The following is a 60,948-nucleotide window of genomic DNA, read 5'->3' as shown; positions in this document are numbered from 1 at the left end:
CCAGAAGTGGGGGTGACCTGCCTGCTGCGGGCTCCCTGGGTCAGACGCCCTCAGAGCCTGGGTCCTCCAGCTTCCACTCCCCACAGCCTCTGGCCACAGATTCGGTTGGAGTCGCTGCTGAGGCCACAACAGAGGGCTGCAGCCGAGCGTCCACCAAGACAGGGGTCCGGCCTCCTGCCCCACCTGGCCCTAAGCGGAACCACTGCAACCCCTTCTCACCCTCCAGGAGCAGCCGCGTGCGGGGAAACAGCATCCTGTGTGAGGTGGAAACCGGGAGAGGACCCTCCCCCCGCACCTTTGGGTGGACCCGGAATTGCGCTCATTTATGTGGCCATTTGGAAGATGCCCCCGTGCGCTGAGCCCCCCGTCCCCTCGGTTCCTCCCTTCTCCCTCTCCTCCCCCCACCCCTTCCCCTCCCTCTCCCCCCTTCTCCCTCGCCTGCCCCCCGCACCCACCTTGCTCTTCCCCCACCCCTTTCCCCTGAGCCTCACTCCCTAGTGAGCCGGCAGCCCTGAGCCTGTATCTCAGGCGCTGCTTCCCGGAGAACAAGCTAAACACTCTTCACTCTCCGTCTGAGGGGCTGCTGCCACCAACACCACAGAGGGGGCGCACACAGACCTCCATTGCTCACAGTCTGGCGGCTGCGTGTCTGAGGTCGGGCCGGCCGGGCCAGGTTCTTGCTAGGGCGGCTTCCTGGCCAGCAGGCGGTGGAGAGCGAGCTCTGGTCTCCTCCTCTTCCTAGGAGGGCACGCATCCCCTCATGTGGCCCCACCCTCATGACCCCATCTAACCCAAATCACCTCCCAAAGGCCCACCTCCAGATGTCATCACAGTGAGGCTTGGGTTTCCACAAAGGGCACGGTCCGTCCCCGGTAAATATACACGCAAGAGCTTAAGGCTCTCAAAGTCATATCATGGAAAACATTAGATTTCCTTAAACGTTAATATGCATCTTATTTGTATTTAAAAGGGTTTAACAGACAACCCTCTCTCAAAATGATGCCAGGCAAGCCGAGAGAGATCATCACCCATTCTTGTAATCCAAAGCTTTAAAAATTCCTTTCCTGGCTGGACGCAGTGGCTCACGCCTGTAATCCCAGCACTTTGGGAGGCCGAGGCCCGCAGATCACCTGAGGTCAGGAGTTGGAAGCCAACCTGACCAACATGGTGAAACCGTGTCTCTACTAAAAATACAAAAATTAGCTGGGCGTCGTGGCATCTGCCTGTAATCCCAGCTACCACAGAGACTGAGGCAGGAGAATCACCCACATCTGGGGGGCGGAGGTTGCAGTGAGCCGAGATCTCACCATTGCACTCCCACCTGGACAACAAGAGTGAAACTCCATCTCAAAAAAAAAAGTCCTTTCCTTCTCTGGATGTGCAAGGAGCAGGAAACTGACCACAGCCAGCCAGAGCCATTTCCAGGTCCCTCCGCTGAAGCGCTCCTGAGCACTCCCTACCTTCCCTGCCCAGCACCCTTCCCTCCCGAGTCCCACCTCGATTCTCTTCCGGAGACACGCAGCCTGGGCTCCGTGGGCTGCCCTACCCTGCCCTCCGAGATGGTCCCGTGACCCAGGCCTGGCCGATGAGAGCACCCAATGCCCCGCTGCAGTGATGGGCTCAGAGGTGGGCACAAGGCCCCAGCCAGTGCAAGCGTCTCAATCAGAGGCTCCTGTTTGAACTGCTGGGAAGAGGAAATCTCAGAGTAGACTTGAGGCTGCAAAGAAATGACCGTGGCTGCCAGGAGCTGGCAGGAGGAGAAATCTGGGGGACTCATTTCAGAGGAAGGCATAGGTAAGAGATAGAGACCACTGAAGCCCCTAGATCCACCCATTCCTGAATGCCCCTTTGCAGTTAGTAATTGCATACATCAACAACCCCTGCCCCTTCAATGACATTCTTTTTCTGGCTTTTATCAGCTTGAATTGAGTTCCTGATGACTGCAAACAAAAGAGTCCCACTCAAGTAGTTGTTGGTGCCGTTTTTTAGTTTAGGGCACTTCTGACTTTGAAGTTAAACAGTTAAACACTTGAAAGGAATGCAGTCGGTATGGAGGTTTTTGTTTTTACTTATTTGTTGCTGTTATTTTACACAAAACAGGAGTTTCAAACATCTGGAGGCTTTTAAGGATGGGGATAATTTCTCACAGCAGCCTTAAATGCTTTGAGGTGAAGCCTCCTGTTTCTCACTGAACTTATTTTCTCAAACGTCTGGGCGGCTTTAAGCATTGCATTTAAGCAAATACTCTAAACTTGTGAAGCAGGAGAAGAAAACAGGAGGCTCAATGCCCCATGGGGTTTACAGTGCAGGGGTAACTTCTAGGGGTGAAAGGAGGGACAATGCGGCCAAGAGCTAGTGGGGCCCAGCTGCTCCTCACCCCATCACCTGCTACAAACCTCGAGGCTGCCACGCGACCAGGCGAGGCCCCGCCCTGCAGCACACGGCCCTAACCCCCTCTGGGCTCCACATTCTGCCTGGAGAAAGGTCGCGGGGGCTTGCGGACAGCAGCTGCATTCCCACAGGGAATACCCCAATGGCATCGCCATTCCATCTCAGCCCCAGCAGCTCCAACCAGCACGGGCCCCGCCTGCTGACCAGCAATGCCGCTTAGCCTTTCGCCAGCCTGGGAATTTTCAAGGCTCCACGATTTCATCGCAAACAGCAAGCGCTCCACCTAGTGGACAGAAGCCGGAGCTGCCTCCCGAGACGGTGAGGACCAGCTGCAGGGTTCATCCAGCCGGGGCTGGAGCCTCTGCTTCCTTCTCCGGCAAGTCCCACTCCCTTCACTGACGACAGGAGGCAGCGGCATCAGGAAGACGTCACCGTGGTTCTTCAAACCCAAGAGTCAAACCTGTCCACAGGGTCGATGGTTACACAATTCTCTCGTTTCCGTAAACTGCCCCTACGCCAAGGTTTATTTACTCTAAAGAGGTGTGGGGTCCTGGCAGCAGGGGCCCAAGGAGGCGTGGATTCCGCCAGGACGAGGGGTGTGACGGCCTCACCTGCGTCTCACGCTGGCTTTGCAACCACAGGTTTGGGAAAATAAATGAAACACATTATTCACTGTGCCCATTCGGCTCCAAACAGCAGGTCACTGTTGTGCAAGAATGACCCAGAGGATGGCAGGGGAGATGGCGAGGCAGGTCACACACGTCCTAAACAATGGAGCCTTACCCACCCCAAACACACGCACACACAGACACGGGAAAACACAGACAGGCATATATGCAGACACACACGTGTGTTCACACACAACCATGAAACACAGAAAGACACTTGTACGCACAGACAAGCCCTGAGACAGCATGCGCACACAGACACGTGTGCACACACACATGCACACCTGTGCTCACACACGGACCCATGCACACAGACACACGCATGCACACCTGTGCTCACACATGGACCCATGCACACAGACACACGCATGCACACCTGTGCTCACACACGGACCCATGCACACAGACACACACATGCACACCTGTGCTCATGCACGGACCCATGCACACACACACATGCACACCTGTGCTCACACACGGACCCATGCACACAGACACACACATGCACACCTGTGCTCGCACACGGACCCATGCACACAGACACACGCATGCACACCTGTGCTCATGCACGGACCCATGCACACAGAAACAGAGAAACACACCCACACAGCCGCATGTGTGCACATATTCATGCACACACACACACAGGGACACGCTTCCCTCACACAGACTCCCCCTTTGGGCCCACCCTCCCAGCCTCCAGCACAGGCCAGGTGGAGCACCTGTGGTCAGGAAAGATGGAGACAGGGGAAGCACAGCCCTTTTCAGGGAGGACAGGAGGACCGGGGATCATGGCCTCTCTTAAGGAGGATTCCGGGGGATAGGAGGAGCACGGCTCCTTCCAGGAAGGATGGGGGTTGGGGCGAGCGTGGCTCCTCTAGGGGGATGGGAGATGGGGGGAGCCTGGCTCCTCTCGGGGGGACAGGCTGTGGGGGAGCAGGCACCTCCCAGGACAGTGGGTGCTGTGGTCCCTGCAGCTTCGTGCTGGCACTGGTGGCTGGCTCACACAGCCTTTCTGGAACTTTAGTCCTCCCTCAGAGCAATTTGGGAACTGGAGTTAGGGCCAGCGAGGATGAGGGGGCACATAAGAGATGAGAGGACCTCACCCAAAGCACACCCCAAGCCAGGGCTCCTGCCTCCCCTGGCTCCCTCTGCCTCCGTCCCCCTTGTGAGGTGGGGTCCCCGGTGCTGCTCTCCCCACGGCCCCCTGACCGCGGCTGTGCAGGTTTCTTCTCACACCAGTAAGTCCTCAGCTCCCACCCGGCCCAGGGAGTGCTCACCCACTCTCCACAGGCATTGAGCCCACAAGACGCCCCCACTTCCAACACCCACGGTACATGGAGCACCCCTGGCCCCCGGCTTCCAGATTCAGCAGAACAGCTCCCAGGACGCGGAGGCGCCTCACTGTCACCCACCTGGGAGAGGCACACGCCAGGCACAGGAGAGGTGGGGGGGCCTCCGGGAACCACCATGGTCACTGCCATGCAGGCCCCTGGACCCTCATTTGGGGTTTTTATGGGGTTCCAGACATGACCGATTAGGCCACAGGCCTCTGGGGACTGACCCCATCCGGGCGTCTCCCTCTCGGGTGGGGTGGGGTTGGGTGCGCCGGGCTGACCCGCTCCGGTTCTACTGGCAACCAGCCCACCCTCCGGGAGCCGCCCCCTTAGCATCGAAGAGTGAGAAGATCCAGAGTGGGAGCTCCGTGCCCACAAGCCGGACAGAGACCGCGTCTCCTTCTGTGATGCTGCAGCAAAGGGGTCCGGAGAGGCCACCGCATCCCTGCCCACCAGGGCTTCTCCAGCCTCCTCCAGCCAGGGATCAACCCCCACATGCAACCTTTCTCCTCTGCCCTGTGCCCCGCAGCCCTGCTCGCCCACCTCACACACACGTACAGTCACACAGACATACAATCACACACCATCACACAAAATCACACATCCACCCCATCACACACAATCACACACAGACACACACCATCACACACATGCAGTCACTCACACACCATCACGCACACACAATCACGCACCATCACACCAGACACACCATCACACATACACACATAGACACATACACGTGCAGCCACAGACACGGTCACACATCACACACACAGACACAATCACATGTGCAGTCAGACACCATCACACACACAGAATCACACACAGACACATGCACAATCAAACATACCATCACACACCAAGACACACACATCATTACGCACAGACACATGATCACACACGGACACAATCGCACACACACAGAGACACACATGATTACACATCACACACACAGACACACACAGAGACACACACGATTACACATTATCACACACAGACACACACATCACACAGACACAATCACACATGATCACACGTAGACACACAATCACATATAGACACAGACATACACACCACACAGACACACACATGAACACACACAGACACGTCGCGGAAGCACTGCTCAAGTCCCATTCGGGGCTGGAGCCCTCGACCCTCTCACAGGAGGCCGACGTGGCTGCCAGGCTCTGCTTCCCCGTGCACAGCTCACCGACCGCAGGTGAGGGCGCTGGCTGAGCAGACCCGGCCTCCCGTGCAGGGGGAGAAAGAGGCTCCTAGGGCGGCCTCCACCACCGAGGTGTGGACAGAAGACCCGGCTCAGCAGGAGACTCTGCAAGAACCAGATGAGAACCCTCATCTGACTCGGAGCCAGGGTCCAGAAGGCTGCAGACAGTCCAGGAGTCACTCCCCACGCAGTCCAGAGAGAGTGGGGAGCAAAGCTGGCCTCATCCACAGCAGGGCAAGCCCCGGAAGCCGCCCTCGGGGGTTGGCCATGAGGTGGAGGCTGTCGCTGGAGGGCAGGTTGAGGGAATTCCCCGTCACAGTGACAGGGTGGCTTAGGAAAAGCTCAGAAAGCTGCCCCGTAACCACTGCCAGGAAGTGCTTTCCGATGTCTAACCTAAGTCCTTCGTGCTACGGTTTTCAAATTTTATCCTCAAATAGTAACAAGCCACATGCCTCAAATATCAAAGCCTATGAAGACAGCACGTGACCTCCTTCCCTGCCCCAGCCCCATTCCACGGGCCTCGCCCCTCCCAGCCTCCCGAAACCACTGCTCCTGATTCCTTTCTCCGTTCCAGGACGGTAAGCCCAGGTCTGGGCAGGCCCACGGGCAGATGGCCCTGCACAGGGAGCCTCACCCCAGGCCACAGATAAACAGAATGCTTCCCATCGCCTCCGCGTCACACACACATGCAAACAGTAAATGGAAACACCGTGTGAAATTCTGAAACCTCTACCCGTGGACGCTGGATCTGGGCAGCGACGTGAATGGACGGCAGGTGCGGGCGTGGGTTTTTCACTGTGGTGGGGGGTGGGGCTGCAGGGGCAAAGGGCGGGGCCAGAACGATCCATGGGGCGACCGACGGATCGGAGCTGGAGACACTGCAAGTATCTGTAGTGTCAGAAGGTGAGGAGATGCACAAACACACACCACAACGACGGGGCTCGCCGCGAGGACACTGGGGCTCGTGAAAAGCGCTCCCGAGGCCAACGCTGGAACCATTTGAACAGGAAAACAGCGCAGCGCTGGGCGGTAACCCGAGGTGTCACGAAAGCATCCGCAAGTCCACACTGATAGAAAGAAGCTCTGGACAGATTTACCGCTGGGCGAGGAGAGCCCGGCGCGTGATCCAGCTCGGGGTCAGGGATGGTCCTGTCGGTGCACGAGAAAACCCAAACCCCAAGAGGGGCGTTCCGCAGAGTTCCTAACAGAACCCTTCAAAACCCTCAAGGTCGTCAGAAACAAGGAAAGCCTGAGAAACGTCCAGCCAAGGGCAGCCCCAGGGGTCGGGTGACTAAACGTCACATGTAGTCCCAGAGGCGGGGCTGGCACAGAAAGAGGGAGAAAACTAAGGAAGCGGAATGAAATATTGTCCTGTCGATAATGACGGATCAGTGATCAGTGTGGGCTGGTCAGTTACGACACATGCACCAGTACGGGGACGTGGACGTGGGGTCCATGGGACTCTGCCTTCTTCTCCGTCATCCTGTAAATATAAAACTCCACTAAAATTGTTTGGAAGTTGTTAAAATAGGGAAGCTTAAAGAACAGCTAAGTCCGGGGTTCAGGGACACGGGGGTTTAGACGCTCTGGGGTTTAGGCCCTGGGGTTTGTGCACCCTGGGGTTTAGGGACATGGGGGTTTGGGCGCACGGGGGTCTGGGCGCACCGCACTCAGTGCTCCCTTCCGGGGGCTGCCCTTCTGCTTCCCACACACGCTTCCATTTTCCTTTTGTCTTTTTGTCTGTCCCGCGGGTTTGTCCTTTCCCATCTCCTTAGAAAGCCTTAAACTTCCTTAGTACTGTGGGTGAGTTTTGATTTTCCATAATAAAAGTACATTGTGAGACACTGTTTTTTTTTTGTTGTTGTTGTTGTTGTTATTATTAAAAAAAAAAAAAAAGTGAAGTTAGCTGCCTATCTCAGCAAAGCCCATGTGGAGTGGGTAACGGGTGAGCTGCAGACCCCGTGCGTCCTGACATTAAAGGCGTCTCGGGACAGCCCAGCTCACTGGCATGAACTTCCCTCCACGGCCATGGCCACACACTCACACAAGCACACTCACACGCACACACACGCACACTCACACGCACACACACGCGCACACACCCACAGGCACACTCACACGCACACACATGCACACTCACATGCACACACACGCACACACAGGCACACTCACACGCACACACAAAGCACACACATGCACACTCACGCACACACACAAACACATGCACACTTACATGCACGCACAGTGCACACTTACACACACCCCCACGCACACACATGCACAGACACGCACACCCACACACGCACGCACACACACGCGTGCATGCTCATTTCACCCACACTTCCTAGTTCAGATCACACACATCCTCTCACAGTCAGTGAGGTCTGTAAAACAGGTCAGGGGTGACCATGGTCCATGGGTGCTGCAAACTGCTGAGACAATATTTTCCTGAAAAAGATCATCTGAAGCCATTTTGGCTGCAGTGTTCCCGCACCTGTGCAAATCCCATCAGGCCTCGTGGTGCATCTGAGAGCTGTTGTGCCTGGTCCCTACGTAGGGACCATCGGAAAGCCACAGACGCCCACTGGTGCCACGGCAACCCCTGGGTGGCGCTGGACAACTTGGTTCCACCTGGACACACTCCCGCCCTGCACCCTCTGCCCCAAGCCCCACCTGCCCGGCCCACTCCCACCGCAGGCTCCGGCTGGGGCTTGGCTTGGGTTTGTCAGGCGGTGCCCAGAAGGCCTGTGCCAGTCCATTTTCACATTGCTATGAAAGAACACCCCAGGCTGGGTGAAGTGTAAAGAAAGGAGGTTTAACTGGTCACCGTGCTGCAGACTATGCAGGAAACCTGACGCCAGCAGTGGCTCCTGGTGAGGCCTCAGGAAGCTTCCTCTGGTGGTGGAAGGTGAAGGGAGCCTGCGCGTCACAGGGCGAGAGCGGGAGCAAGCAGGGGCAGGTACCAGGCTCTTTAAACCACCACATCGCGCATGAGCTCCCATGGCAAGGACGGTGCCAAGCTATTCATGAGGGATCTGCTCCATGGCCCACCTCCACATTGGAGGCCATGTTTCCACAGGAGACTTGGAGAGGACACATCAAACCGTACCAGAAGGGTGGGAGCAGAGCTGCGGGTGGCGACTGCCTCCAGGCAGGTGGGGTGATGCCCACCGGGGCCGCCTTGGTCCTTCCCTGGCCGTGGTTAACCTATTTCCTGCCAGGACCGGGCAGATCACCAAGTGGGAACAGAAGGTGCTGAGTCTAATGGCTCCTTTCCCCGTGGCTGCGGCGCAGTCTCTGCTGGCCACTCAGGGCTGACAGTCTCTGCCAGGTGCTCCAGGGCCATTGATGAACGCTGGATATTCCCCCAAGAACACAACAAAACTATCTTGTCTACACAGCTTGCCTTGGCTCACTTTCGAAACAATGTTCGGACTTTCTACGCAAATTCCCATCAATCAGTTATATGATGAACACCACCAGCTGCAGGCCTCTATCCACGGCTCCCCATGAAGTTATACCTTATAAATAACATTATGATTCCATGATAAAATAAAATCATGTTTTTGTAGAAAAATAGCTATTCTATAAATAAAAATATAAATAAGAATAAGCTGTTCTCAAGGCAAACATCGCATGGATTTTTCTGTTCCACACGTCCTGGAAAATGCACTCCACGTGGGGTAGGGACAAAGCCTAGACTGTGAGACTGTGTGCAACGGCCTCTTCGAAGGCCCCTCATTACCTGTGTCCCTCGCCCACCCTGCAGTCTCCACGGAGCTCCCGGGAGCCATCTCACCCATGCCACCTGTCAGTACGACCTGGGCATGGCTTGGCATCAACTCCCCTGCCTATTTCAGTAGAACGCCATCTGCTCTGCACCTCAGAACATATGTCCTGCTTTTGATAAACTCATTGGAATCTACATATCCCCTGATATGCAAGCACAGTTTACACAACAGCGTCTAAACGGAGAAACTGGGTTTCGCCCACACTTCTCCACAGCCTTCCGCCCTCTGGGAAGCGATCTTGGGTTGGCAGCAACTCCCGACCGCCTGCAGGACCAAGTCAGGCCCCAGCTGCAGGATGCAAAGACCCAGTGCCAAACACACACCCTGGGTGCACCCTGAGCCACCCCTCCTCACTCACCATGTGCAGAATGTTGTCAAGTATTCTCAGTGATAAAAATGCTGTCTACAGAATAAATACCATCTACAGTCCCAGAATCTCCCAGTCTGGGGGTTTCTCGAAGGGCATGTGGCTTGAATATTCCCATGGAGTCCCCGCTTCCATATTCTGCTCTGGGATTCTGGAACTGAGATCTGCAAACCTTTCCCAGATCACCACCAGCAGGGAAGTTCCAGAACATTCTGCCAAACAGCAGCACTGGCAGAGACCTGGAAGGTGGGAGAGAGGAAAGCCACCCTCCATTCCAGCACCCGACCGGCTCCAGCTTCTGCCAGGTCTCATGTCACCGCTGGAGCCTGGCCTTGGGGCTCAAGACCTCCGAGTCACACTCCCCTGCCCTCTGGGCTTGCGTGCCTACCGGGGAGTGCTCTCCTCTGAGCTCTGCCACGCTGGGAGCCCAATCCCCCTCTTCACTCCTGGGCCTCAGGGCAGCTGCTGCCTCCCTCCGGTTCTGATATCAGGGCTGCCCATTGCCCTGGGATAAATGCCCCCCAAAACGCCCACACTCCAGTCCCCACAACCTGTGAGCAAACGCTGTCCCACGGCAAAATGGGCTTTGCAGATGCAAATAAGGTTACTGACCTTAAAACAGGGGGAGTATCTGGGACAATCCAGCAGGCAGAGGGCAATGACATGAACCCTGGAATGCAGGGAAGCTTCTCCAAGCAGACACGGAAGAGAGTCTGCAGAAAGGGACTGCAGAGGGTTTGAAGCGATAGAAGGTCTCAAGCCACTCCTGATGATTTGAAGACGTCGGGTGGGGAAGGGGACATGATGGGGAGTGCAGACGGCCTCACGGGGCTGAGAGGCTGAGAGTGGCGAGGAAGGGGGACCCCTGTCCTGCACCACAAGGACTGGACTCTGCACACTCCCTGGATGGCCCTGGAAGCAGGTTCCCTTCTCAGAGCCCCCAGATAAAGCCCAGCCCAGTCAACGCCTCGATTTCATCCTTGTGAGACCCTTAGCAGGGGACCCAGTGCAGCCCCTGACCCTGGCCCACAGAGCCATGGGTGATGAATGAGTTGCTGTTGGCTGAGTGAGGGTCACCAGTTACCCAGCAATAGAGAACTAACATGCCCAGTGCCCTCCCCATCCTCCAGTGTCTATGCAAACAATGCCCAAGTTCAACCTCACATTCATTTGAAATACCAGGGTGGTTTCTGTTTCCCAACTGGACCAATACAGAGGCAGCCATCAAATTCAGACCTTGAACAATAAAAGAGCATCTCTCACTGCCTGCAGGATGCTTCCTCCCCAGCAGCCACAGGCGGTGGCTAGCTTCTCTCCCAGGAAGCTTCGTGTCACCAAAGAGTCCTGCTCCCAAGAGAATTATCCTCGCGTGGCTCTGAAATCCACCTTCTTGCCAATTCTAACTTGTGTGGTGTGCCAGGCCTTTAGGCTCCCCAGTATGTGAAACCTCACCCCTCCTCTCCATCAGAAAGTCCCCTCAGACTGAGCCCCACAGGCCCCCTGATGTCTCCTGGCTCATAAAATCGTGGAACCCTCTCTGCCCGGCTCTTCTCCCTGGATGGTGACGTCCAGTCTGCAGCGCAGGTGCTGGCCAGTGGGAACCCTCAAACTGAACGGATGTCTCATGATTTCATGGCCGTTTCATTTGTAATAAATGTTTCCCTATTAAGTCCATAATTTCTCAGTGGTTAGACGTTGGCGTATACCCTGACAAAGCCCTTCTTCATGAGAAAGAGAGTGCAGTCGTGAAGCTTCAGCCCTCGGAAGAGAAGGCAGGACCCGACTGCATGTCGATTCTAAAACACACGGAAATAAAACAGGCACATAGCTCCACAAAAGACAGAGCCTTCAGCGCTGGCAAATTCAATGTGAAAAAAAGATATTACAGTTTTGTAAGTGTAAAAAAGCATAAATGAAGTCAATTAATGGGATTAATTATTATTAAAATATTCATAATATGGATACTTTAATATGGATGTAGGTGAACTGCAACTCTAGTAATCAAGAAATTTTCAATACAACAAGCACCTTAGGAAGTCTCCAGTGATGAAAACATATATTCAACTACTGACCCACCTGCCCATCTACCTACCCATCTACCATCTACCTACCCGTCTCCATCTACCTACTTATCTGCCATCTACCTATTCGTCCACCCATCAACCTACCCATCTTCTCATCTATCTACCCATCTACCATCTACCTACCCATCTGCCTACCCATATTTCTGCATACCTACCCAGCTGATATGGTTTGGATCTGTGTCCCCACCCAAATCTCATGTTGAAATGTAATCCCAAATGCTGAAGGTGGGGCCTGGTGGGAGGTGATTAGATCCTGGGGGCAGTTTCTCATGAATGGTTTAGCACTGTCCCCCTAGTGCTGTTCTCTTGATAGAGTTCTCACGAGATCTGCTTGTCTAAAAGTGTGCAGCACCTCTCCCCACTTTCATGGTGCTCCTGCTACACCACGTGAGACTCCATGCTCCCCTTCACCTTCTGTCATGCGTGTAAGTTTCCTGAGCCCTCCCCAGAAGCTGAGCAGATGCCAGAATCATGCTTCCTGTACAGCCTGCAGAACTGTGAGCCAATTAAACCTCTTTCATTTATAAATTACCCAGTGTCAGGTATTTCTTTATAGAAGTCCCAAAATAGACTAATACACTGTCTACCCATCTACCTAGCCCTCTACCATCTACCTACCCATCTACCCATCTACTTACCCACTTGTCCATCTACCTACCCACCTACTCATCTACCTACCCACCTATTTATCCACTTACACATACACTCATCTACCTACCCATCTGCCATCTACCTATCCATCTCCTCATTACCTACCCATCTATTCATCTACTTATACATATACTTATCTACCTACCCATCTGCCCATCTACCTATCCATCTCCTCATCTACTTATCCATCTACTCTGCCTACCCATATATCTGCATATCTACCTATCTACCTACCCATATCCCCATCTACCTACCCATCTACTCATCTACCTACCCATCTCCTCATCTACCTACCCATCTCCTCATCTACCTACCCATCTGCCATCCACCTATCCATCTCATCTACCTACCCATCTCCTCATCTACTTATACATATACTCATCTACCTACCCATCTACTCACCTACCTACCCATCTGCCTACCCATGTATCTGCATATCTACCTACCGATCTATGCATTTACCCACCCATCTATGCATCTCTTAACAATCTACTTACCCATTGATCTGTCTCTCTACACATCTATTCATCCATTTACTTACCCACCTATCCATCTAACCATCTGCCTACCCATCTACCTGCCTATCTACTCATCTACTTACCCATCCACCTATCTCTTTAACAATCCACCTACCCAACTACCCATCTCTCCACACATCTACTTCCCACCTACCTACCCATCCATCCATGCTCCTGTCTATCTGAATACACACATTCACACGCAGGAATCATAAATCAAGTGTGGTATGATGGTAACCTTTGGGAAATCTGAGTAAAGAGTAATTACTTGTACTATTTTGAGAATACTTTTGAAAGCTTATAACTATTTCAAATTCAAATTTTAACATGGCCCAGAAACTCAGAGCCTCAAGCAGAATGAAAAGCTGGAGCACTGCCTTCGACATTCTCTGGTTCCCACCACACTCTGCTCCGTGTCTGGGGACTGTGGGTGGAAAATGAGCACAGAGTTGAGTGACTGAAGCGGCGGAATCTGGGCTGTGCTTCGCCAGGCCTGACACATTACTGATTACAGAGTCTTCATGGAAAATGGTCTCTGTGGCACCACATGGCGTAGGCATCACAATGGGCTGAGACCTGGAGCAGGGGCAGTGGCTCTGGCGGTGCCTCCCCCACACATACTACTGAGTGGACACAGCAAGCTGCCATTTCCTCCCAAAGTCAATGTTAAGATGTGGAGGTGCACCATGCAGACCTCCCTACAGAGAGCACATGCTGCTGGCTGCAAGGAGGCCACTGAGCCCACAGCCCCTGCTGAGCAGGGCCACACTCCTCCCAGCAGCCAGCCAGCAATGGAGCTCGGTAGGGCTTCCCCAGGGCTCCCCTCACTGGGGGCCCAGCCTGGGTTCCCTCAGGGCCCGTCACATCCGCACCTGTCACATCTGCACCTGCTGTCTGCACTGTGATGTGAGGCTTCCCTTGTCCAATCTCCAGCCTGGGTCTTGGCCTGACCTTCACATTCTCTCCTCTCCTGACTTCATCTCAGTGTCTCAGTCCACCAGAGGACTTAAAGACACCTTCCATGTCTGTCCACATCATTTATGCATTTGCTTTTAAAGTGCTTTCTGAGCAGTAATAATATGCTGGCAGGTAAGAACCTGAGGTGTGAAAATCAGGCCCTATTGGTTTGGAAACCTTGCGATTATCCAAGGCTCTGGAGATGATGTGCGACGTCACAGTTCTGGAAGGGAAGACCTGCATTCGTGCGTGCTTGATACCTGCTCCCTTTGATTCGGGTGATGTAGAGGGCATTTTCATCTTTGATGGAGATGACCTGGCAGCAGAAGGGGCCACCCCCAGCTGACCCTGAGTTGCTTCTGAGCTTCAGTAAAACGACCAGTTCATGTAGGTACCACTGTCCAGCCTCAAGTTGCAAATGAGACATTTCATACATTTTGCAAGGGTAAGATGCAGAATTGTCCTTTAACAGGCTTTTAAATGTATAGCATTAAAATTATGATATAATAAGAAAAATAAACAGGAACATAATCACAAAATAGTATAGGTTTTGAAGAAAACCCTGACCTCATGTATTTTGGAGCCAAAATGGCCTCTTTCTCTTTCAGAATCATCTGCTTACTCTCCATTCTCCAAACAATGTCACCTACTTATTCTTGAAAATGTGAGGTCTTTTAAGAACTAAGAGTTTTCAAAATATTAATTCACAAATTAATTTAACTACCTGAAGAAATGGTAATTTCCATCCCTTGTATATAAGTGTACTTTTTGGTCAAAAAAGTAAGGAACCGTTGTCTTTTTTGTTTGTTTGTGTTTTTTGGAGACAGGGTCTCGCTCTGTCACCCAGGCTGGAGGGCAGTGGCTCAATCACAGCTCACTGCAGCCTCCATCTCCCAGGATCAAATGATCCTCCCACCTCAGCCTCTTGAGTAGCTGGGAATACAGGCGCATGCCACCACGCCTGGCTAATTTTTGTTTTTGCTTTTTTTGCACAGACTGGGTTTCACCATGTTGCCCAGGCTGGTCTGGAACTCCTGGTCTCAAGTGATCCTCCCACCTCGGCCTCCCAAAGTGCTGGGATTATAGGCATGAGCCACCGCACCTGGACAAGCCATTGTTCTCTAATAGCATTTTAATCTTGCAGATTTCTCGTATGTGATAAAAAATAGTTAACTTTTATAAGACTTAGTTTTTTTAATAGAAAGGCATAATTGGATTTAATCTGTTTTAATCTGATGTTTGAATCTCAGATCTACAAAATATCTTATAAAGGAATACAATCTGTAAAACTTAATAGGTAGTCACACAAAATTAAGTCTGAAAACCATAATAGATTGTTTACATTCTCTCCTTGGCTGTAAAAAGTTTCCTTTGATTAATCCTATTCTTTCTTCTGTTAACAATTGTTATTTCTCATTGGATTAATTTTTCTCATTTCATTGTGACTGCAGTTGTCAACTTTATCTTTTCTATTAACTTTTTATGTCTCCCTAAAGCTTTATTTTTATACATCATTTCGTTTTTATGTTAAAAGCAAGCAGTATTATGAGCAACCAATTTCAGGCCTTGGCATTAGACACCACTATTGCTGTATTAGCACTTCCGTTTTTTCCTGGGTTAGCACAAAGTAGGTAGGATTCCTTAGGGAACCATGAGGAGCCAGGCAGAGGAGCAGCCTGGAAGCCCAGCTGGGCTGTGGGGGCAGAGGGTCCTTCCCTCCAGAGGCTCCTCCTGTGGCCGGCCCTCCTGAGCAAGTGTCTCAGGCGTGAGGACCTCGCTCCCGCTGGCTGGCACTCACCCCTCTCGCCATCCCTCCCCCTCCCTCACTGGTGCACCTGCAATTGGCACTCCCGAGGCCCACGCATGACAGGCAAGGCCTGTGTCTATGTCCTGAGAACACCAAGGGAACAAGCAAGACCGAACACTGCCCTCCTGGAGCTGACACACTCCTGTGTGCATGTGTGTACATGCGTGTGCATGCATACCTGTGTGCTACTGCCTTTGGGTACATATGTGTTTTAGACCATAAACCTCCAGTGGCAGAAGTTGCTATAGAAAAAAACAGTTCTTTTATAAAAGCCAGTACATACTACATGGTTTTGTAACTTGCCCATTTAACTCCATAGATATCAACAATTCTTACTGGGGTACAGTCACCAACAACTTGAGTTCTCCTCATGTCTGCCCCAGCAAACCTACTCCACTCTCTCTTCACTGAAAACTTGGCCAGCCTCAGACATTTTTCATCATATTCAAAATACTGGCCAGGCACAGTGGCTCACACCTGCAATCCCAACCTTCTGGGAGGCCAAGACAGGCGGATCGCTTGAGTCCAGGAGTTCGACACCAGCCTGGGCGGCATAGCAAAACCCCATCTCCACAAAAAAAAAAAATTTTTTTTAAATTAGCTGGGTATGGCGGCAGGCACTGATGGTTCCAGCTACTCAAGAGGCTGAGGGGAGAGGATCACTTGAAGGAGGTTGAGACTGCAGTGAGCTATGATCGCACCTCTGCACTCTAGTCCCAGCTCAGGCAACAGACAAAGATCCAATCTCAAAAAATAAAATAAATAATCCCCAAGAAGTTGCAGCCCCATAAGAAACACATGGCATGGTGCAGAGGGCACTTTGGCCAGAGGGTCATGGGGCCTATGTACACCCAGGTGCCAGGCATGACCGGGACACCATCTGCCCAAAACCATGGATGGCAGGGGCTCCCGAATTACCAAGGAGACACGTGGCCTCTCAACCTGCAAGTCAGGTGGCAAAGTCTGGCTTTGCAAAGGCCAGGGAAATGGAGGCTGTGCCCTTCCAGGGTCACCCGAGCTGGGGCTCTGGATCTCAGTGGGCACTTGAGGGGTCAGACGCAGCAGGAGGGTGTGGTCCCTGCCCCAACCAGCCTCCACCACAGCAGACGCACCCTCTCCCTGAGGCTTACAGGCCTGCTGTGAAGGGGGCGTCAGAGAGGGTGGTGGCGGGTTCCGCCCTGGCTCCCAGACCTCAACACTCCTGCCTCCTCTCCACCCTGCTGGCTGAGTCCCTGGACGGTCAGGACATTCCCATCCCCTCCTCCCTGGACCACACCCGCAGCCTCTTGCTGTTGCTCGGAGACCCCAATCCATCAGACTGCCCTCGAGGCCCATCCACATGGCTCCAACTCCACTGCCGTACATGCAAGGCGTCTACACAGGAGGCTCAGGCCCTTGTCGTGCCAAGTGGTGATCACTCAGGGCCCCGCTATCCTCCTTCCCCTCTCCAGGGTCCCACGTGACCATCTGCACAAAACCTCCACGCCGCTGAGTGCTGGACAAAGGGAGCACTGTAGAGTCGATTTTTGCTCCTGGGTCCCCAGCGCTGATGCAATGGCTGCGCGTCTGTGTCGCTGGGAGCCCTCCCGTCCACATCTGCCCTGAGGCTGCTGGGGCTCTGAGCAAACCCATGGCATGGTCTCATTCCATAGCTTTCTACGTTGTTAAACGTTCTTCTACAACACAGTGTGAACAGTTTAACATGATCCCAACCCCGAAAACGGTGCAGTGATTTGGTTCAATCTGAGCATACGTTTTGGACTAATTTGGGGGCAAAATCCCAGATGGGAAGTTGCAGGTCAGTGGGAATGAAAGACACAGCCCTGTCTTCCTTCTCACTAGATCACTCAGCTGAGATGCTGCGGTGCGTGGGGTCATCAGCCCTGTTTCCTCAGTCCCGTGATAAAGCGTCGTTTGTTTAGTTGGTTGGTTTAAAGCCTATCAGGTTGATAGGTGGACAGCTCTTACAAAGGTTGGTGACTATTTTGGGGTAAGGAGGGGCTAAAGGCAGAGCAGATCAGAAGCCGGCATGCTGTCATCAAATGGAGGAGGGAGGGGCTGAAAACACTTTTCCCTCCTGGCATCTCAGGGGACCCCGCAGCCAGGTCACCCTCAGCAGAGCGAAGCCAGGCACGCAATCCAAGAAAGGAGCTTCTGCCAGCACCGCCGTTCACGCCTGTAATGCCAGCACGTTGGGAGGCCAAGGCGGGAAGATGGCTTGAGCCCAGGAGTTCGAGACCAGCCTGGGCAACATGGTGAAACCCCACCTCTACAAAAATTAAAAAATTATCCGGGCCTGCTGGTGCATGCCTGTGGTCCCAGCTACTTGGGGAGGCTGAGGTGAGAGGATTGCTTGAGCCCAGGGGCTCGAGGCTGCAGTGAGCTGCAATTGTCCCTCTACACTCCAGCCTGGGTGACAGAGCAAGACTCTGTCTCAAGAAATTTAAAATTTTTTTTTTAAAAAAAGAACAGAACTTCTCCCGTCACCGTGACACTGCACACAGCAACTTTCATCCTTCATTTTCGGCTTGGGAGTCAGCAGTCCTTGGTGTTGTGCCAAGCTCTGCACAACAACTCTGGTTTCAATCTCGCAATATCCAACTGTTTCATAATTCCAGACGCGGTACATATTGCCCCAAAATGAATGATTTTATCACAGCAGTTGTCCGACTTATTGTTTACCATGTTTCTTTCTGCAATCCATTTTTCTCTATTATTTCAATAAAACAAGGCTCATTATTGTCACAAATTCCAGGCTCTAATATTTCTGGAACAAGGTGTATTAAGTACTGAAACACTGTTCACTGTGAAAATAAAAATTTAATGCCCTCCATTAATATCTGGTCAATAGTTTCAACAAGATAAAAATGCTTTACTTTTAAGTAATCTGAAGGTACTACTAGTTAGGATTTTTTTTTGCCAGCATTGGCTACTGAATTCAGTGAAAATGCCCACAAGCTGTAATGAAATTTCATTATTGGCCTTGATTAAAATTGAATGGACTTTGAAATCTTATAAGCAAAACACCATAGTTGCTACATGGGCATTGAGGTTAACAACATTTAAGTGAAGAGGAAAAAAGACGGGCTCTTCATACAGCGTATTGGAGAGGGAAAATGTTCCAGCAAAAGTATTTGCCATGAGTATAATTATAATCAACTACTCAGTTGTTTCATACCACAAAGACTTCAGCTTGACATATCAACAATTATGACTAAGCAATATTCTTGGCAACGTTCTCCCTCTTGGAAGATGTGGTGACTACTGGGTTGTTCAGCCTCTGCCCACAAGTTCCAGCAGAAACCCCAAAAGCCGGCTGAGCTGCTAGCCTGCGCCCACACACATTCCTGAACAGCCAGCCTGCGCCTACACATATTCCTGGACAGCCAGCCTGCGCCCACATGAAACTGTTTCTCAATTAAAACCAGTACTAGTGGCCCAGAAGGTAATGGGTGTTCCAAAACAAAACATAAAAACAAAAGCTAATTCTAGGATGGAAAACTTGGGAAACATGTTCACAGATTTCACCGTAGCAGTGAAACAGGACTCTCTACTGCAGCATTGTGTGAAAGATTCAATACGTACATAAATAAAGGGGATTTTAAAGAGGATAAGAGGGTTTAAGAGAGGATGTGGCCTAATTTTCAGTTTTCTTCATGCTCATTTGATCACTGATTCCTCATACTCCCCCACCCCATAAGTCCTTACTTTTTTGCTAACCATCTATTCTCATACGCAGAGACACTTCCATTCCATGGAATACAGTTTAGAAAATGCTGGCAAAAGGACTCACAAGGCCGGGCGCATGGCTCACGCCTGTAATCCCAGCACTTTGGGAGGCCAAGGCGGGCGGATCACGAGGTCAGGAGATGAAGACCATCCTGGCTAACACGGTGAAACCCTGTCTCTACTAAAAATGCACCACGCCCGGCCCCATTAAATAATTTTTAAATGTTTAACTGACACTGCACTCCTGGGATAAACTCCACTTTAGTCATGTGTATTATCCTTTTAATATGCTGCTGGACTTCTCTTATTTATTTATGTATTTATTTTATTTAGAGGCAGGGTCTCATTCTGTCATCCCAGCTGGAGTGTAGTGGTGCAATCATAGCTCACTGCAGCCTTGAACTCTTGGGCTTAAGCGATCCTTTCATCTCAGCCTCCCTAGTACTGGGACTACAGTCATGTGCCGCCACACCCAGCTAATTTTAGTGTTTTTAGTAAAGACGGGGTTTTGCCATGTCGGCCATGCTGGTCTTGAATTCCTGGCCTCAAGTGATCTGCCCGCCTTGGCCTCCCAAAGTGCTGAGATTACAGGCGTGAGCCACTGCACCCACCCACAATTAATTTTAAAGTATTCTCGTTACTTGAAAAAGAAAATCTGTACCCTTAGCTTCCTGGCCCCCACCAAATTCCTTCCCAACTTCACCGGCAACCCCCCACCCTAAACAACCACTAATCTGTTATTTTTGTCTGTAATCTTTCTGTTCAGTAATCTTTCTGTCTCTGTAGATTTGCCTATTCTGGACATTTCATATTAATGAAATCGCACAACCTGCGGTGCTTTATACGTGGCGTCTTTCATTCAACATACTTTTTTTCAGTTTCATCCATGTTGTAGCATGTATTGGCACTTCATTTGTTTGTATTTTTGAGTAATATTTCATCGTGTGGATATACCACATTTTATGGATATTTGGATTATTTCCAGCTTTTTGGTTATTATGGATAGTGCTGCTATGCCCACTCATATACAAGCTTTTCTGTGAGCGCATGTTATCATTTCTCTTGAGTGTATACCTAGGAGTAGATTTGCAGGATCATAGGGTTAACTCGATGTTTCACCATTCCAGGACTGCCAAACTGTTTTCCAAAGTGCCTGCACTATTTTACTTCCTCCTCAGCAGTGTATAAGGGTTCCGATTTCTCCACAGCCTCATTAACACTTGCTATTATCTTTTTCATTACCAGTAAGTGGCATCTCATTCTGGGTTTGATTTGCATTTCTCTCATGACTAATGATGTTGAGCATCTTTTCATGTACTTATCGGCCATTTGTATATTTTCTTTGGAGAAATGTGCATTTGCTTCATGTATTTTTAAAAACCATTTTATCGATATACATATTTAAGGTATACAACTTGATGAGTTTGAAATAAGTATATACCCATAAAAACGTCACTACAATGAATGCCATAAACATATTCATCACTTCAAAAAGTTTGCTCCCTCTCTCTTCATTTCTAATTCTTATGTTTTGTGATAAGGACACTTAACATAAGATCTATTTCCAGTAAATCTTTAAGTATGTAATACAGTGTTGTTAACTATAGTCACTATGCTGTACAGGAGGTCTCTAGGACTTATCCCTCTGGCATAGCTGAAGCTTTGCACCCAATGAGCAATGCCTGCTTGTTTCCTCCTCCTCCTAGCCCTTGGCAACCACCATTCTACTCTCTGCTTCTCAGTTTGAATATTTTAGATTCCTTATGTAAGTGAGATCGTGTAGTATTTGTCCTACTGTGTCCGGCTTCTTTAACTTAGTATATTTGCTGCAAATGGAAGGATTTCCTTTTTATTTTGTTTTATTTTAATTTTTTTTGAGACCGAGTCTCGCTCTGTTGCCCAGGCTGGAGTGCAGTGGCGTGATCTAGGCTCACTGCAAGCTCTGCCTTCTGGGTTCACGCCATTCTCCTGCCTCAGCCTCCCAAGTAGCTGCGACTACAGGTGCCAGCCACCATGCCTGGCTAATTTTTTTTTTTTTTTTTGTATTTTTAGTAGAGATGGGGTTTCACCGTAGCCAGGATGGTCTCCATCTCCTGACCTTGTGATCCGCCGGCCTCGGCCTCCCAAAGTGCTGGGATTACAGGCGTGAGCCACTGCGCCAGGCCAGGATTTCCTTTTTTAAAAAGGCTGAATGATGTTCCATTGTACGTATATGCCACATTTTCTTTATCTATTCATCCGTGGTTGAAAAAAATTTTTTTTTTAAGCATCTCTTTCAATCTTTGCAGATTGGCTTTGTGCTGGGGCATTCCTTCAACACCTAACCAGGATATTAACAACTCTGTCTTAGCCTTCACTTCTTGATAACCCTAGAGATCTTCCAAAGGAAAAAGCTTAGGGTCTTCTCAGATCTTTCCTGAATGCGTGACCTGCCCTGGGTATGTGCATGACATTTGAAATCCCCAATAAACACAAGTATTTTTTGAATGTCCTGATTTCCCAAAGAAACTCTCCCAGATTTTCCTCCCAGGCTTTATGTAATATATTGTATGTCTGAACCACAACTTTTTGTCCCAGGGAGCTGTGGGTTTTTTGGTCATCTCAGAATGTTTTCAAGCAATGCCTGCCACTTTTCTACCTTGAGTGGATTCAGACTTGGGCAAAACAGACAAATGCCTCATTTTAGTCTCTCAGATAGTTTCTGACCGGTTAGAATAGACAAACAAAGTCATTTGTGAATAAGGTCTGCCTTGCTCCCTCTGGAACCTGGGACCTGGGTCCTAAATTGGGAAAGTGGACTACTTTCTTCAAGATCACCATCGAGCTGATGAAGGCGTGGGGCAAGGGCAAGTGAAAATGCCACAGCACTTTTCTGTCACTTTGAAGTTGCCCTTTCCTCATTTCAGTGCTTTCCTGATTGATATAAGTCTTTTACTTTTTCCAGAGTTCTGGCAAAGTTTCTGCTGCTTTTTCTCCATGTTTCTGTAGAGGGACAGGAGTTTGGAGCTGTCTACTCTGCCATTTTCCTGATGTCACTCCACTTCTGAGTCTTTCCTATCTTTGTGGATAGCAGAGATGTCGATCTCGGATATGATACCCTGTAAGGATGGGGTCCTTCATGATGTGATATACAACTTAATATTCATTATATGGTTTTATGTCCCCAACATGTCTAGTAACCAAGGAGTGGACATAGGAGCGCCCCGCTCGCTAGCACTCTCAGTGACACACTTGGGGAATCTGTGTTTGTGTCTACAGCTTTAGGCTCTGTGAGCTGAAGTCTTGGACTCTGTGAGTGGCAGTGTGGGGAGTGGGGGAGGCATTTCCACCAAGTGATACAGTAAGAGTTTCACTAAACACAAAGCTATGGCTGCTTCCTAGACAGTCCATGCGTTTGTAACTGGCAAGCAGAGTTAGCATTCTGGAAAGAGGTGATTGCCTGTAATCGTCATTAGGAAGAAAGGATGTTGCCAGATAATAATAGGAAGGAGCAATGTATTTGGTACTCAGATGATTCATGCTGTCTCTTGGTACTTGCATGTTTAGATATAATTATTTAAGTGTTATCAACCACTGCCTCATAAAGGCATAGTAAGCAGGGGCTCAGACCCCATTAGGCAAGAGGAGCAGGATCAACCCACCAGGCAAACAACCTAGACCAGCAAAAGTGCTAGCCAGAGGATGAGAGGTGACAAGTATCAGTCTCTGCATGGGGTCCAACTACAATAGCAGGGGCTATGGTTTGTCCTTTCCCATTGACCCTTCTCTTGTACATTCCCCCAGGACCGGTGACCAGTTAGAAACATGGAGCAGCTCTACCTGGATGGAATGAACTTTAAGAAGCAGGTGGATCTGAGCAATGTACACATGGGTGGCTTGTGGATGTTGCTGACACCCTGCCTAAACATTCATCCTCCAATTGCTTTGAGTTGGAAGCGCACAGTTGCCCTTTTCCCCAGAGAACTGACCTTACTGAAACAGAAGGCCCCCTTCCACCTCACACCCTTGGCTGAAGGGCACAAAAGGCTCCTGGTCTTGAGGTAGGACTAACTCTGGAGGGCTGCTGAATTCTTTTACTCTCACTGCACTCATGCTAAAGTTTCTTTCCTCCAGCCTCCTAACCCCAGAGGAGGCTGAGCCATGATGCCCATTGTCAAGCAATAAATATTTAAGGAGCCCCTGAGATATGTCAGGCACCATCGTAGGTGCTGGGACAAGTGAATGTGACCAGGAAAGTCCCTCCCCTCTCAGAGGTTCTTTTCAAGTTGGAGGACAGCAAATACAGAAATATAGAGTCTAACATAACAACAGGGAGTAATAAACACTTTGAAGAAAAATAAAGTGGAATAAGAGGGTAGGGTTGCCATAGGGTTCTCTGGGCAGTCTTCTATGGGAAGGCCACTTGTTTGGGCAGAGAAACAAAAGATGTCTGAAAGGAGGACTACGGGCCCCCCATAAGTGCGCTCCGGTGCATGCACAGGGCAATGGGCATGTAATTTCCTATGATTAAGACCTACAGTATGTACAATATTACTGCAACAGACACTGAGACTCACTTAGCATTGTTTCATAGCATCCGAGTTGCTCTGTTGGAGGAAAGTGCATGTGATGGGCATACATTTGCTTCCGCCATCAGACAGATTCTCTACCTTTGTCCTTCCTACAAGATTCCCTAGGAAGGCAGGGCTCAGTGGCTCACGCCTGTAATCCCAGCAATTTGGGAGTCCGAGGCAGTCAGATCACAAGGTCAGGAGTTCAAGACCAGCTTGGCCAACATGGTGAAACCCCGTCTCTATTAAAAATACAAAAATTAGCTGGGCATGGTGGCACGTGCCTGTAATCCCAACTACTCAGGAGGCTGAGGCAGGAGAATTGCTTGAACAGAGACCCGGGAGGCAGAGGTTGCAGTGAGCCAAGATCGCACCACTGCACTCCAGCCTCAGCTACAGAGTGAGACTCTGTCTGATAAATAAATAATAAATAAATAAATGATTCCCTAGGAAGCTGACTCCCACTGAATGTGCCACTCAGGAGCCCCTGCTCTCTAGATTACAGTTGAGTTTGCTCAATGCAAGGCCCCAGCAGAAATGTTGAAAGTAAGAGCAAATAGATAGTTAACCACTCTTTAAAACAACAATGGATGTATACTTCTCTGGCCTCAGCTCCTGTGGGGAAGCTCCAGTGCCAGTCCCTGGGTGCTTCACCATTTTCAGTTAGTTCCTGAACCTTGTAAACTGACCCTTCACTAAATTCTTCCTAGTTAACCCTTTGAGAATGAAACCATTTCCTGCCAGGACTCTGACAGATACAAAGAACCCACAGCCGACAGCTGGGTGCACGGCAGATCTAGTGCATGGCTCCACACTGCCATCTTGGGGGCTGGCACAGGCTGGCACTGAGTCTGGGGAAGGGAGCTGGGGCTGGAGGTGTGGAGGGGAAGACCGTGCATAGTTGCTTCCTGATCAGCTCTTTATTTGATTGAGAGTGAGGCAGGGAAGATTAGAGGGAAGCTTACAGTGGAATTCAGGGCTGAGGCTGCTATTCTTTTGCTCCTTGTAACTTCCTACAGTGTTGTCAGCATCCACATACTTCTCTGTGGGGTTGGTCTCAGAGCCAGGTTACCTTGTCTTAGGTCCAGTGGCAGCCTGACTGGCTTGGTGTCCTTGAACAAGTTACCTAACCTCTCCATACCTCAGTCCCTCAGCTGTAAAATTAAAAAAAAAAAAAAAGAAGAAGAGTACCTACTGTATAGCATTGATTTGAAGATTGAATGAGCTGGTATTATACAACGTTTAGAAGCAGTGCCTGACATGCAAAAGGCTCTCAACAAATACTATCCTTTACTAATATCCTGTGTGTCTGTATCAGAGCTGGTGGGGTGGAGGGACAGAAAGAAGTGGGAGAAGGTAAAGAGATGGGCAAATGATCTCTAAAGTCTCTCTGGCACTAACACAATTCTTTATTATGTGTTTTGTCTGGCTCTTTATATTGATAGCTGTTCCAGAGGCAATCAATAGCTATTAGCCGGTTTTATTCTTATTTTTCTGTCTGATCTTACAGGGGAGCAAACTGTGGCAAAGCATGAACTTACTTCTCAGGAAATTAACCATGATATTGGCAATCACTGTGATTATTTGAACTTCAGCATCTGGACAAATTTAGTCACATGAAATACAGAAGAGAGATTTCTCATGGTTAAAACGAAGCTCTCTTTATTTGCTTCTGCTAATTAAAAAATCAGAGCTAAAGATACTTAAACACTACAGTTAAAATGCTATGGTTGTCTATTGGCTTAACGAATTCTTATGAAATCAACTCTAAAATGTTATCCATCATAAATCATGAAACACAATTTTTCTTATTCTCTTTAGAGCTTTACAATTCATCTTAAAGACCAGTGTTTCCACTCTCTTCTGTAGGTTGTACAATAACCTTTGGCGAGAAAAAATAAAAGTCTGGCTTTCTGACTCATAGGTGTGTTCCCTTTAACAGAAAAAGAAAATATGTCCTCTTTAAAACTGATGATCATTGGTCACCTCAATTTTATTGAAGTTCACTTCTGACCTCTTTAGATGTAGTTCTCTACATAAAACTGCCCAACAGAATTCTCTGTCTGAATGCCTCCTCCACAAAATTTTAAGAACGAAAATCATCATCTTTCCTTCCAAATGTGCTCTCCCTATGTCCCCAGGGCTCTCCATGTGTAGAGCTGAGACCATTTGCCACTCAGTTTCCTCACCCAATTAATTACAAGTCCCAACAATTTTCCGTTTTTTTTTTTTTGTTTTTTTTTTTTTTTTTTTAGACGGAGTCTTGCTCTGTCACCAGGCTGGTGTGCGGTGGTGCAATCTCAGCTCACTGCAACCTCCGCTGCCTGGGTTCAAACGATTCTCCTGCCTCAGCTTCCCAAGTAGCTGGGATTATAGGTGTGTGCCACTACATCCAGATAATTTTTGTATTTTTAGTAGAGAGGGGATTTCACCATATTGGCCCAGATGATCTCAATCTCTTGACCTCATGATCTGCCCACCTTGGCCTCCCAAAGTGCTGGGATTACAGGCGTGAGCCACCATCCCTGGCCCAGTTTTGCCTTTTTAACATCCCTCAGCTCTTCAAATCCATTTTCTCTTCTCTAACACCTCCCCATTCCCCAGCTCATAATGAACTCTTAAGTAGATTACTACAATCACCTCCCAAATGGTCTTCCTGGCTCCAGCAGCCTTGTGACCTTCAAGTTCATTCTCCACATGGATGTCAGAGTAACTTTCTAAAATGAAAATCTGACCACGTTACTCTCTTGCCTAAATCCACCTATGGCCGCTGTTAGGATCAAGTCTAAACTCCCGACCCTGGAACATCAGGTCTTCGTGCTCTGTTCACTGCTTCTCTACCTCACCTGCAACCAACACCACTCCCACATCCATATGCTGCTCACCGTGTATCAACATGAACAGGAGGTGGGTGTTTCAGTCCCCAGAAAGACACTGGGCCTTTTCAATCATCTACTGCTGTGTAATAACCACCCCGCAAACTGACCACATGATTTCATTTTGCAAGGGTTCCTTCCTTGGGCTGTGTTCAGCAAAAGGGTTTACTGAGCTGGCAGGTCCAAGATGGCCTCACTCACAGGACTGGCTGTTGATGGGAGCCTTGATGCTCTTGGGCTCACCCCTTATCCTCCAGTAGGTTAGAGCTTCTTACAGTGGTTTCAGGCAGCATCTGAAGACAGTAAAAGCAGAAGCTCCAAGGCTTCTTACATTCTAGCCTGGAAAATCACATCACATTCCTTCCTTCATATTTTTTTGGCAAATCAGGTTGCAAGGCTTGCCCAGATTAGGGTAAAGAGGCAAAGAGGCTCCTTTTCTTTTTTTTTTTTTTTTGAGTCAGAATCTCGCTCTGTTGCCCAGGCTGGAGTGCAGTGGTGCGATCTAGGCTCACTGCAAGCTCTGCCTCCTGGGTTCATGCCATTCTCCTGCCTCAGGCTCCCAAGTAGCTGAGACTACAGGCACCTACCACCATGCCCGGCTAATTTTTTTTTTTTTTTGTATTTTTTAATAGAGACTGTGTTTCACTGTGTTAGCCAGGATGGTCTCCATCTCCTGACCTCGTGATCCGCCTGCCTTGGCCTCCCAAAGTGCTGGGATTACAGGCGTGAGCCACCGTGCCCGACCAAGAGACTCCTTTTCTTGATGAAAGGAGTGGTGAAGTCACATTGCATGTCCTTGCAAAGGGACATGCAGACCACATTAGTGAGAATATGTGCCTGTATTTTGCAATCTGTAACATGGGCATAAACTAAATGTTTTCCAAAGGGAATAGGGCAAAACAAAAAGGAACTTGACCACTCCTTTGGCCCTGAATAAATCCAGGAAGCCTAAGAGTATGACTATCCTGAGGTAGAAAGAGGGCCACATGCTGGATAAGAGGTACCTGGGCTCTCCACTTACAAGAAGAGAGCATGGTTACATTTATAATCACCATTCCCAACATACTGTGAGTGCAGGCAGCTACCAGGAGGAGAACAAAGGAAATAACCAGGACACCCATCTCTAAACCTGTTAATTTAATCACATGGAACACTTCTATTTAAAATTCCCGAGAGTTAAGATGTAAGAATGCTTATCAAGGTAAATGCTGTTCACACTGCTTGGAGTGTCAGGCCTAGATCTCTATCCATCAGAAACAACCATATCAGTAACAACAACAGCAACATGATGATGGGGCAATTTCTGAAAAGCACCATGTATTTTATCAATACATGTCCGTTGCAGAAAATCCAGGTGAATCCAAAGAAGAAATAAATGTCTTCCACAATCCCATAGCCCAGAGCTAACTAACCACTATAAAGAACCCAGCGTGGTTTTAACTAATGGATCAAAAGATGCTCATCAAAGGCTCTGAGCTTTCCTGAGTGCTAACAGGAAACATCCAGCATCTCTGGTCTCTCCAAGGCTGCAGGTGTCTTTGCCCGTAGTGCCTGTTTTGTGTCAGGGAAAGAATCAACCTGGGAGCCAAGCCCAGGAATCAGGATGACCAAGACATACTGGACAAGGAGGGAACAAAGCCATCCAAGGACACTCAAGGACAAATCAAGCAAATGAATTTAAGGGAGACCTGCTCATGGTCTGCTTTGCTGCTCAGCATGGCTGGGAGGCACAGTGGAAGATCATGCATCCTGCCCCTGGGACTCCTCTGCCAGAGCCTGAGAGCTTTCTCCTGCCCACAGGCTAGGGGTAGGACAGTTGGAATTGATCCATGCCTTCTAGCTAGACTGTGGGTCCCCTCAGTCTTGGGCATGGTGACAGCCCAGCATCAGACAGAGGTCAGTATCAAACTAGAAAATTTAATAAATGCTGTCCGATTTGTAGACCCAAGAAAATATAAACTGCCAATCACGGAGGAAAAAAAATCTCTCAATGATCTTATCTTTATATGATTCCCTTGCTGCCTGGAAATTGACATTTCCTTGGGGATAACCTGGTCATAGGATTGGTGAAGGTGGAAGGGAGGCAACCTCCGAAGGTGGGGCCCTCTGCTCACCCGGGACAGGGAGGGCCTGAGGTAGGTGTCTGTGTGGGCTGGGGAGGAGGATGGGAGCAGTGCTTCTAGATGTTTCCACTTTCTCCTCATTAGATAATAACGAATGGGTGATTTCCCTAGTCACTGCAGTGTGAGGAAATCTACAAAATTAATTTCCCAATACACTTTACAGGATAGGTGGAGAAACCCATGAAGCACAACTGCAGTGGGTTATAAAAAATGGCCTTTCGAGTTGAGCAATAATACGTTCAAGCAGCCATTCTGAAGGACAAACGTGGCTCTGTATTTAAGAGGGGCATTCCAGCACTTCTCTAGCCACTGGGTTGACAATGACTCACCAAAGCCTCTGGTAGCCACCACAGGACACCCAGAGCATATGTTTTAAAGCTGAACACCAAACTGCGGACTTCGGGAGTAAGTGAACTGACTGGTTTTTATTTTGTTTTACTGCTTTTAACATTACAGTAACTGTTACAGGTTCCAGCAGGCTAACTGGGTAGAAATGAGTTTGGTTTCACTTAGTCTCTCTAAAGAGAAAGCAAGTCGGTAGACTAATACCTAATAAAAGCAAAGCTGCCAACAATTGAAATTGCCTGGGCTGCTCTGTGTGTCCCACATGCATGGGTGTGGGTGCCAGTGTGTGCGCGTGTGTGCATGCATCTGCATGTGTGTTGGGATAGAGTGGTAAGAAAATGGGAAATAATAAGAATGTTCAGTCCATAGCCCTTCATTATAAAAAGGTGAGCTGTAATAAATACTAGTGCCACATTTAGCCAAAACTTTACTCCAGCCAAAGGTGATATTTTCATGATAACATCCTGTGATTGCTTTGTTCTTCGTCTTTTATGTTCTTCCTAGATGGGCTCAGAACATACAAGAATTAAGTACACATCTTATTTTCCAGTGATAATGCTACCGGCAAATTCTGTTGTTTGTATAAACATCAGCCATGTTTATATAGCTAAACTAGTGTTTTGTTTTGTCAATTCAGCAAGAAATTAGACCAAATGGTGCCTTAATGCTGCATTGATTTGGCTATCAATTTGTTTTCACTTTTCTGCAAAATATTTAATACATTATTAAATTGAATTATGGTGACGCCACAGTTGTTCTTATCTCAATTGTCTTAAAATTCATTTAATTTTTTTTCCTTTGGTTTCGTTATTCAAATTTTAACTTCAGTTCTCAAGATTTTATCTGATGGAAGAGATGGAGTCCATTACTAAGGACTCCATTGTGCTCCATCATGCCAGAGTTGTAAAATAGATCTTTTAAAGGAAATTTACTGTGATTTTTTTCTATTTAAGAGCTTCCTCTCCAGTTGAGCATGTAAGAAAATTATACCAGGAGAATACAGTAAACTCTATGAGGCAAGCTATAAACATGTAGCATTGTGATTAGGGCTGGTTCTCCTTCTAGAGACATGGTAGGATTGCAATTTCATACCATCCTTGAAGTTAGAGACAGCCACGTGACTCATTTAGCCAATGAACTGTGAGCAGAATGACATGTCACTTCCAGCAGAAGCTTTAAGAATCTGAGAGACATTCATATGTTTTCCATGTGCTGTAGCCTTATACCCAAAGCCTGGGTCCCAAGTGACCATGACAGGCAGAGCTCCCTGTTGAGCCACAGAGATTTAGAGAATGGCTGTTAACACAGCATAATCCAGCCCATCCTGACTAATCTGATATTAACATGTATAATAAAGAATTCTATCAATGCTGAGGGAAGATGATTAGTTAAGGTCCTAGGTTGCAAGTCTCAAAACCTCTTCTAAGGATTGTAGACAGGAAATTAAATGACTTCTAGTCCCTAGAGTTCCCAATCTCCTACCATCCCATCCTAATATGACAGAAGTAATTCCTGAGTTGCTTCTGAAACCAGAGCTTCCCTCGGAACGCTTAGCCTGCCAGATGGCTTCTTGGAGAGCCCTCACTCACTTTTCTCCTTCTGCTATTGCTGCTCATTCATTCCAGCTTTTAAAAATTCATCTTTATCCAGGAACCTCGCTTCTAGAAAAGTCATCCAGGTGCTTCCAGGAGGCTACATGGGCACTCATATTTTTCTAGCCACATTCATTAGACCAATGCAGCAGAGAAGAAAAGCCTCAATAATTATTATGACATGGCATGTTAGGATACCAAGTAAATTGCATTTGTAAAATGTGATTTTCTGTTGGTGTTCACTTCTGCTCTACTGACATTTGGTAAGTATTATTGACTGACTGACTAACTAATGTGGTTATTAGTCTTCATAAAGAAAGGCTCTCTACAAAAACGGAGGGATGCCCTTTTTCTGGCATTTAATACTTAAGAAATTGCCTCTGATAGAAACCGGAGTTGCCTGATTACAATCAGCACAGGAGAAATGTATTAATGTGCCTTTCTAGTAACAGGTTTTTAGAAAGTCAAATATAAACAAATCTGTCTATTTGTGTGTGTGCATGTGGTAGTGGGGAGGGAAGAAAAAAGGAGGGGGAGAGAAAGAGAAATAAGAACCAAGTTTATTATACTGTATTCAGGGGGAAAAAATTTTCCCAAGGTTCTAACAGAAGAGCAAAGTGCCACTGTCAATAGCCTCAGTAGTGTTAGGGTTGCTTTTATTTATTTATTTATTTATTTTTCCTTTTTTTTTTTTCCTTTTTCTTTTTTTCTTTCTTTTTTTTTTTTTTTTGGACAGAGTCTCACACTGTCGCCTGGGCTGGAGTGCATTGGCACAATCTTGACTCACTGCAACCTCTGCCTCCCAGGTTCAAGTGATTCTCCTGCCTCAGCCGCCCAAGTAGCTGGGATTACAGGTGTCTGCCACCATGCCTAGCTGATTTTTTTGTATTTTTAGTAGAGATGAGGTTTCACTATGTTGGCCAGGCTGGTCTCAAACTCCTGACCTCGTGATCCACCCACCTTGGCCTCCCAAAGTGCTGGGATTACAGGCGTGAGCCACCGCCCCTGGCCAGGATTGCTTTTATAGCCAGTCTTCAGGTGCCCACTGTAGGAACAATGTCATTTAACCCTCGGGATTATTCTGTGCCAAATATGGATAATGACTAATATTCAACACAGATATTCTCAGCTCAGAAGAGCAATTAGCAAATTCATAAATTAAGTGCTTGCTTCCTTTTTAGTCAAATACAAATGTTTGTTAAAAGATATTATTTTGCTTTACACTTTTTCTCTCAGAAATAAACAGACGCTTGAATTCCCACAGTGCTGCTTGAGCCTCACACCATGTCATCCTGCCAGGCACCCAGATCCAGTTCTAGAGTTTCACATGATCATGAGTGTTGGTTAATAAGTCAATGTGAACTGGGAGGGGAGATTTTTCAGGAGTGCCACAGCGCTCTCCCTTTAATCACATACACTCCCTGCTTTCATTGGAAAGTGTATAATGATGTCAGAGTGCCCCAGAATGGAGCTAGTTGGAAGACTGCCATCATAGGGATGCTTTAGTGAATTAATAAGGTTTTAATTTCTGGCTCTCAACTTTGTAGATGTAAAAGTTGATTTATCAATATGTGAGAAAGGATGAATCTTTCTGAAGGTTATGTCATCACACTCACTAAGTACACAGAGAATAATGTCTAGAATCTGAGTGCCATGTTATCAAATTATACTGAGACTCTTGCAGTCACACGGGCTGACATGTAAGCATCGCCATGCCTAGTACAGACTCTCCCTGCAGATGAAATTATATGGGATGCTAAATTATAATCAGAACAATGTTTGGTGAGCCAAAACTACAACAAGGGAAGCTAATTGGATGAATTTATAAAAATATGCCTCAGCCAAAATAGCTTAATTCAGTCTCCCTTATCATAAGGATAATCTTGCCTAAAGGGACAGTAATATTAAAGACACTAGGAATAACCTCTGTACTTTGGACAGTAGACCTGCACAGCCCCTTAGGCCTCAATGAAGTCTTATGCAAGACCAGAAGCCAATTTGCCATTTTAAGGTGATTCTCCATGTTTCTGCTCTAACTGTGCTTCACAATACTCAAGACACTGAATCAGGATGTTTCCTGGAGTGCAGGGAGCTGTCCGTGGTACTGAGCAGTTCTCAGCAACACAAAGATCCTACTGACTCCTCATCAGACTTCTTTCTCACTGGAATTTTACACCTGGGCTGTTAACACCAGGCCAGGTCAAATTCAAAGGAGAGAAAAAAGCTCATTATGAAGGGTAAAATCCAAAACACTGTGCATAAAGATATGTGTGCACAATTTTTATACATAAAGTTTTCATAAAGCCAAAGCATCAGGAAATGAAAAGAGATACAGAAAGAAAAATGATGGTAAATGAGACATTAATTTACCCTTCTAATCTCTATCACAGCAAAAAGATAAGTAAAAAATCTATATGAGGACTACAAAATACACAAAAATTATGTAGCAAAGCCTATAGCCTGAAAAAGTAAACATTGAAATTTGTATGTCCATAAAATGTTTACAAAATTGAGTACATATTACACACCCTACCCTAAAAACATCTAAGCAAAGTAACGAATGTAGAAATGCTACAGATTCTATTCTCTGATTATGACACAACAAAACTAGAAATTACAGCATGGAAATTTAAAAGCATGGAAATTTAAAAGCATAGAAATTACAGCATGGAAATTTAAAATCACCCAACCTCAGGAGTTCAGGGCTTCAGCAAGCCATGATCATATCACTGCACTCCAGCCTCAGCAACAGAGCAAGATCCTATCTCAAAAAAAAAATAAAAAATCACATGTGGGAAATAGCTATAGCACAATAAAAATAAATGTATTAAGTATGAACAACAAAAAAGCTAGTAAAGGTTGAACAACAACTATCCTTAGGAAAGTGGAAATAATGTATTAATAAATATGAAAGCAGGCTAGGCACGGTGACTCACATCTGTAATCCCAGCACTTTGGGAGACTGAGGCAGGCAGATCACCTGAGGTCAGGAGTTCCAGACCAGCCTGGCCAACATGGTGAAATCTTGTCTCTCCTACAAATACAAAAACTAGCCAGGCTTGGTTGCGCACTCCTGTAATTCCAGCTACTTGGGAGGCTGAGGCAGGAGAATCTCTTGAACCTGAGAGGCAGAGGTTGCAATGAGCCAAGATCATGCCACTGCACTCCAACTGGGGCAACAGAGTGACACTCCATCTCAAAATAAATAAATAAGAAAGCAGAAACTAATAAATTAGAAAACAGAAACATAGAACTAATTTATAAATCAAAGCACTATGCCTTGAAAAGAGGGAGAAAAATTGTGAATTAAGGAAGGGAAGAGATGGTTGGAGACGAGGTGGGAGAAGGCAGAGATAATTGAAGGAGCAAACGCATCTGGAGAAGCAAAGCCACTGAAAGATGAACAGGGCTCTGAAAGAAATGCTTGATTGCTATCTTTTCAAATGACTGCAGTTCCCAGTGACATCATTTTTCTCCTCCCTGGAAGTCTGAGGGGCAGTTCACTTATCTCCTCCCCTCCCCTACTCCTCACCCCACACTCAAAACCTGTCTATGCTCCTTTCATTCTCATATGACAGATTTCAGATGGCATTCTTATTTCCCTGATTTCTTTTTGAGATAGCTTGCATTTCCCTCCTCTATATAAAGCCACCGTTTATCAAATGCCTACATGGACCAAGCAGTCCACAAGGGCTTCACAGACAGTTTTACTAAACTCATGCCAAAACTTTCAGGTTTTATACCTACCTTATAGATAAAGAAATTGAAGCTTATAGAGTTTAAGTAATGTTCCCAAAGCCTCGTGGCTAGTAATTCAAACCTAATTTCTGCCTACTCCAAAGTCTATTTTTCCTCATGATACTATACTGCCTCTCCATGGATAAAGACAGAGATCACATATTAATAAAATTTGCACAAAGTCGGCAAATTGTTGAAAGGGAAGGCTAAGATGATTAATAAAATCAAGAGCCAGATGATCTCAACAACCTGAAATAACTGGCTGACAACCAATTTGAATAACTCCCTGCGGGTGAAGTTCAAAGTACTATTTGGGTTTTTTTTTTTTTTAAGTTTGGCTGGGTGCAGCGGCTCATGCCTGTAATCCAAGCACTTAGGGAAGCCAAGGTGGGTGGATCATGAAGTCAGGAGTTGAAGACCAGCCTGGTCAACATGGTGAAACCCCATCTCTACTAAAAATAAAAAATTAGCCGGGCCTGCTGGTGGATGTCTGTAGTCCCAGCTACTCGGGAGGCTAAGGCAGGAGAATCGCTTGAACCCAGGAGGTGGAGGTTGCAGGGAGCCGAGATCGCACCACTTCACTCCAGCCTGGGTGACAGAGTGAGATTCTGTCTCAAAAAATAAAATAAAATAAAATAAAAAATAAAAGTTTGATATATTCAGAATCAGGGAGGTCTGTTGGGTGCAGTTCATTTGAAAAATTCCTCAGCATTTTAGTGATCTGTATGGTCCCTCTATCTGTCAGGGTCCTAGCAGGAAATTGTTGCACTCTCAAAGGATTAAGCAGAAAGAGTTTAATGAAGGGTCTCTTTCCAGGGTTAAGGGAACTGCTAGGGTTTGGATATTTGACCACTCCAAACTCATGTTGAAATGTGATCCCCATTGTTGGAGGTGGGGTCTAATGGGAGGTGTTTTGGTCCTGAGTGTGGACCTCTCACGAATGTCTTGGTGCCATCCAAGTGAGTTCTTGCTCACTCTTTTTTTTCTTTTTGAGATGTAGTTTCACTCTTGCTGCCCAGGTTGGAATGTAGTGGTGCAATCTTGGCTCACTGCAACATCCACCTCACGGGTTCAACCCATTCTCCTGTGTCAGCCTCCAGAGTAGCTAGGATTACAGGTGCCCACCACTATGCCCAGCTAATTTTTGGTATTTTTAGTAGAGACGGGGTTTCACCATGTTGGCCAGGCTGGTCTCAAACTCCTGACCTCAGGTGATCCACCTGCCTCGGCCTCCCAAAGTGCTGGGATTACAGGCGTGAGCCACCGTGCCTACCTAGTTCTAGCTCTCTTAATTCCCACAAGAGCTGGTTGTTAACAAGAGCCTGGCACAAACCCCTCTCTCTCGCCACGTGATCTCTGCACATGCCAGCTTCCCTTCCCCTTCTGCCATGAGTGGAAACAGCCTAAAGCCCTCACCAGAAGCAAATGGTGGCACCATGCTTCTTGCACACCTTCAGAACTGTGAACCAAATAAACCTCTCTTCTTTAAAATTATTCAGCTTCTGGTATTCCTTTATAACAACACACACACACACACACGCAAAAGCAGACTAAAACAGGAACTAATTAGAAATGGTGATGCACCGAGGGATTGGCACCGAGGCTCCCCAACAGGAACTGAGGCCATGGATAGAAGGACACATTCATGTTATTTTTTTCTAATGGTTAAGTAATTATTTGCTCTTACTCTCAAAATTTCTGCCAAGGCCTCCCATGGACCAAACTCAACTAGAATCTAGGAAGCAGAGAACCTGAGTGTTGCATTCAGCAGAAGTCAGCTTCCTAGGGAATCTTGCAGGAAGGGTGAAGGTAGAGAATCTGGTGCGGAAGCAAGCAAATGCCCATCACATGCACTTTCCTCCAACAGAGCGACTCAGATGCTATAAAACTTGCTAACGCAGTCTCAGGGTCTGATCACAGTAATATACAGTCCAGGTTTTAATCATCAGAAATCACAGTCCTATTGTCTTCTGCACAGACCCAAACACACTTGGAGGTCATGTTCAATATGAATATCTCACAGAGAAGGAAATTTACACACGAGAAGTACATCTGCAGAAAGCCAGCTGGCATGTCAACCATTCAAAAACTCAGGGTGTTCGGGATAAAGAAGACTCAGGAAGACAAGTATGAAGCATAATCTGTGACATTATTGATATCTTCCTGATATCAATATTATTGATATCTTCCTGAAGAACATAATTCCTGCCTACCATCAACAAGCATCAATACTTTCTACCAGCTATTCTCAACCTTCATCATCGGAAGAGACAGACACTGACTGTGTCAAAGTATTAGTCCCATCATTCAGCAATTAACTTTAGCTCAATGCTTCAAAAATTCTTCAGGCCCTGTGTAATTTCAGCTACGTACATTAATGATGAGTACCCATACAACCATTCTGTTTCTTATTTTCAGTACCATATTTAATAAATATCAGTTATTCAATACTTTATTTAGACATTTTCTTAGATTATTTTGACCAACTGAAGTCTAATCTAAATGTTCTGAGCATGTTCAAAGTAAGGTAGGCTAACCTATAATTTTTGGTGTGCTAAATGCATTTTTAACTTATGATATTTTCAGCTTACGGGGGTTTGTTGAGACATAACTTCATCATACATCAAGGAGCATCTGTATATGGGATATAGTTAAAGCAGTGATCAGAGGAAAATCTATAGCCTTAACACATTTATTAATAAAAGTGTAGGAATTAAAATATCAGCTGAAAAATGTAAAAAGTATCTAAAAGAGTAAGCAGAAAGTACAAGAAAGAACCCAAAGTAGAAAAAAGTGAAAATTAATAAAATAAGAAGCCAAAAAACAGATCAAATCAGTAAACCAAAAATCTTGTTCTTTAAACAAATCAACAAAGTTGACAAAAAATTAGATCTTTTAATCATGAATAAAAAAAGAGAAAGCACAAAAATGAATAAGGAATGGTGAGAGAAATAACTATTGATAATCAGCAAATAAAAAATCATTAAAAACAATGTTGTTCACATCTATGAAAAACATTGAAAGCTAGAGGGAATGGGTAATTTTCCAGAAAAATACAATTCACTACAATTGACTTCAAAAAAAAAAAAAAGAAGAAGTACAGCACTTATGTGAGCAATTTCCATAGAGAAATACAGTTGTCATGGAATTATAACACACACACAAACACTAGGTTTAGATGTTTTCACAAAGAATTCCACTAAACCTTTAGAAATCAGATTGTCCAAAGGCAAATTAACAACCCTCAGCCATTTGAGGCAAAATATTACAATTGAGGCAAGATATACTGTACTGAAAACTTGAGGAAAAAGCAGGAGAGAAAGTTCCTTTGGGAAATTCGAATACTCAAAAGTGCTTACATACAATGAAAAATTTGGAAATCCATAAGCATGGCCAAGGTGGGACACATGCTCAGAAAAGGCCTGAGAAGACACTAATAACTCACCTTTAGTAATTCCTAGGCTCACAGCAAGAAAAAATGAAGGCTAAGGCAGAATTATATATGGCTCCGCTAAGTGTTGAGGGAGCCCCAATACAGAGTCAGTAAGCAAAGTCTGGGAGATGTTTTTCATATTTTTTTCTTTTTTGGCTCCTTGCAGTCAAGGAAATCATTTTTAAATCACTAAATGCTAAATGAACACAAGCTAAAGGAACCGAGCCTTCAAACATCAAACATAAAAAAGAATGCAGATATTACAAAACCAGTTTACAAAAGTTACTAAACAAATAAAAACTACATCCCACAGTGGGTAACAAAAATAACCTTGAAGAAGGGAAAAATTTGGTTTCCAGAATAAACACATTATAATATCCAAAATGTCCAGTTTTCAACAAAAATTAAGAAGCATGCAAATAAACACAAAACTATGGCCCATTTACAGAAGAAATAAATGAGACTCTCCCTGAGTAAGCAGATATTGGAAATATTAGACAAAAACTTTATATAACTGTCTTAAATAAACTTAAAGAGCTAAAGAAACCCAAGAGAATGACATATAAATAAATAAGAAATATGAATTTTTTAAAAGGTACAAAAAAATTCTGAGGCTGAAAAGTACAATAACTAAGTAAAAAGTTACTTTTTACTTAGGGTTCCAATGGAAGATTTGAGCAGGTGGAAAAAAGAATCAGTGAACTTGATAGATCAAATGAAATGATTCATTCTGAAGAGCAGGAAAATGAAAGAATGACAACAAAAAAGAATAGAGCCTAAAGACCTGTGTAACAACATCAAGAATGCCTACATACAGAATCCTGGTGGGGAGTGAGGGGCAGGAAGACTATTTGAAGAAATGTGTTTGAAAGCTTCCCAAATTTCACTAAAAACAAATATATACATTCAAAAAGCTCAGTGAACTTCATCAAGGAAATATACAAAGATATTCACACCAAGACACACTATGTTTCAAATTGTCAAAAGGCAAAGTGAATGTTTGAAAGCAGCAAGAGAAAGGCAACGCATCATTTACAAAGGATCCTCAATAAGTTTGACAGCAGATAGTGCATTATAAGCCATGGATGCCAGAAGAGCTTAGGAAAAAGGCAACGCGTCATTTACAAAGGATCCTCAGTGAGTTTGACAGCAGAGAGCTCATTATAAACCATGGGTGCCAGAAGAGCTTAGAATGACATTTTAAAGTTCTGAAAGAAAAAAACACTGTCAACCAAAAATTCTATAACTTGGAAGATGCCCCTTCAAGTGTATTAAGGATAAATTACACATTCCCAGATTAAAAAAAAAAAGAAAGAGAGAGAGAAAGAGAAAGAAAGAAAGAGAAAGAAAGAAAGAAAGAAGAGAGAGAAAGAAAGAGAGAGAGAGAAAGAAAGAGAGAGAGAGAAAGAGAAAGAAAGAAAGAAAAGAAAGAAAGAAAGAAAGAAAGAAAGAAAGAAAGAAAGAAAGAAAGAAAGAAAGAAAAGCAAGCAAGCTTTAAAAGCTCATGTTTGGTAGGCTGTACTTCAAGATACACTTTAAAAAAAAAAAGACTCCTTCAGATACAAACTAAAAAACACTAGAAAGTAACTCAAAACCACATAAAGAAATAACTCCAGTAAGGATAACTACATAGGTAAATATAAAAGCAATTATCATATTTTTGTAAGTCTTTTTAAATATTCTATATGTTTTCAAACAAATGTGTAAAATAATGACTATAAATCTATGTTAATGAAGCATGATGTATAAAGATGTGGTTTGTGAAATTACCAACATAAAGAAATTCATAGGAAACTAAATAATAATAGAGATTTTGTATACTATTGAAGTTGTTTCAATTTACTCTAAATTGTTCCAAATTAAGAATGTTAATTGTAAATCCCCATGGTAACCACTAAGTTAACATCTTTTGAAAATACAGAAAAGGAAAGCAGAGGGTAAACACAGTGATATGCTACAAAATAGCAACTAAACACAAAAGAAGGCAATAATTGAGGAAATTAGGAACAAAGGAGGTATAAGACATACAGAAAACAAAAGCAAAATGGTAGGAGTAAGCCCCTCTTTATCAGTAATTACATTAAATACAAATGAATTAAACTCTCCAATCCAAAGAAAGAGATTGACAGAATGGATTTTTTAAAAATGATCCAACTATATTGTCCACAAGATACTCACTTTAGATCAAAATACACAATGAGTTGAAATGAAAGGATGGGAGAAAATATTCCATGTAAGTAATAACCAAAGGAGATCTGAGGCAAATATATCAGACAAAATAGACTTTAAGTCAAAAACTGTTACAAAATACAAAGAACAGTATATATTGATTTCAAAATTAAACAAGAAGATATAACAATTATAAATATATGTACACCAACTAACAGGGCTCCAAAATATATAATGTAACCATTGAGAGAATTAAAGGGAGAGACAGACAATTCCACAAAAATTGTTGGGCATTTTAAAACCCAACTTTAAATAAAGGATAAAACATCTAGAGCAAATATCAAGGGAGGAATTAGAGGATTTGAATAAAACTATAAGCAATAACTATAGATAACACTTCTCTCAAAAACTGCAGAATACACATTCTTCTCAAGTGAACATGGAACATTCTCCAGCATAGATGATATGTTAGGCCATAAGATAAGCTCAATAAACTTAAAAAGATTGAAATCATGCAAAGTATCTTCACTGACCACAATGGAATGAAATAAGATATCAATAACAAAAGAAAAACTAGAAAATTTACAAATATTTGGAAATTAAACAACACAGTATTTACCAACCAATGAATCAAAGAACAAATCATGAGGGAAATTAGAAAATGTTTAGAGACGATTGAAAACAAAGATATAACAAGATGGGTGTGATATATCAAAAGCAGTGCTCAGAGTTGTAACACCTACATTTTAAAAAAGAAACATGTCAAATCAATAACCAAACTTTACTCAATAAACCATAAAAGGAAGAGCAAACAAAATCCAGAGCTAGCAGAAGGAAGGAAATAAAGATTAGAGCAGAGATAAATGAAATTGAGAATTAAAAAATTATACAGAGATCAACAAAACTAAAAGTTGGTTCTTTTAAAATATCAATAAAATTAATACACTTTTACATAGACTAAGCAAAACATCTCTATTCAGCTGACTTTTTTTACAAGGGAGCCAACATTATTCAGTGGGGAATAATAGCTTTTTCAACAAAAAGTGCTGGGAATACTGAATATTCATATGCAAAAAAAATGAAGCTGGACCCCTACCTCACATTATATACAAAATCTAGATTGGATCAATAATGTAAATATAAGAGTGAAAACCATACATGCTTAGAAGAAAACATGGAAATAAAACATTGCTGTGGATTGGCAATGCATTCTTAGATAATACACCAAAAATACAAGCATGAAACAAACAAATGTAGCCAAAATGTACCAGAATCTGAAAACATGTATTATCTATGAAGAATTAGAGGGGAATTTGGTGAAAGAAATATGGGAGAATGGGACATTGCTCTGTGAATGCTTTTGTGCATAATTGTACATTTTTAATTAAGTTAATCTTTTACACTCTCAAAGTGTGATATTAAGCAAACAAAGATAAGTTATTACAAGACTCTAAAACCAAATGCAATGAGAAACAAGTGAATCCAAATATATTTCAAATGAATGAATGACATAATCAAACTTAAGGGGAAAATAATAATTAATCTGATTAATTTCTGACTGTTCTCTTATTTCAAATTGACTTTTGAACATACTTTGACTACATACTATTACTTGAAAAAATAAAATATCTGCAAAAAATTATTAAATCTTCATGATAGGATTTTTTCTTTTTATATTAGTATAAATATAGCAATTCTGAAACAAATGTATGTGCATTGTAAGATTAAGCCAATGAGTAAATATTCATATATTTGTATTGCTAGAACCCCAGATTCTCACTGTGAAAGGACAGAGATACAGATATGGAATAAGAGAAGGAAAGAAGCAGCCCACTGAGTTACATTAGAATCAGTATTATCAACATAAATATACAATGTGCTCTCTCACATGCTCTTTCCTTCTCTTAAAAAATATATAATATGTACATATTATATATTATATGCATAGACACACGTGTGTCTATACATATCCTATATATACATATTGAGGATTAACAGGTGCTAGTAGAAAATATTAACTTTCTTTGTATTAACAGGTGTTAGTAGAAAGTAGTAGTAGGTGCTAAGATAAAAGCCATAATTAAACCTCCTGGTGAATGAACACACCATCACCTACAATCTTACCAAAAATAGAATCAAGCACGTGTCCTAGTCAAACCTCTGGATTCAACTGTCATTTGGATAAAATGCAAAGGATAGTGAAAATGTTGATCTTCACTGAGAGTCTAACCAGCAAAATTCACAGTGTGGACATCAAGTGACAAAAATCCCAAATTTTTCAACAAATATATTGTATGGGAAAGAAAACTTTGAAAAGAAACCTGTATGTTAGAAGAGATTTTAAAAACATGACAAATGAAAAAAAATGGGCAAGACTAAATCATAGTGTCTTGGAATGCATACATGAAGGATACAGCCGTGAAAATGCAAGGACGTCTCTATTGTAACAGTCATGATTATCGTTACTTTTCAGGAGAAAAGTGGCTGCAATTGAGGAGAGTCACATGCAGGACTTCAGGGCTGGCAAAGTCCTATATCTTGACTTATGTGATGATTACAGGGATGTTTACAAATATCAAACTATAAGTTTGTTTTGTGCCATGTTTTGTATTGTGTGTGTTTTGTTTTTCAACTTAAAAATAAATAAAATCAAAACCAAGGCTTCATTATCAAGTAGCACAAAGTCTCCAATCTATAACCTCCTTTGTCTGGATATCTGCATTTAACTACCATTGTCAGAGCTAACCCTGACAATGCATTCATATTTTTAACACTGAAACACAGTAAACAGGGAAAATTTTGCTCCTCTAAAACAGGGCATCTTCAGGCAATCAGAACAACTCAGAAAGTTTCTGTCTGTTGCATAAAACTCCCCTGTGCAAAGAGTTACACAAAATGCTGTCATAGTAAAGGTAGTTAACTAACGGCACTAATTGTTCTTGGGCAGTGGCCAAGTGGAACTTCAGAGACCTGGCATTGCCAGCCAGAAATCACTTGTCACGGGAATTGTCTCCTGGAATCTCTTTGGTTTTCCCAGGGTAACGCAGGGAAAGTGGTTAATGGGTCACTTGGGGGTGGCATCTTCATCAGTAAATCACATTTACTTTCTCCTACTAAGAATTTTATTTTTGGCCATGAAGCCGAAAGTCAGCTCTTAAATAACAAGGGAAGCAAATAATCATTGAATAAAAATAGCAGAAAGAAAAAGCTGTGCAAAGAAATTTATGTTTTTAGTTTTTTATATATGTATATTTTTATCATACTTTAAGTTCTAGGGTACATGTGCACAATGTGCAGGAGTAAAATTTATGTTTTTAAAATTCATTCTACATTATGAATTCTACATTAGAAAAATAAACCATAGCCTCATCACAGGCACTTAAATACACTGAAGCTGCCAAAACAATCTATCGTTTTGCCTACGTACTTATCAACTTCCTCATAGCAAACTGGGAGAAAAAAGCAATGGAATGAATAAAATGATAGCCACAAATATCTAGGTGGGAGAAATACTTATTATATGTCCATAAAAAATTTTAATTAATGCAAAGTATTAACACCAATGATTGCAGTAATACAGATCTTACAAACGATAGTTTTAGTCTGAACAGGACTATCCAAAAGTTAATTTCTATAGTAACAGTTTTTAAATAAAATATAAATTCCTTAAACACATAAAATGGTCCATGAGTATACAACGAGTGAAAAAAAACAAATTCAGAGCAAACATAAATTAAGAAGTATCTAATATTCAAACATAGTCAAAGAGAGGGAGATTTCTGGATAATCACTTAAACCCATGGTTAAACATAAATGCAAATATGTTAATGTTTACTGAATAATTTATCTGTGCCAAGTGGTGTATTAATGATTCATTTTTATTTTTCACTAAATCTTTTCTCTAAAGTTGGTGTAGCCTGCAACTAAATGCAGGAAATCTGACCTAGAACCTGCACTTCTTACCATTTTGCTCATATTTATTCCCTGTGCATTTTTGTAACATGTATATGTTATATATATAGAAAGAGAGAGAGGCAGAGATGGAAAGTAATTTATGGAGTTTGATGTTATGTCAGGGTAATTACATGATTATATAATTAACAGAGGTTTCTTTTTAAATCAGCTATATCAATAGAAAAATAAATGTAGGAATCAAGAGACTCATTCTGTCCATCTGTGATAGTTCCATCATGATACTGCATTGTCAAGTCATTGCCCCAAAAATATGGTTTAGCTCAACACTGAGTGACTATAGGAAACCAGAAACCAGGCTGGGTGCTAAAGATGCAAAGATGAATGAGACATCATCTGTGCCGTTCAAAAGCTTACTCTCTAGTGGGAGAGTTATACACGTAAGGACAGTAATCTAATAAGAGCTAATAAGTGAAAACTAAGATAAATTAATAATACAAGATTACAGGGAAGGTTTCCAAAGTCAATGAGGCCTCAAATGAATCTTGAAAGTGTGCAAGGATTAACCAAATGAAGAAATGTGTAAGTTTTTCAAACAAAAAGGAACAGCATGAGCAAATGCAAGGAGGCCTAAAATAAAGAGATGTGTAAAGAGGTGTAAGCAGCTTTGTGCTACTGCCTGATAATTAGAAGAATATCGGGAGTAACAAGAGCTATAGAAGAGAGTCACAATTACGGAAAAATATTTATTAAATTATAAGAAATTTATAGCATAAGGAATAGTAGGACCATTAAATGTTTTAATAAAGATGATGCTTCTTTTTTTAATATTTATTTTTATTATACTGTAAGTTCTAGGGTACATGTGCACAACGTGCAGGTTACATATGTATACATGTGCCATGTTGGTGTGCTGCACCCATTAACTCATCATTTACATTAGGTATATCTCCTAATGCTATCCCTCCCCTCTCCCCCCACCCCACAACAGGCCGCGGTGTGTGATATTCCCCTTCCTGTGTCCAAGTGTTCTCATTGTTCAAGACCCACCTGTGAGTGAAAACATGCGGTGTTTGGTTTTTTGTTCTTGAGATAGATGATGCTTTAAATTGACCACTCTAGCTGCATTGTGGGAGGAAAAAAGGTTTTAGAACAAGACTAGAAACAGAATAATTAGAAAAATGCAACTACAACGCAGATGAGTGATTATCAAGGTCTGAACTGAATAGTGGAAATAGAGATAAGGAGGCAAATTCAAGATATGTGCGTGACAGTAAAATTAACATGACCTGGTGTTTGATTGACTCTGTAAAGTGAAAGGAAAGGATGAATAATCAACAAATAATATTTATTCTACCAAATGCCTCCATGCCGCTCTGATGACAGGATAATATGTAAGCTTTTCTGTATTTCAGAAACTATATGACATGACGAAAAGTAAAAAGGGGATGGGGGTAAGGAGGTATCCTGAATTGACTGAGAAATAAGGAGGTATTCCACAGAGAATATAAAAAAAATATACTTAGTGTTCAAGGAATAATAAAAAAGAGAACATCTATGTGTCCACCATACAGGATATGAAATAGAACATTTGCCGGCCATGGTGGCTCACACCTGTAATCCCAGTACTTTGGGAGGCCGAGGTGGGAGGATCACTTAAGCCCAGGACACAGGTTGCAGTGAGCCAAGATCACACTATTGTACTCCAGCCTGGGCCACCATGTCTCAGAAAAATAAAAAAACTAGATGTCTTGGAGGATTGGAAACAAAATAGAACTTTACTAGTGCCTTAGACGCCCATTGGGTGCTGCCAATTGTGTTCTCCTTTATTTCCTGCTGGATACGACCACTATCCTTCCATTGCATTGTATGTGTTTTTTAATAGACTTTAATGGTTCTCAAATGATGCATTATTTAGTTTGGTTCTTTGAAACTTATATAAATGAAATTATTTTGTAGAAGTTCTTTCACCTTTATCAGAAGGTACTTTCACCTTGATTCAATAATAAGTTTGCATATTACAACCTTGTTGAATGTTGCTGTAATTCATCCATTCGTATTGCTATATGATATTCTACTACATGAATATGTCGGACTTCATTCCTCAGATCTATTGTTGATGAACACTTGAAATTTTTCCAGCTTTTAACCATTACAAACAATGCTGCTATGAACATTCTTTTGTAAATCTCCTGGTTCATATGTGCAAGATATCCTCTGGGGTATACATTTAAAAGTAAAATTATTGAGTTATTCAACATTACCATGAAATGCTACACTATTTTTTTTAACAATCCTACCAATTTACACTTCTACCACGAACAGATAAGCATTACCATTGGTCTTCATTTGTAGGAACGATATTTGTCTTTTGTTCTGGGGGCTTTGTTTTGTTTTGCTTTGTTTTTTGCTTAGAAGTGCTTTGGCTATTTGGGATTTTTTTTTTGGCTCCATGTGAACTTTAGGATTTTTTTTTAATTTTGTGAAAAATAACGTTGGTAATTTGATGGGAATTGCATTAACTCTATAGATTGTATGGGTGATATGGTCATTTTAGCTATTGATTTTTCTAATCCATGAGCATGGGATGTTTTTCCATTTGTTTATGTCATCTATAATTTCTTTCATTAGTATTTTGTAGTTCTCCTTGTAGAGATCTTTCATTTATATAGTTATGCATTCCTAGGTATTTTTCATGGCTATTGTAAATTCAGTTGAGTTCTTAATTTGGTTCTCAACAAATTAATCTCAACAAACATTCAAACAGCTTGAATGTTTTTGGTGTATAGAAATACAATTGATTTTTGTGGCTTGTTTATCCCAAGACTTTACTGAAGTCGTGTATCAAGTCTAGGAGTCTTCTGAAGACTTTAGGGTTTTCTAGGCCTACAGTCATGTCATCAGTGAGCAGAGATCATTTGACTTCTTTTCTAATTTGTATACCTTTTATTTCTTTCTCCTTTCTGATAGCTCTGGCTAGCACTTCCAGTACTGTATTGAATAGGAATGATGAAAGTGAACATCCTTGCTTTTTTCCAGTTTCTAGAAGCAACACTTCCAACTTTTGCCCATCCAGGATGATGTTGGCTGTGGCTTTGTCATAGATGACTCATTTTTTGAGGTATACTCCATCTATACCTATATTGTTGAGGGTTTTTATCATAAACAGATGTTGGATTTTATCAAATGCTTATTCTGCATCTAATGAGATGATCATAGGGTTTTTGTTCTCAGTTCCGTTTATGTGGTGAATCATGTTTATTGATTTGTCTATTTTGAACCATTCAAGCACCCCTGGAATAAAGCCCACTTGATCATGATGAATTATCTTTTTGATGTGCTGTTAGCTTCAGTTTGCTAGAATTTTGTTGAGTATTTTTAATCTGTGTTGATCAGGGATAAGGATTTGTACTTTTGTGTTCTTTTTAAAATTTTCCTTGTTAATTTTACTGCACAGTATTATTTTAATGATGAATAAAGTGTTGAGCTGGACATGTGTACCTTGTTCCTTGTGTTAGAATGAAACTGTTTAATATGTCATGATTATTTATAATGTTGAGTAGTTTTTGTGTATATATTAAGATATTTACATCAGTTCTCTTCTATTCCTAGTTTGTTGAGTTATTATTACAAATAGTTTCAAATGTGAACAAGTGCTTTTCCCGCAGCTATTGAAATAACCATATTTTTTTCTTTTATTCAGTTAATGTGGTTAATTTAATTGTTTGGTTTTCTAATTTTAAACCATACATTCTTGAAATTACTGCACTTAGTCACGATGTATTTTTCTTTGGAGTATATTGTTGGATTATATTTGCAAACATTTTTGTTTAGAATTATTATGTAGTATATTAGTCTGTAATTTCATTTCTTTTAATATCCTTGTATGGTTTTATTATCAAGGAGGTACCACCATATAAAACAAGTTGGAAAGTGTTATGTCTTCCCAATTCTCTAAAAATATTCATGTAACATTGGCATTATTTCTTTATTAAATATTTGGTAATATTTCTTTATTAAATATTGCATCCACCTAGCCCTGGAGTTCTTTGTACAGGAAAAAAAAATTTTTCTAAATAAAATTTCTACAATGAAAAAAAAACTACTCAGTTTTTCTAGTTTTTTTCTGATCATTTCATAAAAATAGGTGTTTTTCATAGGAACTTGACTATTCCTTATGATTGTCAAATTTATTAATATGAAGTTTCATATTTTATATTTATTTTATCAGATAAATAAAATTATATATGTTTTGAAATATATATTCATTGTAAAATAGCCATGTTAAGCTAACATATGCATTACCTTACATGCTTATCTTTTTTTATGAGAACACTTAAAAATCTACTCTTAGCAATTTTGAAGAATACAAGTACATCCCCTATGGAGAACAGTTTGAAGGCTCCTCAAAAAACTAAAAATAGAGCTACCATGTGGTCCAGCAATCCCACTGCTGCATATATAACCCCCAAAAAAGAAATCAGTATATCGAAGAGATATCTGCACTCCCGTATTTGTTGCAGCACTATTTACAATAACGAAGTTATGGAGTCAACCTAAGTGTCCATCAACAGAAGAATGAATAAAGAAAATGTGGTACTTATATACAATGAAGTACTATTCAGCCATAAAAAGGAATGAGACCCTGTCATTTGCAACAACATAGATGAAACTGGAGGTCATTATGTTAAGTGAAATAAGCCAGGCACAAAAAGACAAATACTATGTGTTATCACTTATATGTGGAATCTAAAAAGCAAACAACTGAACTCATGGAGATAGAGAGTAGAAGGAAGAATACCAGAGGCTGTGAAGGGTAGTGGGGGTTGGGAGAGGTGGGGGATGGTTAATGGGTACAAAAAAAGAAAGATTTAATAAGACCTAGTATTTGATAGCACAACAGGGGGATTGCAGTCTAAAATTCAATTATACATTTAAAAATAACTGAAAGAGTATAATTGGATTGTTTATAACACAAAGAATAAATGCTTGAGGGGATGAATATCCAATTTTCCATCATGTACTTATTGTACATTGCATGCCTGTACCAAAATATTTCATGTACCCCATAAATGTATACACCTGCTATGTACCCACAAAAATTAAATTTAAAAACAATACATTGTTATCCACTATAGTCACCATATTGCACAATAGATCTGTTGAATTCATTCCTCCTGTACAATACAATTTTGTACCCTTTGACCAACATCTACCCAATCCTCCTGGTAACCATCATTCTACTCTGTACTTCTATGTGTTCAGCCTTCTTAGACCTCCACATACAAGTGAGATTATGCAGTATTTGGCTTTCTGTGCCTGGATTATTTTACTCAGTATAATGTCCTCCCGGTTCATTCATGTTGTCAACAAATGATACTTTTTTTATTTTTTAAGGTTGTATACTATTCTATTGTGTATGTGTACCACATTTTCTTCATCCACTCATGTGTCGATGGATACTTAAGTTAATTCCACATCTTGGCTGTTGTGAATAATGCTACAATAAATATGGGAGTACAGATAACTCATTGACACACTGATTTGATATCTTTTTAATATATGCCCAGAAATAGCATTACTGGATCATACGGTAATTCTATTTTTAGAGAATCATTTATACTGTCTTTTACAATGGCTGAAATAATTTACATTCTCAACAATTACAAGGTTTTCCTTTTCTCCACATCCTCCCCAACACTTGGTATCTTCTGCCTTTTCTGTAACAGCCATTCTAACGGATGTGAAATGGCATTTTATTGTAGTCTTAATATGCATTTCTCTGATGATCAGTGATAATTAGCATTTTTATATATCTGTTGGCCATTTGTATGTCTTCTTTTGAGAAATGTCTATTTAGATCCTTTGTCAATTTTTCATTAGGGTTACTTCTTTTCTTATTATTGAGTTGTTTGAGTTCCTAAGATATTTTGGACATTAGCCTCTTATCAAATGTATAGTTTGCAGATAATTTCTCCCATTTTGTAGGTTATCACTTCACTCTGTTGAATTTCTTTTGCTGTGCAGAAGCTTTTTAGGTTGATGCTATTCCATTTGTGTTTTGTTGCTTTTCTTGCCTGTGCTTTAGAGTCATATCATAAAATATTATTGCCCAGACCAATGTCTTGGAGTTATTCCCCTGTTTTCTTCTAGGAGTTCTATAGTGCTAGGTCTTACATTTAAGTCTTTAACTTATTTTGAGTTTATATTTTTATATGGCATGAAACGAGGGCCTAATGTCAATCTTGTGGACATTCAGTTTTCTCAACACCATTTTTTGAAGAGACTGTTCTTTCCCCATGTGTGTTCCTGGCACCTTTGTTGAAAGTCAATTGACTATAATATGTAGATTTATTTATGGGCTCTTTATTCTGTGTAATTGGTCTATGTGTCTGCGTTTTTGCCAGTACCATGGTGTTTCGATTGCTATAGCTATGTAGTATAATTTGAAGTCAGGTAATGTGATATCTCCTGCCTTGCTTTTTTTGATCAAGATTATTTTGGCTTTTCAGAGTTTTTTGTGGTTCCATACAGATTTGAGAGTTGTTTTTCTATTTCTGTGGGAAAATGTCATAGGAATTTTGATAGAGATTGCATTCAATATGTCCATCACTTTGGATAGTATGGACATTTCAAATATATTACTTTTTCCAATCCATGAACATGAGATATCTTTCCATTTATTTGTGGCTTCTTCAATTGCTTTCATCAATGTTTTGTAGTTTTCAGTGTAAAGATCATTCACCTCTTTGTTTAAATTTACATCTAAGTATTTTATTTTTTGTTCCTATTATAAATAGGATTGTTTTCTTGATTTCTTTTTTTGTATAGTTTGTTGTTGATGTGTAGAAATGCTACTGAATTTTGTATGTTCACATTGTATCCTGCAACTTTACTAAATTCATTTATGAATTCTAAATTTTTTTGGCAGAGTTATTGGTGTTTTCTATATATAAGATCATGTCAACTGCAAACAGAAACAATTTAACTTCTTCCTTTCCAATTTTCATGCCTTTTATTTCTTTCTTTTGCCTAATTGCTCTGGCTAGGACATCCAGTACTATGTTGAATAGAAGTTCTGAGAGTGGGCACCCTTGTATGAAGTTTTCCACAACATCTCTTATCTTTTTATTAGCTATATATTAATACGGATGTTTCTTTTTCATCAGGAGTTTGAAAAATGTCTTTTCTCTATATTGTTCTTAATCAGTCTTCCTAGAAGTATTTCAGTTTCAAAAAGTAGCAACAACTGTGGGAGTTCAGTCAGGCCGGTGGGAAAAATTTTAAAGATAGTTATAAGAAATTGACGCAAACCGTCATGGAAGGCTGGGGGTGTTGCACAGCTTCAGTAATAGATCTGAATGAAGGCGGCCTAATCCTTCCTTGAGTAAATAGCTTAAAGTAGGTGCAAAGGAACGTAAGGGAGTTTATCTAAATAACTTGTTTACTCATGTGGTCCTGAAGCCAACCTTTGATCATTCACAGGCAGGATGGCTCTCTCTCAGGGGAGGGTGACCAGGTTAATTACCCTCTATTTGTGTTGACTAAAAGCCCCTGTCATTTAATGTTTTTTCAATAAATGCTGGCAGGGCTAGCTAGTCAGGGCTCGTGGCTGCCACAACTCTTTCTGTGCATGGCCCAGCCCCCTAGCGGCTCTTTCACTGAATAATTGGTGTCTGAGTACATTATTCATCCCTCGTGCAGCTGGGGTCTGCAGGACAGACCCCCACAAACAACAATTTGCAAAAGCAAACTTCCCTGTTTTTTTTTTTTTCCCCAAGATGATAAATTAGAGGCTTTTAGTGTGCCTCGGCCACTTAGAAATAGCAAGAGAGTGCACAAAGGTCAACTCTGTGAGCTCTAAGTCAAGAAGGAAAATGGGAATCCACCAGAATCATGAAGGACATCATAGATCCCAAGAAGGAGAATGTGGGCAAACAGTCAACATGACAGCAACCAGCTTATAAAAGTGAGTGAAGTCCTAGCATGTGAGAGAGGCAGAGAGCCTCCCTCTGTAACTGACATTTTCACTGTGAATCTGAGCAACCCCAGCCAAGTTGTCGCATTTTGTTTCTCCCAAGGCCTGGAGTCAACATGGGGAGAGGCTTGGAGATGCTGTGAAGCAAAGACACTGGGAACAGCTGCAGACATTTTCCCAGACCAGGAAGTAAGAGCAAGATGCCATTTTCAATCTGGATGCATGCAAAGTCAGCTTTTTTTTTTTTTTCTTTTTGTGACCCAGCAGAATGCCTGCACAGGCATTTTAGTCTCAGGCCAAAGATTGGAACAACTGCTTTGGGGCTTGGTAGGGACCTTCACAGCCATATTGTGGAAAACACCTCAGCAGTATGTGCTGGAATTGTGCTTTCCCCCATCGCAGCCTCGGGGCAGCAGAAAAGCTGCTACAGCTGTAATTTCTCCCAGGTGATGAAACTTGCAGCCAGGGCCAGCTTGGAGACCTACAACCAGTCTGCAGGTGTCATTGCTGGGTGCCCCAGCCTATTCCCCTGAGAATGTGATACAGCAGGGCTTTCTCTGCTTCACCCCCAGGCAGAAATTCAGGCATTGGAGCACCTGCCTACCTGGACCAGCATACTGAGCTACCCCACCACTTATAAACATAGGTTGTGGTGCAGTGGGGCCCTCTCCAGTCTATGGCCAGGCAGATTTCCAGGTATGGGGAGTACCCACTTGACTGGATCAGCAGCCTGAGCTTCCCCAACCTTCCTGTGCTGAGATTATAGTGCAGTGGGGCCCTCTCATCTCCACACATAGGCAGACCTCCAAGCAATTAGAGCACCTGCTCCTATGGAGAACTTAAATTTACAAGAAAAAAAAACCATCAAAAATTGGCCAAAGGACATGAACAGACAATTCTCAAAAGAAGACATGGATGTGGCCAACAAACATATGAAAAAAAGCTCAAATCACTGATCATTAGAGAAATGCAACTCAAAACCACAATGAGATACTATCTCATGCCAGTCTTAATGGTAATTATCAAAAACTCCAGAAACAACAGTTGCTGGTAAGGCTGTGGAGAAATAGGAATGTTTTTACACTGTTTGTCGGAATGTAAATTAGTTCATTCACTGTGGAAGACAGTGTGAAAATTCCTCAAAGATCTAGAACCAGAAATGCCATTTGACCCAGCAATCCCTTTACTGGGTATATGCCCAAAGGAATATAAATCATTCTATTATAAACATACATGCACACGGCTGGGTGCAGTGGCTCACACCTGTAATCCCAGCACTTTGGGAGGCCAAGGCGGGTGGATCACCTGAGGACAGGAGTTTGAGACCAGCCTAGCCAACATGGGGAAACTCCATCTCTACTAAAAATACAAAAACTAGCCAGGTATAATGGTGCACACCTGTAATACCAGCTACTTTGGAGGCTGAGGCAGGAGAATCGCTGGAACCCAGGAGGCAGAGGTTAAAGTGAGCCAAGATCATACCATTGCACTCCAGCCTGGGCAACAAGAGCAAAACTCCATCTCAAAAAAATATATATATACACATATACATACATATATATACACATATATATACATATATACATATATTATATATGTAAATGTATATATATGTGTGTATATACACATATATATACATATATATAATATATGTAAATGTATATATATGTGTATATACACACATATATATACACATATATATACATGTATGTAACTACGATATATATATACACACACACATACATATACATGCACACATATGTTTATTGCAGCACTATTTACGATAGAAAATACATGGAATCAACCCAAATGCCCATCAATGATATATTGGATAAAGAAAATGTGATATATATTCACCATGGAATACTATGCAGCCATTAAAATAAATGAGATCATGTTCTTTGCAGGGACATGGATGAAGCTGGAAGCCATCATCCTCAGCAAACTAACACAGGAATAGAAAACCAAACACCACATGTTCTCACTCAGAGGGAGTTGAACAATGAGAGCAAACACATGGATACATGGAGGGGAACAACACACACCAGGGCCTCTCAGGGGGACAGGGGGTAGGAGACCATCAGGACAAACACGTGGATACATGGAGGGGAACAACACACACCAGGGCCTCTCAGGGGGACAGGGGGTAGGAGACCATCAGGACAAACACGTGGATACATGGAGGGGAACAACACACACCAGGGCCTCTCAGGGGGACAGGGGGTAGGAGACCATCAGGACAAACACGTGGATACATGGAGGGGAACAACACACACCAGGGCCTCTCAGGGGGACAGGGGGTAGGAGACCATCAGGACAAACACGTGGATACATGGAGGGGAACAACACACACCAGGGCCTCTCAGGGGGACAGGGGGTAGGAGACCATCAGGACAAACACGTGGATACATGGAGGGGAACAACACACACCAGGGCCTCTCAGGGGGACAGGGGGTAGGAGACCATCAGGACAAACACGTGGATACATGGAGGGGAACAACACACACCAGGGCCTCTCAGGGGGACAGGGGGTAGGAGACCATCAGGACAAACACGTGGATACATGGAGGGGAACAACACACACCAGGGCCTCTCAGGGGGACAGGGGGTAGGAGACCATCAAGACAAACACGTGGATACATGGAGGGGAACAACACACACCAGGGCCTCTCAGGGGGACAGGGGGTAGGAGACCATCAGGACAAACACGTGGATACATGGAGGGGAACAACACACACCAGGGCCTCTCAGGGGGACAGGGGGTAGGAGACCATCAAGACAAACACGTGGATACATGGAGGGGAACAACACACACCAGGGCCTCTCAGGGGGACAGGGGGTAGGAGACCATCAGGACAAACACGTGGATACACGGAGGGGAACAACACACACCAGGGCCTCTCAGGGGGATAGGGGTAGGAGACCATCAGGACAAACACGTGGATACATGGAGGGGAACAACACACACCAGGGCCTCTCAGGGGGACAGAGGGTAGGAGACCATCAGGACAAACACGTGGATACATGGAGGGGAACAACACACACCAGGGCCTCTCAGGGGGACAGGGGTAGGAGACCATCAGGACAAACACGTGGATACATGGAGGGGAACAACACACACCAGGGCCTCTCAGGGGGACAGAGGGTAGGAGACCATCAGGACAAATAGCTAATGCATGCAGGGCCTCATACCTAGGTGATGGGTTGATGGGTGCAGCAAACCACCATGGCACACATTTACCTATGTATCAAACCTACACTTTCTGCACATGTATCCCAGAACATAAAATAAAATTTAAAAAATATATACACTGATTCATGATCTCCTTCCTCTCCTTCTGAAACACTCTTTAAAATTTTTTAGCGTTTCCCCCTCTGTCTTCCATGTCTCCTAACTACATGTTTCTTATTTTCCATGTCTTTATTCCTGTGTTCATTTTGGATAGCCCCTTCTGACCTATATTACAGTTTACTAGTTCACTCTTCAACTGCTTCTAACATACTAATATTCTGTTAAAACCATTCATTTGGGTTTAAATTTCAATTATGTTATTCTCTATGGACATTCTATTTGTTTTCTTGTAATCTTCTTGGCCATTCTCCAGAGTTTCCTGTTCCATTATGATATTTTTAATTTTTTGTTTTACTTTAGACATACTAAGTATAGTTATTTTATTTTCTGTATCTGATACTTTCAATAACTGCAGTCTTTGCTAGTCTTTTTTCTGTGCTCTTGCTCATAGTTTTTTTTTTTTTGTTTGTTTTCATGATTAGAAAAACAGAGAGAGAAGAAGGAGAGTAAAGGGAGGAGGAGGAGGAGAAAAGAAGAAAGCAGAGAAGAAGGGACAGAGAAAAAAAGGAAGTTGGTTCTAACGTTTCTCAAACAACTGGCTTCAGTGAAACACTCCCACCTTGTGGATTTTTAGGTTATTGAAATTAACCAGTCTTCTGGGTGCAGCACACCAACATGGCACATGTATACATATGTAACAAACCTGCACTTTGTGCACATGTACCCTAAAACTTAAAGTATAATTAAAAATAAAATAAAAAGCTACACAAATTAAAAAAAAAAAGAAATCAACCTAATTCCTAGATTACCACCTCTTGATTCAAATGCTTTAAATCTAGGCTTTTCATCTGAGTCTTTCTTTTTAGTTATTCTGTTTATCTTCAAAACACTCCTGCTTTGAATCATTCAAAATCTACCTCCCTCCCTCTGTTTGACTACCATCAATTTTTTTGCTCATTCCTAATGCATTAATCTATTAGCTATGAATATCCAAAAACCCTCATTTCACTGAATCTTTGACAGACCCCTTTGCATCCTCTTGTTCTTCTAATTATTTCCTCAGAAACTTTATGTTCTCTTTTCTTTACAAGCATGTCATAGTTTATATATAATGTGTGTATTGTTTTTATATATACCTATATATAGCCTCTTTTTAAAAGCACTGTACACCATGGTTTGAAATATATTCTAAAATCAGGTAGCATGAAAATGGAAACATAACATACTAAAACATATGGGATGCAACAAAAGCAGTTATAAGAGGGACATTTATAGCAATAAATGCCTACATCAAAAAAGAAAAAATGATCTCAAATAAGCAACCTAATATTATGCCTAAAGGAGCGAGAAAATTAGAGAACAATACAAGCCCAAAGATAGCAGAAGGAAACAAATAACAAAGATCAGAGCAGAAATAATATAATAGAAACTGAAATTTTCAATAAAAATAAGAATTGTTTTTTGAAAAGATAGACAAAATTAACAAATTCTTACATAGACTAAGAAAAAAGAAAACAAACTCAGAAGTGAAAGAAGAGACATTACAACTGATACCACAGAAGTTAAAAAATCATAACATACTACTATAAACAATTATTCACCAGCAAATTAGATAACCTAGAAGAAATTGATAAACTCGTACCAAAACTGAATCATGAAGAATTCAAAATTTAGAAGAAATCGTGAATAAGGAAATTAAATCACCAATGAAAGGTCTCTCATAAAAGAAAGACCCAGGACTGAATGGCTTGGTGGCTGAATTTAGATAACTAACACCAATCCTTCTCAAACCCTTCCAAAAACATGAAGAAGAGGAATACTTCCAAATTCATTTTTCAAAACCAACATTACCCTGATACCAAACCCAGAGAAGGACACTATAATAAAAATAAATTGCAGACCAATACTCCTGATGAACTTAGATGGAAAAACCCTCAGCCAAATATTAGCAAATATTATTTTTAAAAAAACACAGCAAAAAAATTCACCATGCTTAAGTGGGATTCATCCCTGGGAAGCTTATTAGTCTTATTTGATTCGTGTAATCAGAAAATTTCTATGTCTAGTGAAAAGAAATGAGAGCAATAGAGACTCATAGCACCTCAACAAATTTCCAGGCTTGAGCCAGTTAACAAATACGAGTCCTTCAAATACAAAAAAAGACTGTGAAAGAAAATAGAACAGATCAATGAAACTAAGAATTTGTTCTTTGAAAAGATAAACAAAACTGACAAACCATTAGCTAGACTAGAAAAACGAGAGAATACTCAAAGCAATAAAATCAGAAATGAAAGAGGAAATATTGCAACTAATACCACAGAAATACAGAGGATCATAAGAGGCCACTATAAACAATTACAAGCCAACAAACTGGATAACCTAGAAAAAGCAGATAAATTTCTAGAAAAATGCAACTTACCTAGAGAAAGTCAAGAAGAAAGATAAAATCTGAACAGAACAATACTGAGTATGGAGAGTATATCAATAATAAAACATCTCCCATCAAAGAACATCCCAGGACCAGAAAACTTCATTGCTGAATTCTAACATTTTAAAAAATAATAATACAATCCTTCTGAAATTCTTCCAAAAACTTGAAGGAGAAACAGTATTTCCAAACTCATTTTAAAAGATCAGCATTATTGTTTTTTTTTTTTAAAGTGATGTTCCCCTTCCTGTGTCCAAGTGTTCTCATTGTCCAATTCCCACCTATGAGTGAGAACATGCGGTGTTTGTTTTTTTGTCCTTGTGATAGTTTGCTGAGAATGATGGTTTCCAGCTTCATCCATGTCCCTACAAAGGACATGAACTCATCATTTTTATGGCTGCATAGTATTCCATGGTGTATATGTGCCACATTTTCTTAATCCAGTCTATCATTGTTGGACATTTGGATTGGTTCCAAGTCTTTGCTATTGTGAATAGTGCCACAGTAAACATACATGTGCATGTGTCTTTATAGCAGCATGATTTATAGTCCTTTGGGTATATACCCAGTAATGGGATGGCTGGGTCAAATGGTATTTCTAGTTCTAGATCCCTGAGGAATCGCCACACTGACTTCCACAAGGGTTGAACTAGTTTACAGTCCCACCAACAGTGTAAAAGTGTTCCTATTTCTCCACATCCTCTCCAGCACCTGTTGTTTCCTGACTTTTAATGATGGCCACTCTAACTGGTGTGAGATGGTATCTCATTGTGGTTTTGATTTGCATTTCTCTGATGGCCAGTGATGATGAGCATTTTTTCATGTGTCTGTTGGCTGCATAAATGTCTTCTTTAGAGAAGTGTCTGTTCATATCCTTTGCCCACTTTTTGATGGGTTTTTTTGTTTTTTTCTTGTAAATTTGTTTGGGTTCATTGTAGATTCCGGATATTAGCACTGGGGCCTGTTGTGGGGTGGGGGGAGGGGGGAGGGATCGCATTAGGAGATATACCTAATGTTAAATGATGAGTTAATGTGTGCAGCACACCAGCATGGCACATGTATACATATGTAACTAACCTGCACGTTGTGCATATGTACCCTAAAACTTAAAGTATAATAAAAAAAACAAAAACAAAAAAATAAAAACAAAAATAAAAAGGCAAACAAGGACACTATAAGAAAAGTATGGGCCAACCAATATCCCTGATGAACATAGATACAAAAGTCCTCAAAAAAATGTGCTAGCAAACAGATTTTAACAACACATTAGGAGAACATTTACCATGATAAAGTGGATTTATCCTCCAGATGGTTCAGCAAACACAAATCAAATGTGATAAACCACATTAACAGAATGAAGGATAAAAAAATAGCTATCTCTATATATGCAGAAAAAGCATTTGACTAAATTCAAAATCCTCTCATGACAAAACCTCTCAACAAATTGGGCGTAGAAGGCATCTACCTTAACACAAAACAGGACATATATAACAAGCTCACAGCTCACATCATACCCAACAATGAAAAAGTGAAATCTTTTCTGCTAAGATCAAGAACAAGACAAGGATATTTATTCTCACTACTTCTTTTCAACTTATTTCTGGAAGTCCTAGCCAGAGCAATTAAGTCAAATAAAGAAATAAAAGATATTCAAATTGAAAAGGAAGAAGTAAAATTGTCTCTGTTTGATGACATATTATATATAGGAAACCCTAAAAACTCCACCAAAAAGCTATTAGAAATGATCAATGAATTCAATAAAATTGCAGAATTCAAAATCAATGTACAAAACTCAGTAGTTTCTTTACACTGACAACAAACTATATGACAAAAATAAAGAAATCAATCTCATTCACGGTAGCATCAAAAAAACCGTATTTTTTTTGTTTAGGAGCACATTTAGGATTGTACTTAGGAGTACATTTAACCAAGGAGGTGAAAGATCTGTATTCTGAACACTATAAAACATTGGTGAAAAAATTGTAGATGACACAAATACATGGAAAGATATTTTATGTTCATGGGTAGGAAGAATAAATATTCTTAAAATGTCCTTACTGCCCAAAGTGATTTATAGGTTTAATGCAATATTTATCAAAATTTCAATGTCATTCTTCACAGAAATAGGAAAAACAATTTGAAAATTTATATGGAACCACAAAGGACCCTGAATAACTAAAGGACTCTTGAGCAATAAGAACAAAGCTGAAGGCCTCACAATCTGACTTCAAAACATATTACAGGAAAAGAACAAAAGAAGGAAGAAGAGGGTAGAGGAGAAGTGCAGCAAGGGTGGAGGGAGGTGCCCGCGCTGGGTTGGAGGAGCAGGAGGAGTATGGAGGGAAGACTCCTGGGTGGCATGGAGCTCTTGCACCTCTAGGCACTGCCCAGCCCTGTGTCAGCCAGGGCTGAACCCCCACAGGATAAGGAAGCCTGTGTGTGTACCAACAATCAAAGCTACATCTGTGACACAACAGGACACTGCTATGGGCAGTCTCAGTGTTGTAACTACTACTATGAACATTGGTGGTTCTGGCTGGCATGGACCATCACCATCATCCTGAGCTGCTGCTGTGTCTGCCACCACAGCCCAGCCAGCCCTCAAGCCCAGCAGTAGCAACATGAAATCAACCTGACTGCCTATCCAGAAGCCCGCAATTACTCAGTGCTACCATTTTATTTCACCAAACTATTTATTACCTTCTTATGAGGAAGTGGTGAACTAATCTCCACCTGTTTCCCTCCCTGTCTGTCCATTGTAGATGAGCTCTGAGCCGTTTTCCTGTGAAGATTCTTTGAATTGTGGCCATTCTATTCACATGAACTCTCACATCTGAAGCACAGATGGCCCTCTCAAGGTAATTTATTGTATGCATTGACTGTTTACCAAACAAATGTCTTACTATGTACTCAGGTATATTCAGCAGCATTGTCGACTGCAGTCCCCAGTGCTTGCCAGAAGATACTGTATTCAAAGTAGAGGTTTC

General features: G+C 42.9%; 2 long non-coding RNA genes across 2 annotated transcripts; both read left to right on the top strand.

Moving 5' to 3' along the window:
• The first annotated feature begins 285 nt into the window (after positions 1–285).
• LOC104004601 (uncharacterized) lies at positions 286–3,068 on the top strand. Its single transcript, XR_677586.4, has 2 exons — positions 286–1,794; positions 2,557–3,068. It is a non-coding gene; the product is annotated as an uncharacterized LOC104004601 (long non-coding RNA).
• An 18,757-nt stretch (positions 3,069–21,825) lies between these two features.
• On the top strand, positions 21,826–23,564 carry LOC129138667 (uncharacterized). The gene is made up of 3 exons (XR_008541996.1): positions 21,826–21,963; positions 22,514–22,625; positions 23,309–23,564. It is a non-coding gene; the product is annotated as an uncharacterized LOC129138667 (long non-coding RNA).
• The last annotated feature ends 37,384 nt before the right edge of the window (positions 23,565–60,948 follow it).

The sequence above is a fragment of the Pan troglodytes genome, chromosome X (assembly GCF_028858775.2).
Source record: "Pan troglodytes isolate AG18354 chromosome X, NHGRI_mPanTro3-v2.0_pri, whole genome shotgun sequence".
Taxonomy (NCBI): Eukaryota; Metazoa; Chordata; class Mammalia; order Primates; family Hominidae; genus Pan; species Pan troglodytes.
The sequence above is the reverse complement of the archived record's forward strand: the minus strand, read 5'-3'. Positions and strand labels throughout refer to the sequence as shown.